The sequence below is a fragment of the Micromesistius poutassou genome (genome assembly GCF_964030765.1).
Source record: "Micromesistius poutassou genome assembly, chromosome: 2".
Classification (NCBI taxonomy): domain Eukaryota; kingdom Metazoa; phylum Chordata; class Actinopteri; order Gadiformes; family Gadidae; genus Micromesistius; species Micromesistius poutassou.
This window is the reverse complement of record NC_140272.1, coordinates 18,448,239-18,517,354: the sequence shown is the minus strand read 5'-3', so window position 1 is coordinate 18,517,354 and position 69,116 is coordinate 18,448,239. Positions and strand designations below refer to the sequence as shown.

General features: G+C 42.9%; 6 protein-coding genes, 1 long non-coding RNA gene and 5 other non-coding genes across 12 annotated transcripts in view; 7 read left to right on the top strand and 5 right to left on the bottom strand.

Annotated features, from left to right (window-relative positions):
• The window catches only part of mustn1b (musculoskeletal, embryonic nuclear protein 1b), a 3,112-nt gene extending 137 nt beyond the window's left edge, over positions 1-2,975 (top strand). The window contains exons 2-3 of the mRNA XM_084463705.1: positions 159-282; positions 2,472-2,975. Coding sequence (XP_084319831.1) covers positions 159-282; positions 2,472-2,578 — 231 coding nt within the window. The 3' untranslated portion in view covers positions 2,579-2,975. The remainder of the gene's footprint in view (positions 1-158; positions 283-2,471) is intronic.
• Positions 668-739, bottom strand: AC3HAE_009503 (transfer RNA glutamic acid (anticodon CUC)). The gene has a single exon. It is a non-coding gene; the product is annotated as a tRNA-Glu (tRNA).
• Positions 1,006-1,077, bottom strand: AC3HAE_009502 (transfer RNA glutamic acid (anticodon CUC)). The gene has a single exon. It is a non-coding gene; the product is annotated as a tRNA-Glu (tRNA).
• Positions 1,344-1,415, bottom strand: AC3HAE_009501 (transfer RNA glutamic acid (anticodon CUC)). Its single transcript has one exon. It is a non-coding gene; the product is annotated as a tRNA-Glu (tRNA).
• AC3HAE_009500 (transfer RNA glutamic acid (anticodon CUC)) lies at positions 1,684-1,755 on the bottom strand. The gene has a single exon. It is a non-coding gene; the product is annotated as a tRNA-Glu (tRNA).
• Positions 2,023-2,094, bottom strand: AC3HAE_009496 (transfer RNA glutamic acid (anticodon CUC)). Its single transcript has one exon. It is a non-coding gene; the product is annotated as a tRNA-Glu (tRNA).
• Positions 2,976-5,557: 2,582 nt separating the features above from the next.
• LOC311339426 (inter-alpha-trypsin inhibitor heavy chain H3-like) lies at positions 5,558-14,283 on the top strand. The gene is made up of 22 exons (XM_084464818.1): positions 5,558-5,705; positions 6,050-6,079; positions 6,261-6,284; positions 6,464-6,621; positions 6,944-7,048; positions 7,191-7,353; positions 7,445-7,555; positions 7,649-7,777; positions 7,878-7,994; positions 8,180-8,348; positions 8,433-8,558; positions 8,733-8,914; positions 11,243-11,428; positions 11,524-11,663; positions 11,786-11,946; positions 12,070-12,096; positions 12,215-12,292; positions 12,464-12,577; positions 12,729-12,930; positions 13,071-13,243; positions 13,691-13,802; positions 13,924-14,283. Exons 1-22 carry the CDS (start codon positions 5,592-5,594, stop codon positions 14,060-14,062), a joined length of 2,760 nt encoding a protein of 919 aa, XP_084320944.1. The 5' UTR covers positions 5,558-5,591; the 3' UTR covers positions 14,063-14,283.
• A 2,873-nt stretch (positions 14,284-17,156) lies between these two features.
• On the top strand, positions 17,157-26,157 carry LOC311339020 (inter-alpha-trypsin inhibitor heavy chain H3-like). The gene is made up of 22 exons (XM_084464374.1): positions 17,157-17,305; positions 17,867-17,896; positions 18,073-18,096; positions 18,278-18,435; positions 18,758-18,862; positions 19,012-19,174; positions 19,266-19,376; positions 19,470-19,598; positions 19,699-19,815; positions 19,980-20,148; positions 20,233-20,358; positions 20,538-20,719; positions 23,118-23,303; positions 23,399-23,538; positions 23,661-23,821; positions 23,945-23,971; positions 24,090-24,167; positions 24,339-24,452; positions 24,606-24,807; positions 24,948-25,120; positions 25,564-25,675; positions 25,797-26,157. Exons 1-22 carry the CDS (start codon positions 17,192-17,194, stop codon positions 25,933-25,935), a joined length of 2,760 nt encoding a protein of 919 aa, XP_084320500.1. The 5' UTR covers positions 17,157-17,191; the 3' UTR covers positions 25,936-26,157.
• Positions 26,158-29,000: 2,843 nt separating this feature from the next.
• LOC311338944 (inter-alpha-trypsin inhibitor heavy chain H3-like) lies at positions 29,001-38,839 on the top strand. The gene is made up of 22 exons (XM_084464288.1): positions 29,001-29,129; positions 30,886-30,915; positions 31,097-31,120; positions 31,300-31,457; positions 31,780-31,884; positions 32,026-32,188; positions 32,280-32,390; positions 32,484-32,612; positions 32,713-32,829; positions 32,994-33,162; positions 33,247-33,372; positions 33,547-33,728; positions 35,800-35,985; positions 36,081-36,220; positions 36,343-36,503; positions 36,627-36,653; positions 36,772-36,849; positions 37,021-37,134; positions 37,288-37,489; positions 37,630-37,802; positions 38,246-38,357; positions 38,479-38,839. Exons 1-22 carry the CDS (start codon positions 29,016-29,018, stop codon positions 38,615-38,617), a joined length of 2,760 nt encoding a protein of 919 aa, XP_084320414.1. The 5' UTR covers positions 29,001-29,015; the 3' UTR covers positions 38,618-38,839.
• A 2,848-nt stretch (positions 38,840-41,687) lies between these two features.
• On the top strand, positions 41,688-50,138 carry LOC311338218 (inter-alpha-trypsin inhibitor heavy chain H3-like). Its single transcript, XM_084463454.1, has 21 exons — positions 41,688-41,836; positions 42,398-42,427; positions 42,609-42,632; positions 42,812-42,969; positions 43,292-43,396; positions 43,538-43,700; positions 43,792-43,902; positions 43,996-44,124; positions 44,225-44,341; positions 44,510-44,678; positions 44,763-44,888; positions 45,063-45,244; positions 47,328-47,513; positions 47,609-47,748; positions 47,871-48,012; positions 48,045-48,225; positions 48,397-48,510; positions 48,662-48,863; positions 49,004-49,176; positions 49,611-49,722; positions 49,806-50,138. The coding sequence occupies exons 1-21, from the start codon at positions 41,723-41,725 to the stop codon at positions 49,942-49,944; spliced, it is 2,817 nt and encodes a 938-aa protein (XP_084319580.1). The 5' UTR covers positions 41,688-41,722; the 3' UTR covers positions 49,945-50,138.
• Positions 50,139-60,556: 10,418 nt separating this feature from the next.
• On the top strand, positions 60,557-62,102 carry LOC311338608. The gene is made up of 3 exons (XR_014633171.1): positions 60,557-60,695; positions 60,963-61,027; positions 61,694-62,102. It is a non-coding gene; the product is annotated as an uncharacterized lncRNA (long non-coding RNA).
• A 3,666-nt stretch (positions 62,103-65,768) lies between these two features.
• Positions 65,769-69,116, top strand: part of LOC311339025 (inter-alpha-trypsin inhibitor heavy chain H3-like) — a 13,580-nt gene continuing 10,232 nt past the window's right edge. The window contains exons 1-12 of the mRNA XM_084464382.1: positions 65,769-65,907; positions 66,529-66,564; positions 66,671-66,694; positions 66,777-66,934; positions 67,034-67,138; positions 67,234-67,396; positions 67,485-67,595; positions 67,766-67,894; positions 67,983-68,099; positions 68,206-68,374; positions 68,506-68,622; positions 68,884-69,065. Coding sequence (XP_084320508.1) covers positions 65,788-65,907; positions 66,529-66,564; positions 66,671-66,694; positions 66,777-66,934; positions 67,034-67,138; positions 67,234-67,396; positions 67,485-67,595; positions 67,766-67,894; positions 67,983-68,099; positions 68,206-68,374; positions 68,506-68,622; positions 68,884-69,065 — 1,431 coding nt within the window. The 5' untranslated portion in view covers positions 65,769-65,787. The remainder of the gene's footprint in view (positions 65,908-66,528; positions 66,565-66,670; positions 66,695-66,776; positions 66,935-67,033; positions 67,139-67,233; positions 67,397-67,484; positions 67,596-67,765; positions 67,895-67,982; positions 68,100-68,205; positions 68,375-68,505; positions 68,623-68,883; positions 69,066-69,116) is intronic.

Sequence of the window (69,116 nt, the reverse complement as noted above, 5' to 3'; positions counted from 1 at the left end):
TTTCAATAATCTGAAAAGGTGATCAATACATAATTTGTTACCAGGGGAAAAAAAAAAAAACACATTTTGTGAATGGCACTGAAAGTGCTATTGAATAAACACAAACTTAAATCTATTCCCTGTATTTTCTTCCATTGTCAAACTGGGCTTTCTACTAGCCTGCTGAGGTGAAAAAGAAGAAGCGACCAGTTATGAAGGAGGAGGACCTGAAAGGAGCACGCAGTAAACTGGGCTTGAGGGGCGAAGTGAAGAGTAAGACGTATGAGGTCATGGTGGAGTGTGGTGAGTAAATATCCACTCTTTCTCTGTTGCCTTCGAGAAGGATCGGATCGCACAATTCTTACAAAGATAGTGTGGACACCCCACATATGCCTACTTTTAATGTTATGAAGAAAAATAAACAAGATAAAAAGAAGTTTACAGCAGAATATGACCGCTTTGGCACATTGGTGTCCCCCCAATTTATGTTCTGGGATTCAGCCCTATTAATTGTTCAATGCAATATAAACAATGCTTTTGTATTTATTGTGATTCCGATTCATGGTGATGATGAACGGTATAAAAAAAAAAAAAAAAAAAAAAAAGCAACTGGAATAGGCTCTCGAATAATAAAGTCGAATTAGGAAGGCCTTACTTCGGACGGTTTCGTAAACTAAGAAAAGATGAGTTCCCTGACCGGGAATCGAACCCGGGCCGCGGCGGTGAGAGCGCCGAATCCTAACCACTAGACCACCAGGGACATGTGCGCCAGAAAATGACGTCAATTATTTGATCAGCTAACATCGAAAAACTTCAATCTTTTCTTTCTACTAAAACTACATGGTTGAAAACATTGATCAACGATATTTAAAAATCGATCATGTATTTCAAGTAGAAATTCGGGGCACCCTGTTAAAAGTATGAAAAAGCCATTAATAAATTAGAAATGAGGTAAAACTCCATTCGAATCCAGATTGTCAATCAACGACCATGTTACACTGCTTAATGAACTACACAAAAGCGTAGTTCCCTGACCGGGAATCGAACCCGGGCCGCGGCGGTGAGAGCGCCGAATCCTAACCACTAGACCACCAGGGACACATTCGCCAGAAAATGACGTCAATTATTTGATCAGCTAACATCGAAAACGTTAATTTTTTCACTCTACTGAAACTATATGGTTGAAAACATTGATCAACGACGTTTTAAAAATCGATCATGTATTTCAAGTAGAAATTCGGGGCACCCTATTAAAAGTATGAAAAAGCCATTAATAAATTAGAAATGAGGTAAAACTCCATTCGAATCCAGATTGTCAATCAACGACCATGTTACACTGCTTAATGAACTACACAAAAGTGTAGTTCCCTGACCGGGAATCGAACCCGGGCCGCGGCGGTGAGAGCGCCGAATCCTAACCACTAGACCACCAGGGACACATTCGCCATCAAATGACGTCAATTATTTAATCAGCTAACATCGAAAACGTTAATTTTTTCACTCTACTAAAACTATATGGTTGAAAACATTGATCAACGATGTTTTAAAAATCGATCATGTATTTCAAGTAGAAATTCGGCGCACCCTGTTAAAAGTATGAAAAAGCCATTAATAAATTAGAAATTAGATAAGACTCCATTCGAATCCAGATTGTCAAACAACGACCATGTTACACTCCTTAATGAACAAGGAACATAAGCGTAGTTCCCTGACCGGGAATCGAACCCGGGCCGCGGCGGTGAGAGCGCCGAATCCTAACCACTAGACCACCAGGGACACATTCGCCGTAAAATGACGTCAATTATTTGATCAGCTAACATCGAAAAACGTTCATTTTTTTCTCTCTGCTAAAACTACATGGTTGAAAACATTGATCAACGATGTTTTAAAATCGATCATGTATTTCAAGTAGAAATTCGGGGTACACTGTTAAAAGTATGAAAAAGCTATTAATAAATTAGAAATGAGATAAAACTCCATTCGAATCCAGATTGTCAATCAACGACTTTGTTACACTCCTTAATGAGCTAAACAAAAGCGTAGTTCCCTGACCGGGAATCGAACCCGGGCCGCGGCGGTGAGAGCGCCGAATCCTAACCACTAGACCACCAGGGACACACACACACATCCATATGATCTTGGATGACGTCAGTGATTTAATCGCCATATTAAACACGTTGAAACACTATTACACTATTAAGCCCGACTTGATAGCTAACTAACAAAATAGTTCTGCTAATACTAGTTTGTTGAATACACGGAGATTGATTCATATACATCCATAAATGAACCATATTTAGTTCCTAGATGTGCTGTTGAAATGAGTTACACGTGTCGTGCTGTGTAAAAGCATGTGGTTAGGCCGTCTACAACAAACCTGAAACTATTACTCCTGCTCGGACATACGGACATATGGTTTGGGCGTGTAAACATATTATCATCATACATCCATGACGATGACACCGTCTGCTGATCCCCTCCCTTTTCTGTAGAGCGCATGGGGAAGGTTGCTCCATCTGTCTTCAGCGGCGTCAGATCCGGATCTGAAACGGTCCTGGAGAAGCCCGGAGGCCCGGGGGGAAGCGTTTTCTCCAAATGAAAACTATGCCACCGTGCCACCAGCATGTCATGAACTGGAATTTCTAACATGTATTTTATGATCAGACAATTCTATTCAATTTATACATGGAGGAGGATGAGCAAACAACAGAAATAGAAATAAAGTATATTTATTGAAGTTAAATACATTTCAAGTAGCGAATTTGTTGTGTTATTGGTTGTGTTGACAATGTTGTGACATTGTAGGCTACTTGGCCCATCTGTTTTTGTTATGGATCAGTAGTGACTATATCATACTAATTTATATGGCTGTTTCAACCTGTGAAATATTTTAATTGTGGACAACAAGATGCCTTATTCGCTTTATTATTCTGCATGAAGATAGATTTTTGCATTTTATAGCATTTTTAATAAATACATATTATATTGTAACTCTTTCTTTTTGTTAATTGCAAATTTTTGGCATCCATTAGTCTACATCCTAGCAGACATAAAAAAACATAACATTTTTATAAAGATCAAATATATATATATGTGTTCTCAGCCTTCAATTAATCATTAACACACATGCATATATGGGGTAAGAAGAAGATGAACACACCAGTCACTAACTGAAAGTACTAAGCAAGTTGACATACTGCTGAGTCATAGATAGATAGATAGATTTACTTTATTGATCCCAAGCTGGGAAATTGCAGTGTAGCAGCAGCATTACACACAGAAACAACCTTGGCATATATATATATATATATATATATATATATATATATATATAAAAGAAGCAATATAAAAAATGTATAAATAAGCAGTATAATATAATTGTAGTGCAAAGTAGAAAGTAGACAGTAGAAATATAAATATATAAGGTGCAAGTGAACAGATAAAACATATAAGCTGCTTTGAGACTGTATTATTATTATTATGACCAGAGTTTTAGCTGTTATTGTACAGTGTGATGGCATGTGGCAGGAAAGATTTCCTGTATCTGTCCCTTCGACAGCGGAGCTGGAGCAGCCTGTGAGAGAAGGCGCTCCGCTGTCTGACCACTGTGTGATGGAGAGGGTGCCGATCATTGTCTATGATGGATAACAGTTTGTTCCAGCGTTCTCCTCTCCACCACAGACTCAAAAGACTCCAGCCTGAGACCAAGTACAGAGCCAGCCTTCTTGATCATTGTATCAAGTCTGTTGGCTGGCTGGCTCTGATGCTGCTGCTAAACAAACAAATCAATGTGGTAACACAGGGACACAGGAGAAATGGTGCTACATATTAACTATTTGAACAAGATTGGTCAGAATACAGTATGCAGAACACAGTGAAGTGAAGTTTTGATGTAATAACATGGCACCCAGATTATCTTGTTGTTTAAAGTATACTAGCTTGACTATGAGGTGAACATATATTTACTTTAGTGAAGTAAAATTTTCTTTCTATTTTTAGAGTCAGGGGGTTTGTCGGAAGGCACAGATGTGTGTTTGTACTCCTACTAGGCAGGCTCGTGCATACAGAGTGGATTCAGTCAGTGTGGTGTTGACTATCGCAACCCCTGGCCTCTCTGGCCAGTCCAGGGAGCCCTGCTGGACTATATGAAATATGAGAAATACACAAATACGTTTTTTTTTCCAGGATTAAAATGTATGTTTTTGTTGCTGCGGTAAAGCACCCACTATTGGAAACAGTCCAAACATTGTCACGTTTTGAATCACCCAGAACTCAAGACTTGTAGGCTTAATTTATCAAGCAAATTATTGTTTTCTTTCTTTTCCTTCACCCTTAAAACAGACAGGATTCTGGTGGTGCCACACCTAGTTTCCCCAACTCGTCATCGTCACTACTACCTCATACATTTATTAATGGTAACCGATATTTTTATATGGCACACGTGAGTCATGTGTTTTCTCGCCCTCTCTCTGCTCAGATGGTGAGGTGCACAGTGTCACTGTACGATGGCATCTCCGTTTGCCCACCAGAAAGTGAAAAGTCTAAGCTTTGCCACTCATCAGTAATCATGGGAGATATCCGATGAGTCCAGTTGTTTCTCCCACCCCTGGTAATTCCAGAACGATGCTGAATACCACCTAACAGTGGCTTAATTACGAGCACGCCATTAAAGCTCTCATAGACCCTGGCATTACTGGTAACTTCTTAAATCGTGCTATAGCTCGAAATGAGATTTCAGGTTAGTACAGAGGAGGGAGGGGGAGGACTTCAAGAGGACTTCTCTACAACCCCACTCCCTCGCCTCTCACTACCCCCAGGTCTGGCCCAAGGGCTTATCACTCCAGTAGAGACGACTAGGTTAATTTCTCACTCATTAAACGAGTTCATTGACTTTTGGACTTAAAATCGAATATTTGGACTTCAGCAGGGGTGTCTTAAGGGAAAATACTGGGTATTATGAGGTACTATTAATAGAGCAACAGCTGAATGAATGGCAAAAAAAAACAAAACAAGGACTCATAATAAAATAGAATATAATAAATTGAAATACTGTGAACTAGTATGTGCAGCTAGGTGTTTGTTCATTGTGTACATCTGTTGTAAATGTATCTGTTACATTTATTTTACCCTAACCGACTATGACTCACTAGTCATATATTTTGAACTGTTTCCATCAGAGAAAGGCTTGTTGTCAAAACTAGATAACACATTTTCCAAAATATGAAAATGGTAAAAGAATGAAAATGATAAGTCAAAAGTTACTTTTCTGGAATCTCTTCTATATAATTTAGTTTCCCTTCTGAGTACATGCTATCAAGGTAAAATATTCTAATTCATTCTACTGGCTTTGGAGGGCTGATAATTACATGCTACTGGTTATTACACATAGTGAGGTATGCTAGTGATTCATTAAAACAAACAAAATAAACATGGTAGAGCATGAGATGGATGCAATGCACTAAAATTCAACCCAAAGTTGCATGTTCACTTTTTGGGCCAGGGGGGTTGGTCCACATTTGTTTGAGCAAGGCACAAAAGTGTGTTTGTTGCTCCTACTGGGCAGGGTCCTGACTACACATTGGACTGAGTCAGTGTTAAGAGGACATTCAGTCATGTCTAATGTGCGGGGTGGTGCTGTGCTGCTGCTGTTGGGCCTTCTCAACCTCTGGCCACTTTGGCCGGTCCAGGGAGCCCTGCTGATCTCTCGCTACGATGCTACGACGCAGGTGAACTTACTAATGTTGTCTTTCTTATTATTATTAAAAGTCCATTTGAAAATGACATCAATGTCTAATAGTCCACTTGCCCTGCTTTATTGGTTTTTACTGTCATTTACTCTTCTGCTACCTGTTGTTTTACCTGTATGTAGTTGTTCTGCTACCTGCCTTTAGTTGTTCTGCTACCTGCATATAGTTCAGTTGTAGTTATTCTGCGTGGTTTCATTCCTGATTTGTATGAGGACATGCTTCTCCAACTGCCATTCTGTGTCACATTTCCCTTTTTGATATTTATTCTCCAGGTAGGTTATGTCAACATAGTATAATATGTTTATCATTTGACTACATTTCAGGAGACAGAAGGTGCCATCAGGTCAATTCAGGTATTTTCAGCTCTTGCCATTTTTCATTTTTCGACATGTACGATTAAATATGTATCTTGCTACAAAATTATCATCTTACGATGACCAACTGCAGCAAAGCCTTGACTGTTTACGATCACCCAGAAGCCTGGACCTGCAGGCTAAAAATATATATATTTTTATATTTTATTTTTTGTTACAGAAAAGAAGTGTAGACGATGCAAAGGTAAGGGAAAACTTCTGGGATACATTCTGATTCATGCCGATTAGAGATCCACTTTTTGTTGTTGTTTTGTTTGTTTGTTTGTTTTTTGCATACAGAAATCCCAAAATCAAGTGCTAAAGGCATGTCTAGCAGTCTCCCTTGACTACCAATTTACGTTTTGTTTTCGCCCATGTGTTCAGATGGTGGAGGTGCTCAGTGTCACAGTACACTGTACGGTGGCATCTCGGTTCGCTCACACAGTCATGACCTCCAGTGCTTTGAACAAAGCCAACTCCTCTCAGGAAATATTCTTCGAGGTGGACCTGCCCAAGACGGCCTTCATCACCAACTTCAGCATGTGAGTCTTCCGCCGAAACTCACCCTTCAAAACACTGAAAGCTTTTCGCCTTCTAACAAAAGAGATCTGAGATCTTCTTTTAACCAGCAAGTTTCAACATTGAGCCTGTTGTTGGCTAACTGTTCAATTCATCAATATATGAGGCTTCTCATCTCACATTCTTTGGATCCATTGTGCAACACTTACAACACAACTGTTGCTTGACTCCTTTGTTTGGAAGAGGCTCAAGTGAAAGATACGATTCCATCGACACATTGTAGCAGCAGTAAAAGCATTTTCAAAACCCTTTCTTCACGTTTCAACTGCCCTCTTCTGTTCACAGGGAGATTGAGGGTCAGATATATGTTGGGGTTGTGAATGAAAAGGAGAAAGCCAAGAAACAGTATGAGAAGGCTGTTTCAACTGGACAGACAGCTGGACTGGTCAAGTAGGTGGAGATTGAACAGGCATTTACCTTGATTCATGTCACATTGTGTTTACAGAAACAATTCACATTTTTTCATGTGGAATCTAAAGTATATTTTACTGTTTGATATATGCTCATTGGGCTAATTGGCATGATGTTCCAGAGCTTCTGGAAGGAAAATGGAGAAGTTCTCTGTGTCGGTCAACATCGCAGCCAAGAGCAATGTAACCTTCATCCTGACCTATGAGGAGCTTCTTCAGAGGAAATTTGGCAAGTATGAGATCCTGACCCGAATAAACCCCAAACAGCTGGTCCAGAACTTTCAGGTGAGTTTACAATCCCTTAAGTTTCCTGGGCTCAGTAAATGTACATATTTATACAAAATATCTTTGTGTGTGTGTTTGTTTGTGTTTACAGATTGTGGCTGATATCTATGAGCCCCAGGGCATTGCCTTTGTGGATGCTCATGGAACCTTCCTTTCCAATGAACTTCTCCCCCTGGTGGAGAAAACGGTCACAGACAACAAGGTTCAGTTTGATATCTATCACCAGGAAGTGAATTACATGGCCCACTACATTTTGTGGTCATTTGAAACTGAAGCCAATACATCCCTCTTTCAGGCACACATCTCCTTCTCGCCCACACTGGATCAGCAGAGGAAGTGTCCAGAGTGTGATGGGTCTCTGATCGATGGGGATTTCATCATCAAGTATGACGTGAAACGAGCGTCAGGCCTAGGAGACATTCAGGTCTGCTGTCGACAAACATATGAGACACAATGCTGACTTTAGTTGAGCAACATGGACCCATTTAAACTGATCAATTTCACTTTTACATTTCTACCTCCAGATCGTGAACGGATACTTTGTGCATTTCTTTGCTCCTCCGGATCTTCCTCGTGTCCGAAAGAATGTGGTGTTTGTAATTGACAGGAGTGGTTCAATGTCAGGCACTAAGATGGCCCAGGTAACTTTGTTTGTGTTTGTATATGTGTGTGTGTGTGTGTGTGTGTGTGTGTGTGTGTGTGTGTGTGTGTGTTTGTGTGTGTGTATACAGTATGTTGCCAGTGGACAGTGATGTAGAAAACATTACATGCATTTTATTGCAATCGCATACTAACTACCGGCCTTGTTGTATTCTTGCCTGCAAAGACCCGCGTGGCATTGCAATCTATTCTCTCAGACCTCCATCAAGAGGACTACTTTGGTATCATCATATTTGATGGCGGCATTGATCCCTGGAAACAATCCCTTACTAAAGCTACAGAGGAAAACTTGGCTGAAGCCATCAAATATGTCCAGCAAATAACTGACAGAGGAAGTAGGTTAGCTTCTACTTGGCCAGACATCAAACTTCCTAACAACAAGTATACCAAAGATTAATGTGAATATACTCATGTTTCAGTGACTAACATCAATGATGCCGTATTGATGGCCATCAACATGATGAAAGATGACAGAAGGAACAAGAAGCTCCCAGAGAGAAGTGTGGACATGATCATTTTACTAACCGATGGAATGCCGAATGAGGGTGGGTGTACAGAGAAATCAAAGTACATTTGTGATGATAGTTTGACGTGATATGTCATATGTCTCATATGTGGTCTCTTTTCATGGACATACTTACATCCTGTTCCATCACATTGGGTCATGATTGACTTCGACTTTGATGATTGTCTTCTTTAATGTCTTTGTGATTGTGTAGGTGAAAGCAACCTTTCAAAGATCCAGCAGAACGTGCGTGAAGCCATCAGTGGTAATATGACTCTGTTCTGCCTGGGCTTTGGGGATGATGTGGATTACTCCTTCCTGGACGTGATGGCCAAACAGAACAATGGCGTGGCCCGCAGGATCTACGAAGCCTCCGACGCTACCCTTCAGCTGCAGGTGAGGTTATGCTAATCAGGAGCGTTGTTAGGATTTCAGGACATTCAGGGCTTAGCCCGGACCTCTGTAGGGGGGGTCCCCGTCAATGCCTTTAGGCCCCTTCCACACGGAAACTCTTTTTTTGTGAAAACGCATAAGTCTTGTGCGTTTGGGCCGACCGTCCAGACCAGTGGCGATTTCTCTAAGACTGCAAGGGAAGCTCAGCTTCCCCTAAAATTTCCAAAATTAAATGGTCAAATATATACTGTTGTGTTAACATTTCATTGATTAAAAATGCGTTAAAACACGTCCATCTCGAAGACGAGTTTGTTCAGAATCAGCTGCTTATCGCAGGTCGACTTTCCTTCTCATACATTCCCGTAGCGTCACAGTGCATTTTCCTGAAGCTCAGCGTCCATCCACTTCACTGGGGCTTCATAGCTTTTTTTAGTGCGTCGAAAGTCGACGGTCATTGGATAATGCTGTGATTATGTCCCTACCACGGACACTCAGCGTCTCTGGGGGTGAATGGAGGAGTGGGCTGGCCTGGACGCTGGGCTTCTGCGTGATGATTGGAGGGTCTGCGAAAGACTGAGTTGCCGTTTGATTGACAGCGATTTTGAACTATAAAAAGTCGCCGGAGCTGTCTTCATTCCTCAGTCCCATCGCAGATTTTTGCAAGCGAGTCGAAAGATGAAATGCAACCTATTTCTTGATTTTTGCTTGGCGAAAAGACAATTTTCATCGTACATTTCATTACTAACCCTTATTCACACAATTCCTTGCCTCAGTTTAACATAAATCCCACATTTCCTTCAAGTCATGCATTCAGATCAGGACTTGCAGGGTGACAGGGGAAAGCTGTGTGATTTCTTGGTGTTCCTCAAAGACATGGAGTTGGACAGTGCAATGCCTCAGCTTTACAAACTGTTCTCATTAGTGGCAACAATTAGAGCTACATCTGCAGGTGTAGAAAGGAGCTTCTCCTGTTTAAAGCGGCTCAAGTCCTACACAAATAACACAATGGGCCATGGCCGTTTAAGCAGCCTGGAAAATACAGCTAGTTGGTATGACAGGGTCACAGAGCATTTCCTTGAAAAGGAACAGAGAGCAGAATTTACATATACATAAATTGACAATTTATATGATGTAGGCCGAAAATGAGCTTCCCCTCTTTGAAAGACCAGCAGCCACCACTGGTCCAGACGGATCCAGCGTTTTCAGTGGCCGAAAACACACTTTTTTGAAACCAGGTCCCAGGGTGGATAAGATAAAAACGTCCTTATGCGTTTTCGTGTTCGGATTCGTGTGGACGCCAGATACGCAAACGATCGTCCCCCACCAGCTTGGCGACGTAAGAGTTCTGTCGACTTTGTTTTGTTTGATTTGATTTGTATTATTTTTGTATCTTTGAATACAGCCCCTTGGTAAATGAAATTACTATCTGTACATTAAAAAGTATTTTCTGCTCAGTCAAAGGTTTAACAACTGCTTTCTCCTCCTCAACTGTATGTTTGTATACAGCGCGCAGGCTTGATGCGCATGAACCAGTGCCACACAGTGTCCTTGAATATGTACTACAGCGTTTCTACAGCTCGATACGTTTTCGCGATGAGTCCGTCTTTACGGGGATATTCCTGAAACGCAGCCAAGGAAAATGGAGGGGAAAAGATTGTTTTCGCCCATGTGGATGGGGATTTTGTAACTGTGCACTCTGGCACCTTATTTACATTCAAAGTACATTCAATGTGTGTGTCAAAAACTTGTTTACTTTTCAGATTCATTATTATTTGTGATGTAATAAATCTTTTTTAGTAATATTGAGCATAAGCTGAATATTTCACAGCATATCATATCATATCAGTACCAGACTAGAGAAAAATTGCTGAATATATTTATGTCTATTGGAATATAAAACACAGTTCACATATAATACACTCCCTGTCTCTCTGGTCGGCACATAAAATGCATAGATCCCAAGTAGAGGGAAGTAGATCTGCTGCTTGAATGACACACAGAGGAACCAATTATTACCTTTGGAGGGCTTTGAATCATGATTGGAATGAAAGATGAATAGATCCTGGGAAATATCTTATCAATCATATTTTTGTTAACAATAAAAAATATCCTAATTGAGATCCAGGGCCAATCATAAAACAATCAGGGCTTTAGCCTAGGACGCCCCCGGCCTAACAATGGCTATGATGCCTAGAGGTGTCTTTGTTTAACTAATGAGGTAGCGTATTTCTGGGATAATGGCCTCTTTCTACTCTCCCCGTCCAGACAATCATTTCAAACAGTCCATTTCCATGTATGTGACCACTGGGTATGTGTATGAATGTGTTGTAGGGTTTCTATGATGAGGTGGCCAGCCCGCTGTTGTCAGCAGTGGACCTGCGTTACCCTGACAATGCGGTGGATTCCTTAACGCCTCATCACTTCAGTCAGCTGTTCAATGGCTCAGAGATCGTGGTGGCCGGGCGGCTGTCTGAAAACGACATGGACAACTTCCTGGTGGAAGTGTTTGCCAATGGGGTGGGTGAAGGACATGTGATATAGTGGTATCTTAGGGCATAAGAGGTGAACAGTTCAGTTTGGTTTGAGCTCTTTTGGCTTTCTGCTCAGCGTAGTTCGAGCAGGACTTCCAGGTGCAGGGCCAGGCTAGTGCCACCGACTGGGACGTGATCTACCCAGAGAAGGATTACATCTTTGGGGATTTCACTGAGCGCCTGTGGGCCTACCTCACCATCCAACAGCTACTGGAGACCAGGTTTGAGCGGATGGAAGCCAGTTATTGTTGGAATGGATTTAAAAAACGTCACTGCTCTGGGAATACATTCTCAACCTTATAGCAAGACTGTCTGAATTATTTGTGTTGTTTCCTTTAATTAGTAAGAGTGGGCCACCAGAGGAGAAGAGCAACGCCACGGCCAAAGCCCTGGAGATGTCCCTGAAGTACAGCTTCGTCACCCCCCTCACCTCCATGGTGGTCACCAAGCCAGAGACCGAGGATGGTCCCAGCGGGCCCCTCGTAGCAGACAAGCTGACTGAGGGTAGGGAGAGCTGGAGAGGCAGGAAGGAGGACTCAACTGAGTTGTACACCAACATACTGACATTGTGTCGATATTGAGGCCCTACATGTATCTCTGTTGAATTATTCCCGCTTATTTCCACAGAACAACGGCAGCAGGCTGACAAACTGGGTATGATTGGAATTGAGCTTGTATTTGAATTCCCCTATAGTAGCTCTGAGAGTGCAGGCCTTGGAGGTGCATTGCTTCTCACTGTGTATTTGTTGTTGGTCATGCTGTCTGTGTGCAGGACCTAGACAGTACTCACCCCCTCAAGCTAACTACCACAGGACTAGTTCTTATCTTCCCAGCGCTCCTACATACTTTGGTACGTCATCTATATTCATGAAATCTGGCCATTGATCATTGTATATGGTTTTAGTGTATGCAGTGGGACAGATTATTCCCCACAATGACTTTACATGACACAACCCATATATCTATATCTTCCTTTGTGTATTATTGTTGCTGCCGCCTTGTCAATATACTGTTTGTTCAGTGGATGGAGATCCTCATTTCATGATCGAGCTGCCAGAGAGAGAGGACGCTCTATGCTTCAACATAAATGACTCACCTGGAACCATCTTTAACCTGGTCAGAGACCCCTCCATAGGTGAGCCTGCTTCAGTCCAGACGGCACACTTGTGTTGTTCATCAAGTGGGATTCCAACCTCTTGGCCTTATTAATGATCACTAAAACAAATCTATTATCTTATCAGTATCCTATCGGAAATAGATCATTTAATCACATGTTGCTTCTTCAGGACTTTTGGTCAATGGTCAGACCATTGGAGATAAGATGGTTGCCCCTGATGGCAAAGTCAACACCTACTTTGGCCGCCTTGGTGTTGTCCATCAGACCCTGAGGGTGAGGCTGGAGGTGACCACTGAGTACATCACTCTGTCCCAGGATGGACAAAAGGTCAAGCTGTTGTGGTCGGATCAAGCTTCCCTAAAAGGAACCAGGTAGAAACACCTAGAAACCAACAGATGCTTATGACAATGTTACGGCTTGACTTCCTCTCTTTGCTTTTTTACTTTGTCTTCCTACCAAGTTATTCTGATTACACCATCCCCGCCATCTCCACTTTCTCTCCTAACCCCAGTGTGGATCTGCTTTTGACCAAGGACCAGAGCGTCATGGTGACTTTAAGAGATTCTGTAAGCTTTGTGATCCTGCTCCACAAAGTGTGGAAGATGCACCCCTACCACCAGGACTACCTGGGATTCTACACTCTGGACAGCCACCTTCTCTCTCCAGCCGTCCATGGTCTGCTAGGTAATGGAACAACAGGGAAACATAGCAGGAAATAGTCTCCCAGACTTGGTGTTTATTGATAGTCATTTACGAATGCAACTAAGAACAGGTAGAACAAAAAACCATTGAAACTGTTTTAATTGTAAGTAAAGAATAGCAGAAAGCTTTCTCCTTCTTATTGGACTCTTATCTTTGCCTATTTGATGATGGATAGATGAGCCTTCCAGTTGCTACAGTCCAATGGGTAGGCTGGTAAACTGATCTATCCAGCATACATCACAAAGTCACAAAGTCAGAGGGCAGGGGAGATTTGGAAATGGCTTGTAATGGATAATCTCACTCACACCTGGTAAAATAGGCTATAATATAGCCTATTGTATTTTCATGAAATTTTCATGAAAACGAAAGTAAGATAAAAATTTTAAGGCAATCCATACAAAATATTTTCAATGGTGGTAAATTCTGCAGGTCAGTTCTACCATGGGATTGGGTTTGAGGTTGGAGATCTACGTCCAGGAGAGGTTCCTGAGAAACCAGACGCCACCATGTATGTCAAAGGACATCAGCTCAATGTGACCAGGTACACCTGCTACCTTACATGTTTTTCCCATAACAGTGAACATTTAGATCGGAAATTTGGAGGAAAAATGATTTATGACTTAATTAACCACCTTGTGACCTCTGTCTCTCTTGGACTCCAGAGGTTGGCAACGGGACTTCAGGAAGGATCTGAAGAAAGGAGAAAATGTCCCGTGCTGGTTCATCCACAGTAATGGGACAGGGCTCATTGACGGCAGTGCTGAAGATTACATCGTGTCAGGCCTCTTTAAGACTGTTTGACAAGTAGCAGACAAGCTCATCGATACTGCGGCACAGTGTGGCAGCTACCAACCTGTAGCAACTGCAGACCCAAGGAGCGCTTTACCACACCCTTTCATTGTCGTAATAATGTGTCACTGTATGAGACCCTTAATGAAGTTGCAATGCTAATCGAATTAAAAAAGAAAACCTTGTTTGATAAAGCATTAACAAGTTCTACAATAAATATTATATAATATCAAGCATTTCAGCACTGTAGAGATCCTTTGAGTTTTGTGAATGACAAGTTTTTTTTATTTTCAAGCTCTACATAGATTAGTTAAGGAATCGATTGGCCGACTGACTAATTTTTATCATCAATAAATCATTTAAGTCGTTTATTGAATATTTGTTTTAAACATTTGCTGTTTAATTTGCATTTCAATTCAAATATGTTGTTAATCATTGAGTTTTTCTTGGCTGCTTGTTGTCATAGGCACAGAGGGTGTAGTCACCCTCTGTGTCTGCCACACCCCCTGTTTGTCTCTGTGCTCTGCCTGCCACGCCTCAACCGTTCACACCTGGCCTGCATCAGCTCATCAACTCCCCATCAAATACACCTGGTTTCCCTGCAGTCATCGCCAGATCGTACTTCAAACTTCAGTGGTAGATATTCCCGGCTCCAGTATTTTCTAACACTTGCTAGTTGTTATTCTCCTGTTGAAATCTCCTATCTAACCTTTGTTTCCTTTTGCCTCAGTGTTTTGTGGATCAGCACCTCCAGCCTGCCTGCTTCACTCCCTCCAGCCTGAAACTCCCCACTCTCCAACCTGCCTCACCCCTGGTCTACTCCAAATAAACCTTTCCATTGCTCCAACTCCAAGTTTTGTCTCTGTGTTCTGCTCTTCCAGCAGCTACCGAACCCTAACACGTCAGATAAAGCAAGCACCTGGTCCATGGAAACTTGTGATGGCATTTGCTATCATGTATTATATTTTATAGACTAAATAATAAAATAATAATAAAATCGTGATGTATCCATTGTGAAAATAATCGTCAGGTGCAGCCCTAGTCTTGATCTTCTCTTGATCTGTCTTTATAGCACTATTTTTATCAATGAGCTAGAATAGTCAATCACATTAACATTGACATCACAACAACTGTACATCAACAAATGTACATGTAAAGTAACTGAATAATATATATAACAATGTCACTTTGTCAAAGAAAGCTATCCTTTTTTGAGCCCATGTTGTTGCCATCCAGCTTGATGTAGGAATCATTGACAATTGTGATTGAGGAGAAGAGGACGGGCTCCTCCTGTTACCAAGCTAGACCTTCTCCGTGCTGTCTCGCTGCTCCTCGGCCTGTCGGGACACACACACACACACACACACACACACACACACACACACAAGCAAGCACACTTGCACGCACGCATGCACAACACACACACACACACACACACACACACTCGCAAATTCATAATTTAAGCTACATTTATTTCTTTTCACCACAAATGCGGTTCGACTAAACAACATCATTTATTTGTTTACTATAGTTATACAGAATCGGTTTCTATCTGAGCCAAAATAAGAGATAATAAGAGAACAAAAGGGGTCCCCGTACTGAGCCTTGAGGGACAATGGTGTGAAGAAGTTGTGTGAAGGGTGTGGAGAAGGAGCGGCTTGATTCTAGCAGTCTTGAAGGACGCTGGACTAAGGCCTGAAGTGAGGAAGGAGTTGATGAGGATGGTGAGGAATGGCAGGGGTACTTCGAGACAGCCAGGAGGAGGGAGGAAGGGATCGGGTCAATGAGGAAGGTGGTGCTGATAGACGTAACTAACTATTCTGCCGACATCTTCGGAGGAGAGAGGAATAAAGTGGGTAAAAACTGAGGCGTGGATAGTGGGAGGGAGTATGGTGGTAAGGGTAAAAGAGGAGCTGAAATCCTTCACTCTCTCGGTAAAGTAGGTGACAAAGTCATCAGCTGTCATCAGCAATATTGAAAACAATTTCCATGGGGTCGAGGCGGAGGAGTGGATTTTGGTCAAGGTCAGATTTTGCTGTGACAAAGTGGAGGTGAAGTCTGAGAGGAGGTGAAAGTAGTGACAGAGATCATGAGGAAAGTCTGAGCTCTTCCATTGCCTCTCACCTGCCCGTTACTCAGATCTACGAAGCTCTGCTCTGCCTGAAGAGATTCGGACATTCAAGGAGGGGGGGGGGGGGGGGGGGGGGGGGGGAGTCCAAAGAGGGGGGGAGGGAGGATAGCAAATTGTCTTAGGCTTCCTCAGTAGAAAAAAATTTCTCGAGATGGTAGTGAAGACAGGACAGTTGAGGTGACAGTAGAGAGAGAGAAGGAGATTTCAGGTTAGTACAGAGGAGGGAGGGGAATGACTTCAAGAGGACTTGTCTACAACCCCACTCCCTCGCCTCTCACTACCCCCAGGTCTGGTGCAAGGGCTTATCCCTCCAGTAGAGACGACTCGACGAGGTTAATTCTCAGCCATCAAACGAGTTCATTGACTTTTGGACTTAAAATCAAATATTGGGACTTCAGCAGGGGAATCATAAGGGAAAATACTGGGTATTATGAGGTAAAATTAGCAGATCAACAGCTGCTGAATAAAAGGCAATAAAAAAACAAGGACTAATAATAAAAAATAATATAAAAAATGTAAATACTGTGAACTAGTAAGTGAAGCTAGGTGTTTATTGTGTATATCTGTTGTAAATGTATCTGTTACATTTATTTAACCCTAACCGTCTATGACTCTCCAGTCCTATATTTGGAACTGTTTCTGTCAGACAAATGCTGTTTGTCAAAGCTAGATAACACATTTTCCAAAATATGAAAATGTTGAATTAATGAAAATACCCTCTGAGTACACGCTACCAAGTTAAAATATTCTGATTAATTCTACTGGCTTTGGAGGGCTGATAATAATGACACTACTGATTTTTAAGCATAGGTAGGTATGCCATAAACATGGTAGAGCATGAGATGGATGCAATGCACTAAAATTCAACCCAAAGTTGCATGTTCACTTTTTGGGCCAGGGGGGTTGGTCCACATTTGTTTGAGCAAGGCACAAAAGTGTGTTTGTTGCTCCTACTGGGCAGGGTCCTGACTACACATTGGACTGAGTCAGTGTTAAGAGGACATTCAGTCATGTCTAATGTGCGGGGTGGTGCTGTGCTGCTGCTGTTGGGCCTTCTCAACCTCTGGCCACTTTGGCCGGTCCAGGGAGCCCTGCTGATCTCTCGCTACGATGCTACGACGCAGGTGAACTTACTAATGTTGTCTTTCTTATTATTGTTAAAAGTCCATTTGAAAATGACATCAATGTCTAATAGTCCACTTGCCCTGCTTTATTGGTTCATTGGTTTTTACTGTCATTTACTCTTCTGCTACCTGTTGTTTTACCTGGATGTAGTTGTTCTGCTACCTGCCTTTAGTTGTTCTGCTACCTGCATATAGTTCAGTTGTAGTTATTCTGCGTGGTTTCATTCCTGATTTGTATGAGGACATGCTTTCAATTCAATTCAATTCAATATACTTTAATTGTCCCCGTGGGGAAATTCGTTGTGGGCTTCACAGGTGGTCTGCAGTTTGACAATAAAAACAATCAAACAAACAAGAAATAAAAATCAATCAATCAATCAATAAACAACATACGTTACCCATACCAACACAGCACATAGCAACAAAAAATGGCAGTTGCCCAACCGTTACAATACGCTTCTCCAACTGCCATTCTGTGTCACATTTCCCTTTTTGATATTTATTCTCCAGGTAGGTTATGTCAACATAGTATAATATGTTTATCATTTGACTACATTTCAGGAGACAGAAGGTGCCATCAGGTCAATTCAGGTATTTTCAGCTCTTGCCATTTTTCATTTTTCGACATGTACGATTAAATATGTATCTTGCTACAAAATGATCATCTTACGATGACCAACTGCAGCAAAGCCTTGACTGTTTCACCCAGAAGCCTGGACCTGCAGGCTAAAAATATATTTTTTTTTATATTTTATTTTTTGTTACAGAAAAGAAGTGTAGACGATGCAAAGGTAAGGGAAAACTTCTGGGATACATTCTGATATTCATGCCGATTAGAGATCCACTTGTTGTTGTTGTTTTGTTTGTTTGTTTGTTTTTTGCATACAGAAATCCCAAAATCAAGTGCTAAAGGCATGTCTAGCAGTCTCCCTTGACTACCAATTTACGTTTTGTTTTCGCCCATGTGTTCAGATGGTGGAGGTGCTCAGTGTCACAGTACACTGTACGGTGGCATCTCGGTTCGCTCACACAGTCATGACCTCCAGTGCTTTGAACAAAGCCAACTCCTCTCAGGAAATATTCTTCGAGGTGGACCTGCCCAAGACGGCCTTCATCACCAACTTCAGCATGTGAGTCTTCCGCCGAAACTCACCCTTCAAAACACTGAAAGCTTTTCGCCTTCTAACAAAAGAGATCTGAGATCTTCTTTTAACCAGCAAGTTTCAACATTGAGCCTGTTGTTGGCTAACTGTTCAATTCATCAATATATGAGGCTTCTCATCTCACATTCTTTGGATCCATTGTGCAACACTTACAACACAATTGTTGCTTGATTCCTTTGTTTGGAAGAGGCTCAAGTGAAAGATACGATTCCATCGACACATTATAGCAGCAGTAAAAGCATTTTCAAAACCCTTTCTTCACGTTTCAACTGCCCTCTTCTGTTCACAGGGAGATTGAGGGTCAGATATATGTTGGGGTTGTGAATGAAAAGGAGAAAGCCAAGAAACAGTATGAGAAGGCTGTTTCAACTGGACAGACAGCTGGACTGGTCAAGTAGGTGGAGATTGAACAGGCATTTACCTTGATTCATGTCACATTGTGTTTACAGAAACAATTCACATTTTTTCATGTGGAATCTAAAGTATATTTTACTGTTTGATATCACTCATTGGGCTAATAATATAATTGGCATGATGTTCCAGAGCTTCTGGAAGGAAAATGGAGAAGTTCTCTGTGTCGGTCAACATCGCAGCCAAGAGCAATGTAACCTTCATCCTGACCTATGAGGAGCTTCTTCAGAGGAAATTTGGCAAGTATGAGATCCTGACCCGAATAAACCCCAAACAGCTGGTCCAGAACTTTCAGGTGAGTTTACAATCCCTTAAGTTTCCTGGGCTCAGTAAATGTACATATTTATACAAAATATCTTTGTGTGTGTGTTTGTTTGTGTTTACAGATTGTGGCTGATATCTATGAGCCCCAGGGCATTGACTTTGTGGATGCTCATGGAACCTTCCTTTCCAATGAACTTCTCCCCCTGGTGGAGAAAACGGTCACAGACAACAAGGTTCAGTTTGATATCTATCACCAGGAAGTGAATTACATGGCCCACTACATTTTGTGGTCATTTGAAACTGAAGCCAATACATCCCTCTTTCAGGCACACATCTCCTTCTCGCCCACACTGGATCAGCAGAGGAAGTGTCCAGAGTGTGATGGGTCTCTGATCGATGGGGATTTCATCATCAAGTATGACGTGAAACGAGCGTCAGGCCTAGGAGACATTCAGGTCTGCTGTCAACAAACATATGAGACGCAATGATGACTTTAGTTGAGCAACATGGACCCATTTAAACTGATCAATTTCACTTTTACATTTCTACCTCCAGATCGTGAACGGATACTTTGTGCATTTCTTTGCTCCTCCGGATCTTCCTCGTGTCCGAAAGAATGTGGTGTTTGTTATTGACAAGAGTGGTTCAATGTCAGGCACTAAGATGGCCCAGGTAACTTTGATTGTGTTTGTATATGTGTGTGCGTGTGTGTGTGTGTGTGTGTGTGTGTGTGTGTTTGTATGTGTGTATGTTGCATGGACAGTGATGTAGAAAACATAAAATTTTACTACATTCACATACTAACTACCAGCCTTGTTGTATTCTTGCCTGCAAAGACCCGCGTGGCATTGCAATCTATTCTCTCAGACCTCCATCAAGAGGACTACTTTGGTATCATCATATTTGATGGCGGCATTGATCCCTGGAAACAATCCCTTACTAAAGCTACAGAGGAAAACTTGGCTGAAGCCATCAAATATGTGCAGAGAATAGGGGCAACAGGAGGTAGAAATGCTTCTACTTGGCCAGACATCAAACTTCCTAACAACAAGTATACCAAAGATTAATCTAAATCCACTCATTTTTCAGGAACTAACATCAATGATGCCGTATTGATGGCCATCAACATGCTGAAAGATGACAGAAGGAACAAGAAGCTCCCAGAGAGAAGTGTGGACATGATCATTTTACTAACCGATGGAATGCCGAATATGGGTGGGTGTACAGAGAAATCAAAGTACATTTGTGATGATAGTTTGACGTGATATGTCATATGTCTCATATGTGGTCTCTTTTCATGGACATACTTACAGTACATCCTGTTCCATCACATTGGGTCATGATTGACTTCGACTTTGATGATTGTCTTCTTTAATGTCTTTGTGATTGTGTAGGTGAAAGCAACCTTTCAAAGATCCAGCAGAACGTGCGTGAAGCCATCAGTGGTAATATGACTCTGTTCTGCCTGGGCTTTGGGGATGATGTGGATTACTCCTTCCTGGACGTGATGGCCAAACAGAACAATGGCGTGGCCCGCAGGATCTACGAAGCCTCCGACGCTACCCTTCAGCTGCAGGTGAGGTTATGCTAATCAGGAGCGTTGTTAGGATTTCAGGACATTCAGGGCTTAGCCCGGACCTCTGTAGGGGGGGTCCCCGTCAATGCCTTTAGGCCCCTTCCACACGGAAACTCTTTTTTTGTGAAAACACATAAGTCTTGTGCGTTTGGGCCGACCGTCCAGACCAGTGGCGATTTCTCTAAGACTGCAAGGGAAGCTCAGCTTCCCCTAAAATTTCCAAAATTAAATGGTCAAATATATACTGTTGTGTTAACATTTCATTGACTAAAAATGCGTTAAAACACGTCCATCTCGAAGACGAGTTTGTTCAGAATCAGCTGCTTATCACAGGTCGACTTTCCTTCTCATACATTCCCGTAGCGTCACAGTGCATTTTCCTGTTGAAGCTCAGCGTCCATCCACTTCACTGGGGCTTCATAGCTTTTTTTAGTGCGTCGAAAGTCGACGGTCATTGGATAATGCTGTGATTATGTCCCTACCACGGACACTCAGCGTCTCTGGGGGTGAATGGAGGAGTGGGCTGGCCTGGACGCTGGGCTTCTGCGTGATGATTGGAGGGTCTGCGAAAGACTGAGTTGCTGTTTGATTGACAGCGATTTTGAACTATAAAAAGTCGCCGGAGCTGTCTTCATTCCTCAGTCCCATCGCAGATTTTTGCAAGCGAGTCGAAAGATGAACTGCAACCTATTTCTTGATTTTTGCTTGGCGAAAAGACAATTTTCATCGTACATTTCATTACTAACCCTTATTCACACAATTCCTTGCTTCAGTTTAACATAAATCCCACATTTCCTTGTTAAAGTTTAATATTGTTTTGGTAGTTGGCCATCACTTTGATTCAGGGAGCCTGAGGTCTGAACTTCAAGTCATGCATTCAGATCAGGACTTGCAGGGTGACAGGGGAAAGCTGTGTGATTTCTACGTGTTCCTCAAAGGCATGAAGTTGGACAGTGCAATGCCTCAGCTTTACAAACTGTTCTCATTAGTGGCAACAATTGGAGCTACATCTGCAGGTGTAGAAAGGAGCTTCTCCTGTTTAAAGCGGCTCAAGTCCTACACAAATAACACAATGGGCCATGGCCGTTTAAGCAGCCTGGAAAATACAGCTAGTTGGTATGACAGGGTCACAGAGCATTTCCTTGAAAAGGAACAGAGAGCAGAATTTACATATACATAAATTGACAATTTATATGATGTAGGCCGAAAATGAGCTTCCCCTCTTTGAAAGACCAGCAGCCACCACTGGTCCAGACGGATCCAGCGTTTTCGGTGGCCGAAAACACACTTTTTTGAAACCAGGTCCCAGGGTGGATAAGATAAAAACGTCCTCATGCGTTTTCGTGTTCGGATTCGTGTGGACGCCAGATACGCAAACGATCGTCCCCCACCAGCTTGGCGACGTAAGAGTTCTGTCGACTTTGTTTTGTTTGATTTGATTTGTATTATTTTTGTATCTTTGAATACAGCCCCTTGGTAAATGAAATTACTATCTGTACATTAAAAAGTATTTTCTGCTCAGTCAAAGGTTTAACAACTGCTTTCTCCTCCTCGACTGTATGTTTGTATACAGCGCGCAGGCTTGATGCGCATGAACCAGTGCCACACAGTGTCCTTGAATATGTACTACAGCGTTTCTACAGCTCGATACGTTTTCGCGATGAGTCCGTCTTTACGGGGATATTCCTGAAACGCAGCCAAGGAAAATGGAGGGGAAAAGACTGTTTTCGCCCATGTGGATGGGGCTTTTGTAACTGTGCACTCTGGCACCTTATTTACATTCAAAGTACATTCAATGTGTGTGTCAAAAACTTGTTTACTTTTCAGATTCATTATTATTTGTGATGTAATAAATCTTTTTTAATAATATTGAGCATAAGCTGAATATTTCACAGCATATCATATCATATCAGTACCAGACTAGAGAAAAATTGCTGAATATATTTATGTCTATTGGAATATAAAACACAGTTCACGTATAATACACTCCCTGTCTCTCTGGTCGGCACATAAAATGCATAGATCCCAAGTAGAGGGAAGTAGATCTGCTGCTTGAATGACACACAGAGGAACCAATTATTACCTTTGGAGGGCTTTGAATCATGATTGGAATGAAAGATGAATAGATCCTGGGAAATATCTTATCAATCATATTTTTGTTAACAATAAAAAATATCCTAATTGAGATCCAGGGCCAATCATAAAACAATCAGGGCTTTAGCCTAGGACGCCCCCGGCCTAACAATGGCTATGATGCCTAGAGGTGTCTTTGTTTAACTAATGAGGTAGCGTATTTCTGGGATAATGGCCTCTTTCTACTCTCCCCGTCCAGACAATCATTTCAAACAGTCCATTTCCATGTATGTGACCACTGGGTATGTGTATGAATGTGTTGCAGGGTTTCTATGATGAGGTGGCCAGCCCGCTGTTGTCAGCAGTGGACCTGCGTTACCCTGACAATGCGGTGGATTCCTTAACGCCTCATCACTTCAGTCAGCTGTTCAATGGCTCAGAGATCGTGGTGGCCGGGCGGCTGTCTGAAAACGACATGGACAACTTCCTGGTGGAAGTGTTTGCCAATGGGGTGGGTGAAGGACATGTGATATAGTGGTATCTTAGGGCATAAGAGGTGAACAGTTCAGTTTGGTTTGAGCTCTTTTGGCTTTCTGCTCAGCGTAGTTCGAGCAGGACTTCCAGGTGCAGGGCCAGGCTAGTGCCACCGACTGGGACGTGATCTACCCAGAGAAGGATTACATCTTTGGGGATTTCACTGAGCGCCTGTGGGCCTACCTCACCATCCAACAGCTACTGGAGACCAGGTTTGAGCGGATGGAAGCCAGTTATTATTGGAATGGATTTAAAAAACGTCACTGCTCTGGGAATACATTCTCAACCTTATAGCAAGACTGTCTGAATTATTTGTGTTGTTTCCTTTAATTAGTAAGAGTGGGCCACCAGAGGAGAAGAGCAACGCCACGGCCAAAGCCCTGGAGATGTCCCTGAAGTACAGCTTCGTCACCCCCCTCACCTCCATGGTGGTCACCAAGCCAGAGACCGAGGATGGTCCCAGCGGGCCCCTCATTGCAGACAAGCTGACTGAGGGTAGGGAGAGCTGGAGAGGCAGGAAGGAGGACTCAACTGAGTTGTACACCAACATACTGACATTGTGTCGTTATTGAGGCCCTACATGTATCTCTGTTGAATTATTCCCGCTTATTTCCACAGAACAACGGCAGCAGGCTGACAAACAGGGTATGATTGGAATTGAGCTTGTATTTGAATTCCCCTATAGTAGCTCTGAGAGTGCAGGCCTTGGAGGTGCATTGCTTCTCACTGTGTATTTGTTGTTGGTCATGCTGTCTGTGTGCAGGACATAGACACTACTCACCCCCTCAAGCTAACTACCACAGGACTAGTTCTTATCTTCCCAGCGCTCCTACATACTTTGGTACGTCATCTATATTCATGAAATCTGGCCATTGATCATTGTATATGGTTTTAGTGTATGTAGTGGGACAGATTATTCCCCACAATGACTTTACATGACACAACCCATATATCTATATCTTCCTTTGTGTATTATTGTTGCTGCCGCCTTGTCAATATACTGTTTGTTCAGTGGATGGAGATCCTCATTTCATGATCGAGCTGCCAGAGAGAGAGGACGCTCTATGCTTCAACATAAATGACTCACCTGGAACCATCTTTAACCTGGTCAGAGACCCCTCCATAGGTGAGCCTGCTGCAGTCCAGACGGCACACTTGTGTTGTTCATCAAGTGGGATTCCAACCTCTTGGCCTTATTAATGATCACTTAAACAAATCTATTATCTCTTATCTGTATCCTATCGGAAATAGATCATTTAATCACATGTTGCTTCTTCAGGACTTTTGGTCAATGGTCAGACCATTGGAGATAAGATGGTTGCCCCTGATGGCAAAGTCAACACCTACTTTGGCCGCCTTGGTGTTGTCCATCAGACCCTGAGGGTGAGGCTGGAGGTGACCACTGAGTACATCACTCTGTCCCAGGATGGACAAAAGGTCAAGCTGTTGTGGTCGGATCAAGCTTCCCTAAAAGGAACCAGGTAGAAACACCTAGAAACCAACAGATGCTTATGACAATGTTACGGCTTGACTTCCTCTCTTTGCTTTTTTACTTTGTCTTCCTACCAAGTTATTCTGATTACACCATCCCTGCCATCTCCACTTTCTCTCCTAACCCCAGTGTGGATCTGCTTTTGACCAAGGACCAGAGCGTCATGGTGACTTTAAGAGATTCTGTAAGCTTTGTGATCCTGCTCCACAAAGTGTGGAAGATGCACCCCTACCACCAGGACTACCTGGGATTCTACACTCTGGACAGCCACCTTCTCTCTCCAGCCGTCCATGGTCTGCTAGGTAATGGAACAACAGGGAAACATAGCAGGAAATAGTCCCCCAGACTTGGTGTTTATTGATAGTCATTTACGAATGCAACTAAGAACAGGTAGAACAAAAAACCATTGAAACTGTTTTAATTGTAAGTAAAGAATAGCAGAAAGCTTTCTCCTTCTTATTGGACTCTTATCTTTGCCTATTTGATGATGGATAGATGAGCCTTCCAGTTGCTACAGTCCAATGGGTAGGCTGGTAAACTGATCTATCCAGCATACATCACAAAGTCACAAAGTCAGAGGGCAGGGGAGATTTGGAAATGGCTTGTAATGGATAATCTCACTCACACCTGGTAAAATAGGCTATAATATAGCCTATTGTATTTTCATGAAACATAAAAACGAAAGTAAGATAAAAATTTTAAGGCAATCCATACAAAATATTTTCAATGGTGGTAAATTCTGCAGGTCAGTTCTACCATGGGATTGGGTTTGAGGTTGGAGATCTACGTCCAGGAGAGGTTCCTGAGAAACCAGACGCCACCATGTATGTCAAAGGACATCAGCTCAATGTGACCAGGTACACCTGCTACCTTACATGTTTTTCCCATAACAGTGAACATTTAGATCGGAAATTTGGAGGAAAAATGATTTATGACTTAATTAACCACCTTGTGACCTCTGTCTCTCTTGGACTCCAGAGGTTGGCAACGGGACTTCAGGAAGGATCTGAAGAAAGGAGAAAATGTCCCGTGCTGGTTCATCCACAGTAATGGGACAGGGCTCATTGACGGCAGTGCTGAAGATTACATCGTGTCAGGCCTCTTTAAGACTGTTTGACAAGTAGCAGACAAGCTCATCGATACTGCGGCACAGTGTGGCAGCTACTAACCTGTAGCAACTGCAGACCCAAGGAGCGCTTTACCACACCCTTTCATTGTCGTAATAATGTGTCACTGTATGAGACCCTTAATGAAGTTGCAATGCTAATCGAATTAAAAAAGAAAACCTTGTTTGATAAAGCATTAACAAGTTCTACAATAAATATTATATAATATCAAGCATTTCAGCACTAGAGATCCTTTGAGTTTTGTGAATGTTTTTTTTATTTTCAAGCTCTACATAGATTAGTTAAGGAATCGATTGGCCGACTGACTAATTTTTATCATCAATAAATCATTTAAGTCGTTTATTGAATATTTGTTTTAAACATTTGCTGTTTAATTTGCATTTCAATTCAAATATGTTGTTAATGGATCATTATAAAAGGAATCATTGAGTTTTTCTTGGCTGCTTGTTGTCATAGGCACAGAGGGTGTAGTCACCCTCTGTGTCTGCCACACCCCCTGTTTGTCTCTGTGCTCTGCCTGCCACGCCTCAACCGTTCACACCTGGCCTGCATCAGCTCATCAACTCCCCATCAAATACACCTGGTTTCCCTGCAGTCATCGCCAGATCGTACTTCAAACTTCAGTGGTAGATATTCCCGGCTCCAGTATTTTCTAACACTTGCTAGTTGTTATTCTCCTGTTGAAATCTCCTATCTAACCTTTGTTTCCTTTTGCCTCAGTGTTTTGTGGATCAGCACCTCCAGCCTGCCTGCTTCACTCCCTCCAGCCTGAAGCTCCCCACTCTCCAACCTGCCTCACCCCTGGTCTACTCCAAATAAACCTTTCCATTGCTCCAACTCCAAGTTTTGTCTCTGTGTTCTGCTCTTCCAGCAGCTACCGAACCCTAACACGTCAGATAAAGCAAGCACCTGGTCCATGGAAACTTGTGATGGCATTTGCTATCATGTATTATATTTTATAGACTAAATAATAAAATAATAATAAAATCGTGATGTATCCATTGTGAAAATAATCGTCAGGTGCAGCCCTAGTCTTGATCTTCTCTTGATCTGTCTTTATAGCACTATTTATCAATGAGCTAGAATAGTCAATCACATTAACATTGACATCACAACAACTGTACATCAACAAAAGTACATGTAAAGTAACTGAATAATATATATAACAATGTCACTTTGTCAAAGAAAGCTATCCTTTTTTGAGCCCATGTTGTTGCCATCCAGCTTGATGTAGGAATCATTGACATTTGTGATTGAGGAGAAGAGGATGGGCTCCTCCTGTTACCAAGCTAGACCTTCTCCGTGCTGTCTCGCTGCTCCTCGGCCTGTCGGGACACACACACACACACACACACACACACACACACACAAGCAAGCACACTTGCACGCACGCATGCACAACACACACACACACTCGCAAATTCATAATTTAAGCTACATTTATTTATTTTCACCACAAATGCGGTTCGACTAAACAACATAATTTATTTGTTTACTATAGTTATACAGAATCGGTTTCTATCTGAGCCAAAATAAGAGATAATAAGAGAACAAAAGGGGTCCCAGTACTGAGCCTTGAGGGACAATGGTGTGAAGAAGTTGTGTGAAGGGTGTGGAGAAGGAGCGGCTTGATTCTAGCAGTCTTGAAGGACGCTGGACTAAGGCCTGAAGTGAGGGAGGAGTTGATGAGGATGGTGAGGAATGGCAGGGGTACTTCGAGACAGCCAGGAGGAGGGAGGAAGGGATCGGGTCAATGAGGAAGGTGGTGCTGATAGACGTAACTAACTATTCTGCCGACATCTTCGGAGGAGAGAGGAATAAAGTGGGTAAAAACTGAGGCGTGGATAGTGGGAGGGAGTATGGTGGCAAGGGTAAAAGAGGAGCTGAAATCCTTCACCCTCTCGGTAAAGTAGGTGACAAAGTCATCAGCTGTCATCAGCAATATTGAAAACAATTTCCATGGGGTCGAGGCGGAGGAGTGGATTTTGGTCAAGGTCAGATTTTGCTGTGACAAAGTGGAGGTGAAGTCTGAGAGGAGGTGAAAGTAGTGACAGAGATCATGAGGAAAGTCTGAGCTCTTCCATTGCCTCTCACCTGCCCGTTACTCGGATCTACGAAGCTCTGCTCTGCCTGAAGAGATTCGGACATTCAAGGAGGGGGGGGGGGGGGGGGAGTCCAAAGAGGGGGGGAGGGAGGATAGCAAATTGTCTTAGGCTTCCTCAGTAGAAAGAATTGTTCTCGAGATGGTAGTGAAGACAGGACAGTTGAGGTGACAGTAGAGAGAGAGAAGGAGATTTCAGGTTAGTACAGAGGACAACCCCACTCCCTCGCCTCTCACTACCCCCAGGTCTGGTGCAAGGGCTTATCACTCCAGTAGAGACGACTCGACTAGGTTAATTCTCAGCCATCAAACGAGTTCATTGACTTTTGGACTTAAAATCAAATATTGGGACTTCAGCAGGGGAATCATAAGGGAAAATACTGGGTATTATGAGGTAAAATTAGCAGATCAACAGCTGCTGAATAAAAGGCAATAAAAAAACAAGGACTAATAATAAAAAATAATATAAAAAATGTAAATACTGTGAACTAGTAAGTGAAGCTAGGTGTTTATTGTGTATATCTGTTGTAAATGTATCTGTTACATTTATTTAACCCTAACCGTCTATGACTCTCCAGTCCTATATTTGGAACTGTTTCCGTCAGACAAATGCTGGTTGTCAAAGCTAGATAACACATTTTCCAAAATATGAAAATGTTGAATTAATGAAAATACCTTCTGAGTACACGCTACCAAGTTAAAATATTCTGATTAATTCTACTGGCTTTGGAGGGCTGATAATAATGACACTACTGATTTTTAAGCATAGGTAGGTATGCCATAAACATGGTAGAGCATGAGATGGATGCAATGCACTAAAATTCAACCCAAAGTTGCATGTTCACTTTTTGGGCCAGGGGGGTTGGTCCACATTTGTTTGAGCAAGGCACAAAAGTGTGTTTGTTGCTCCTACTGGGCAGGGTCCTGACTACACATTGGACTGAGTCAGTGTTAAGAGGACATTCAGTCATGTCTAATGTGCGGGGTGGTGCTGTGCTGCTGCTGTTGGGCCTTCTCAACCTCTGGCCACTTTGGCCGGTCCAGGGAGCCCTGCTGATCTCTCGCTACGATGCTACGACGCAGGTGAACTTACTAATGTTGTCTTTCTTATTATTGTTAAAAGTCCATTTGAAAATGACATCAATGTCTAATTTTTTTTTCTTTATTCTTTATTTGAAGGATAGCCCCTTGAGATGTATCATCTCATTTTCGAGGGGGTCCTTACAATAAAAACAATACAAAGATAGCAAAAGTAAGTATTAAACATAAATCCAAACACATAAGCACAAGGACAAACACATACACTCACACACCCATGCACACTCCAACACTGCTCCCCAAAGCTACCCCCCCCATCCCCACCCCTCACCAGCCAATATTACAGAGTACAATCAAAAAAAAAAATAATAATAATAAAATAAAATACTAATAATAATAATGATAAATAAAAATACATAAATAAAAAAAAAAAAAAAATCCTCAATAAAATGAAGGTAGACATTTGTACTGAAAAGCATACTATACACCAATATAAATACATTTTCTTGCATACACAAGTCAAATATACAGTACATATTTGTAGATACACATACAGTATAGTGACAAAATGAAAGCAGGTATGAGTAGAATGAGTCCTAGAGAGAAAAGGTAAGATAGATCAGAAACAAGAGCAGGATGTTTTATAATGCGTAGCTAAAGATGATTTGAAGATATGAAAAGAAATGATAGACCTAAGTGAGGAAGGAAGGTTGTTCCACTCTGATGGAGCTTTGAATTTGAACGCCCGACGACCAATTTCTTTTTTGATTTTAGGTGTAACTAGAAACAGGTGATCCGTGTGCCGTAGACTGTATTGAGAAGTAAAAGGAATTAAGAGTTGTTTCAAATATGAAGGGAAATTAAAATAGATGCATTTGAAAGTAAAAATTGACCAATGGAGTTGCCTTCTGGACTTAGGAGCAGGCCAGTTCAGGGATTCATACATTAGGCAGTGATGGGTTCTAAAAGGACATCTGAGCACAAATCTACAAAGACTATTATATAGCACATTAAGAGGACGGAGATTTGTTTCAGTGGTGTTACCATAAATAACATCAGCATAATCCAATATTGGAAGTAGTAATTGCATTATAAGTCTTTTCCGGACTTCTTGAGAGAAGCAGTCAACAGAACGATAGAGTGATTTCAGACAGCCAAATATTTTCTTGGTGATTGAGTTTATATGAGGTTTAAAGGATAGCTGAGAATCAAGCCAGAGGCCTAAATATTTAAATTCTTCAATTTGATCTATTGTTGTTCCATCAAGAAGATTAATAGACCAGTTACTTAATAACAAAGGATCAGGTCGAGTGCAAAATAACATACTATATGATTTTTTCTTATTCAACAGAAGCTTATTTGAAGAGAACCATATTTGAGCCAGATTGAAATCAGATTGTAGAGAATATTGAATTTGTGAAGTGTCAGAACTGGAAAAGTATAATACAGTGTCATCTGCATATAAATGAATTTCGCAGTCAGAACAGATTTGAGGAAGATCATTGAAAATGACATCAATGTCTAATAGTCCACTTGCCCTGCTTTATTGGTTTTTACTGTCATTTACTCTTCTGCTACCTGCTGTTTTACCTGGATGTAGTTGTTCTGCTACCTGCCTTTAGTTGTTCTGCTACCTGCATATAGTTCAGTTGTAGTTATTCTGCGTGGTTTCATTCCTGATTTGTATGAGGACATGCTTCTCCAACTGCCATTCTGTGTCACATTTCCCTTTTTGATATTTATTCTCCAGGTAGGTTATGTCAACATAGTATAATATGTTTATCATTTGACTACATTTCAGGAGACAGAAGGTGCCATCAGGTCAATTCAGGTATTTTCAGCTCTTGCCATTTTTCATTTTTCGACATGTACGATTAAATATGTATCTTGCTACAAAATTATCATCTTACGATGACCAACTGCAGCAAAGCCTTGACTGTTTACGATCACCCAGAAGCCTGGACCTGCAGGCTAAAAATATATATATTTTTATATTTTATTTTTTGTTACAGAAAAGAAGTGTAGACGATGCAAAGGTAAGGGAAAACTTCTGGGATACATTCTGATTCATGCCGATTAGAGATCCACTTTTTGTTGTTGTTTTGTTTGTTTGTTTGTTTTTTGCATACAGAAATCCCAAAATCAAGTGCTAAAGGCATGTCTAGCAGTCTCCCTTGACTACCAATTTACGTTTTGTTTTCGCCCATGTGTTCAGATGGTGGAGGTGCTCAGTGTCACAGTACACTGTACGGTGGCATCTCGGTTCGCTCACACAGTCATGACCTCCAGTGCTTTGAACAAAGCCAACTCCTCTCAGGAAATATTCTTCGAGGTGGACCTGCCCAAGACGGCCTTCATCACCAACTTCAGCATGTGAGTCTTCCTCCGAAACTCACCCTTCAAAACACTGAAAGCTTTTCGCCTTCTAACAAAAGAGATCTGAGATCTTCTTTTAACCAGCAAGTTTCAACATTGAGCCTGTTGTTGGCTAACTGTTCAATTCATCAATATATGAGGCTTCTCATCTCACATTCTTTGGATCCATTGTGCAACACTTACAACACAACTGTTGCTTGATTCCTTTGTTTGGAAGAGGCTCAAGTGAAAGATACGATTCCATCGACACATTGTAGCAGCAGTAAAAGCATTTTCAAAACCCTTTCTTCACGTTTCAACTGCCCTCTTCTGTTCACAGGGAGATTGAGGGTCAGATATATGTTGGGGTTGTGAATGAAAAGGAGAAAGCCAAGAAACAGTATGAGAAGGCTGTTTCAACTGGACAGACAGCTGGACTGGTCAAGTAGGTGGAGATTGAACAGGCATTTACCTTGATTCATGTCACATTGTGTTTACAGAAACAATTCACATTTTTTCATGTGGAATCTAAAGTATATTTTACTGTTTGATATCACTCATTGGGCTAATTGGCATGATGTTCCAGAGCTTCTGGAAGGAAAATGGAGAAGTTCTCTGTGTCGGTCAACATCGCAGCCAAGAGCAATGTAACCTTCATCCTGACCTATGAGGAGCTTCTTCAGAGGAAATTTGGCAAGTATGAGATCCTGACCCGAATAAACCCCAAACAGCTGGTCCAGAACTTTCAGGTGAGTTTACAATCCCTTAAGTTTCCTGGGCTCAGTAAATGTACATATTTATACAAAATATCTTTGTGTGTGTGTTTGTTTGTGTTTACAGATTGTGGCTGATATCTATGAGCCCCAGGGCATTGACTTTGTGGATGCTCATGGAACCTTCCTTTCCAATGAACTTCTCCCCCTGGTGGAGAAAACGGTCACAGACAACAAGGTTCAGTTTGATATCTATCACCAGGAAGTGAATTACATGGCCCACTACATTTTGTGGTCATTTGAAACTGAAGCCAATACATCCCTCTTTCAGGCACACATCTCCTTCTCGCCCACACTGGATCAGCAGAGGAAGTGTCCAGAGTGTGATGGGTCTCTGATCGATGGGGATTTCATCATCAAGTATGACGTGAAACGAGCGTCAGGCCTAGGAGACATTCAGGTCTGCTGTCGACAAACATATGAGACGCAATGCTGACTTTAGTTGAGCAACATGGACCCATTTAAACTGATCAATTTCACTTTTACATTTCTACCTCCAGATCGTGAACGGATACTTTGTGCATTTCTTTGCTCCTCCGGATCTTCCTCGTGTCCGAAAGAATGTGGTGTTTGTTATTGACAAGAGTGGTTCAATGTCAGGCACTAAGATGGCCCAGGTAACTTTGTTTGTGTTTGTATATGTGTGTGTGTGTGTGTGTGTGTGTGTGTGTGTGTGTGTGTTTGTATGTGTGTATGTTGCATGGACAGTGATGTAGAAAATATAAAATTTTACTACATTCACATACTAACTACCAGCCTTGTTGTATTCTTGCCTGCAAAGACCCGCGTGGCATTGCAATCTATTCTCTCAGACCTCCATCAAGAGGACTACTTTGGTATCATCATATTTGATGGCGGCATTGATCCCTGGAAACAATCCCTTACTAAAGCTACAGAGGGAAACTTGGCTGAAGCCATCAAATATGTGCAGAGAATAGGGGCAACAGGAGGTAGAAATGCTTCTACTTGGCCAGACATCAAACTTCCTAACAACAAGTATACCAAAGATTAATCTAAATCCACTCATTTTTCAGGAACTAACATCAATGATGCCGTATTGATGGCCATCAACATGCTGAAAGATGACAGAAGGAACAAGAAGCTCCCAGAGAGAAGTGTGGACATGATCATTTTACTAACCGATGGAATGCCGAATATGGGTGGGTGTACAGAGAAATCAAAGTACATTTGTGATGATAGTTTGACGTGATATGTCATATGTCTCATATGTGGTCTCTTTTCATGGACATACTTAGATCCTGTTCCATCACATTGGGTCATGATTGACTTCGACTTTGATGATTGTCTTCTTTAATGTCTTTGTGATTGTGTAGGTGAAAGCAACCTTTCAAAGATCCAGCAGAACGTGCGTGAAGCCATCAGTGGTAATATGACTCTGTTCTGCCTGGGCTTTGGGGATGATGTGGATTACTCCTTCCTGGACGTGATGGCCAAACAGAACAATGGCGTGGCCCGCAGGATCTACGAAGCCTCCGACGCTACCCTTCAGCTGCAGGTGAGGTTATGCTAATCAGGAGCGTTGTTAGGATTTCAGGACATTCAGGGCTTAGCCCGGACCTCTGTAGGGGGGGTCCCCGTCAATGCCTTTAGGCCCCTTCCACACGGAAACTCTTTTTTTGTGAAAACGCATAAACACAAGTCTTGTGCGTTTGGGCCGACCGTCCAGACCAGTGGCGATTTCTCTAAGACTGCAAGGGAAGCTCAGCTTCCCCTAAAATTTCCAAAATTAAATGGTCAAATATATACTGTTGTGTTAACATTTCATTGATTAAAAATGCGTTAAAACACGTCCATCTCGAAGACGAGTTTGTTCAGAATCAGCTGCTTATCGCAGGTCGACTTTCCTTCTCATACATTCCCGTAGCGTCACAGTGCATTTTCCTGAAGCTCAGCGTCCATCCACTTCACTGGGGCTTCATAGCTTTTTTTAGTGCGTCGAAAGTCGACGGTCATTGGATAATGCTGTGATTATGTCCCTACCACGGACACTCAGCGTCTCTGGGGGTGAATGGAGGAGTGGGCTGGCCTGGACGCTGGGCTTCTGCGTGATGATTGGAGGGTCTGCGAAAGACTGAGTTGCTGTTTGATTGACAGCGATTTTGAACTATAAAAAGTCGCCGGAGCTGTCTTCATTCCTCAGTCCCATTGCAGATTTTTGCAAGCGAGTCGAAAGATGAACTGCAACCTATTCCTATTCCTAATTTTCATCGTACATTTCATTACTAACCCTTATTCACACAATTCCTTGCTTCAGTTTAACATAAATCCCACATTTCCTTCAAGTCATGCATTCAGATCAGGACTTGCAGGGTGACAGGGGAAAGCTGTGTGATTTCTTGGTGTTCCTCAAAGACATGGAGTTGGACAGTGCAATGCCTCAGCTTTACAAACTGTTCTCATTAGTGGCAACAATTGGAGCTACATCTGCAGGTGTAGAAAGGAGCTTCTCCTGTTTAAAGCGGCTCAAGTCCTACACAAATAACACAATGGGCCATGGCCATTTAAGCAGCCTGGAAAATACAGCTAGTTGGTATGACAGGGTCACAGAGCATTTCCTTGAAAAGGAACAGAGAGCAGAATTTACGTATACATAAATTGACAATTTATATGATGTAGGCCGAAAATGAGCTTCCCCTCTTTGAAAGACCAGCAGCCACCACTGGTCCAGACGGATCCAGCGTTTTCGGTGGCCGAAAACACACTTTTTTGAAACCAGGTCCCAGGGTGGATAAGCAACTGGATATAACAACTGCTTTCTCCTCCTCGACTGTATGTTTGTATACAGCGCGCAGGCTTGATGCGCATGAACCAGTGCCACACAGTGTCCTTGAATATGTACTACAGCGTTTCTACAGCTCGATACGTTTTCGCGATGAGTCCGTCTTTACGGGGATATTCCTGAAACGCAGCCAAGGAAAATGGAGGGGAAAAGATTGTTTTTGCCCATGTGGATGGGGCTTTTGTAACTGTGCACTCTGGCACCTTATTTACATTCAAAGTACATTCAATGTGTGTGTCAAAAACTTGTTTACTTTTCAGATTCATTATTATTTGTGATGTTATAAATCTTTTTTAGTAATATTGAGCATAAGCTGAATATTTCACAGCATATTTATGTCTATTGGAATATAAAACACAGTTCACATATAATACACTCCCTGTCTCTCTGGTCGGCACATAAAATGCATAGATCCCAAGTAGAGGGAAGTAGATCTGCTGCTTGAATGACACACAGAGGAACCAATTATTACCTTTGGAGGGCTTTGAATCATGATTGGAATGAAAGATGAATAGATCCTGGGAAATATCTTATCAATCATATTTTTGTTAACAATAAAAAATATCCTAATTGAGATCCAGGGCCAATCATAAAACAATCAGGGCTTTAGCCTAGGACGCCCCCGGCCTAACAATGGCTATGATGCCTAGAGGTGTCTTTGTTTAACTAATGAGGTAGCGTATTTCTGGGATAATGGCCTCTTTCTACTCTCCCCGTCCAGACAATCATTTCAAACAGTCCATTTCCATGTATGTGACCACTGGGTATGTCTATGAATGTGTTGCAGGGTTTCTATGATGAGGTGGCCAGCCCGCTGTTGTCAGCAGTGGACCTGCGTTACCCTGACAATGCGGTGGATTCCTTAACGCCTCATCACTTCAGTCAGCTGTTCAATGGCTCAGAGATCGTGGTGGCCGGGCGGCTGTCTGAAAACGACATGGACAACTTCCTGGTGGAAGTGTTTGCCAATGGGGTGGGTGAAGGACATGTGATATAGTGGTATCTTAGGGCATAAGAGGTGAACAGTTCAGTTTGGTTTGAGCTCTTTTGGCTTTCTGCTCAGCGTAGTTCGAGCAGGACTTCCAGGTGCAGGGCCAGGCTAGTGCCACCGACTGGGACGTGATCTACCCAGAGAAGGATTACATCTTTGGGGATTTCACTGAGCGCCTGTGGGCCTACCTCACCATCCAACAGCTACTGGAGACCAGGTTTGAGCGGATGGAAGCCAGTTATTGTTGGAATGGATTTAAAAAACGTCACTGCTCTGGGAATACATTCTCAACCTTATAGCAAGACTGTCTGAATTATTTGTGTTGTTTCCTTTAATTAGTAAGAGTGGGCCACCAGAGGAGAAGAGCAACGCCACGGCCAAAGCCCTGGAGATGTCCCTGAAGTACAGCTTCGTCACCCCCCTCACCTCCATGGTGGTCACCAAGCCAGAGACCGAGGATGGTCCCAGCGGGCCCCTCATAGCAGACAAGCTGACTGAGGGTAGGGAGAGCTGGAGAGGCAGGAAGGAGGACTCAACTGAGTTGTACACCAACATACTGACATTGTGTCGATATTGAGGCCCTACATGTATCTCTGTTGAATTATTCCCGCTTATTTCCACAGAACAACGGCAGCAGGCTGACAAACTGGGTATGATTGGAATTGAGCTTGTATTTGAATTCCCCTATAGTAGCTCTGAGAGTGCAGGCCTTGGAGGTGCATTGCTTCTCACTGTGTATTTGTTGTTGGTCATGCTGTCTGTGTGCAGGACCTAGACAGTACTCACCCCCTCAAGCTAACTACCACAGGACTAGTTCTTATCTTCCCAGCGCTCCTACATACTTTGGTACGTCATCTATATTCATGAAATCTGGCCATTGATCATTGTATATGGTTTTAGTGTATGCAGTGGGACAGATTATTCCCCACAATGACTTTACATGACACAACCCATATATCTATATCTTCCTTTGTGTATTATTGTTGCTGCCGCCTTGTCAATATACTGTTTGTTCAGTGGATGGAGATCCTCATTTCATGATCGAGCTGCCAGAGAGAGAGGACGCTCTATGCTTCAACATAAATGACTCACCTGGAACCATCTTTAACCTGGTCAGAGACCCCTCCATAGGTGAGCCTGCTTCAGTCCAGACGGCACACTTGTGTTATTCATCAAGTGGGATTCCAACCTCTTGGCCTTATTAATGATCACTAAAACAAATCTATTATCTCTTATCTGTATCCTATCGGAAATAGATCATTTAATCACATGTTGCTTCTTCAGGACTTTTGGTCAATGGTCAGACCATTGGAGATAAGATGGTTGCCCCTGATGGCAAAGTCAACACCTACTTTGGCCGCCTTGGTGTTGTCCATCAGACCCTGAGGGTGAGGCTGGAGGTGACCACTGAGTACATCACTCTGTCCCAGGATGGACAAAAGGTCAAGCTGTTGTGGTCGGATCAAGCTTCCCTAAAAGGAACCAGGTAGAAACACCTAGAAACCAACAGATGCTTATGACAATGTTACGGCTTGACTTCCTCTCTTTGCTTTTTTACTTTGTCTTCCTACCAAGTTATTCTGATTACACCATCCCCGCCATCTCCACTTTCTCTCCTAACCCCAGTGTGGATCTGCTTTTGACCAAGGACCAGAGCGTCATGGTGACTTTAAGAGATTCTGTAAGCTTTGTGATCCTGCTCCACAAAGTGTGGAAGATGCACCCCTACCACCAGGACTACCTGGGATTCTACACTCTGGACAGCCACCTTCTCTCTCCAGCCGTCCATGGTCTGCTAGGTAATGGAACAACAGGGAAACATAGCAGGAAATAGTCTCCCAGACTTGGTGTTTATTGATAGTCATTTACGAATGCAACTAAGAACAGGTAGAACAAAAAACCATTGAAACTGTTTTAATTGTAAGTAAAGAATAGCAGAAAGCTTTCTCCTTCTTATTGGACTCTTATCTTTGCCTATTTGATGATGGATAGATGAGCCTTCCAGTTGCTACAGTCCAATGGGTAGGCTGGTAAACTGATCTATCCAGCATACATCACAAAGTCACAAAGTCAGAGGGCAGGGGAGATTTGGAAATGGCTTGCAATGGATAATCTCACTCACACCTGGTAAAATAGGCTATAATATAGCCTATTGTATTTTCATGAAACATGAAAACGAAAGTAAGATAAAAATTTTAAGGCAATCCATACTAAATATTTTCAATGGTGGTAAATTCTGCAGGTCAGTTCTACCATGGGATTGGGTTTGAGGTTGGAGATCTACGTCCAGGAGAGGTTCCTGAGAAACCAGACGCCACCATGTATGTCAAAGGACATCAGCTCAATGTGACCAGGTACACCTGCTACCTTACATGTTTTTCCCATAACAGTGAACATTTAGATCGGAAATTTGGAGGAAAAATGATTTATGACTTAATTAACCACCTTGTGACCTCTGTCTCTCTTGGACTCCAGAGGTTGGCAACGGGACTTCAGGAAGGATCTGAAGAAAGGAGAAAATGTCCCGTGCTGGTTCATCCACAGTAATGGGACAGGGCTCATTGACGGCAGTGCTGAAGATTACATCGTGTCAGGCCTCTTTAAGACTGTTTGACAAGTAGCAGACAAGCTCATCGATACTGCGGCACAGTGTGGCAGCTACTAACCTGTAGCAACTGCAGACCCAAGGAGCGCTTTACCACACCCTTTCATTGTCGTAATAATGTGTCACTGTATGAGACCCTTAATGAAGTTGCAATGCTAATCGAATTAAAAAAGAAAACCTTGTTTGATAAAGCATTAACAAGTTCTACAATAAATATTATATAATATCAAGCATTTCAGCACTGTAGAGATCCTTTGAGTTTTGTGAATGACAAGTTTTTTTTATTTTCAAGCTCTACATAGATTAGTTAAGGAATCGATTGGCCGACTGACTGATTTTTATCATCAATAAATCATTTAAGTCGTTTATTGAATATTTGTTTTAAACATTTGCTGTTTAATTTGCATTTCAATTCAAATATGTTGTTAATCATTGAGTTTTTCTTGGCTGCTTGTTGTCATAGGCACAGAGGGTGTAGTCACCCTGTGTCTGCCACACCCCCTGTTTGTCTCTGTGCTCTGTCTGCCACGCCTCAACCGTTCACACCTGGCCTGCATCAGCTCATCAACTCCCCATCAAATACACCTGGTTTCCCTGCAGTCATCGCCAGATCGTACTTCAAACTTCAGTGGTAGATATTCCCGGCTCCAGTATTTTCTAACACTTGCTAGTTGTTATTCTCCTGTTGAAATCTCCTATCTAACCTTTGTTTCCTTTTGCCTCAGTGTTTTGTGGATCAGCACCTCCAGCCTGCCTGCTTCACTCCCTCCAGCCTGAAGCTCCCCACTCTCCAACCTGCCTCACCCCTGGTCTACTCCAAATAAACCTTTCCATTGCTCCAACTCCAAGTTTTGTCTCTGTGTTCTGCTCTTCCAGCAGCTACCGAACCCTAACACGTCAGATAAAGCAAGCACCTGGTCCATGGAAACTTGTGATGGCATTTGCTATCATGTATTATATTTTATAGACTAAATAATAAAATAATAATAAAATCGTGATGTATCCATTGTGAAAATAATCGTCAGGTGCAGCCCTAGTCTTGATCTTCTCTTGATCTGTCCTTTATAGCACTATTTATCAATGAGCTAGAATAGTCAATCACATTAACATTGACATCACAACAACTGTACATCAACAAATGTACATGTAAAGTAACTGAATAATATATATAACAATGTCACTTTGTCAAAGAAAGCTATCCTTTTTTGAGCCCATGTTGTTGCCATCCAGCTTGATGTAGGAATCATTGACATTTGTGATTGAGGAGAAGAGGACGGGCTCCTCCTGTTACCAAGCTAGACCTTCTCCGTGCTGTCTCGCTGCTCCTCGGCCTGTCGGGACACACACACACACACACACACACACACACACACACACACACACACACACACACACACACACACACACACGCAAGCAAGCACACTTGCACGCACGCATGCACAACACACACACACACACTCGCAAATTCATAATTTAAGCTACATTTATTTCTTTTCACCACAAATGCGGTTCGACTAAACAACATCATTTATTTGTTTACTATAGTTATACAGAATCGGTTTCTATCTGAGCCAAAATAAGAGATAATAAGAGAACAAAAGGGGTCCCAGTACTGAGCCTTGAGGGACAATGGTGTGAAGAAGTTGTGTGAAGGGTGTGGAGAAGGAGCGGCTTGATTCTAGCAGTCTTGAAGGACGCTGGACTAAGGCCTGAAGTGAGGGAGCAGTTGATGAGGATGGTGAGGAATGGCAGGGGTACTTCGAGACAGCCAGGAGGAGGGAGGAAGGGATCGGGTCAATGAGGAAGGTGGTGCTGATAGACGTAACTAACTATTCTGCCGACATCTTCGGAGGAGAGAGGAATAAAGTGGGTAAAAACTGAGGCGTGGATAGTGGGAGGGAGTATGGTGGCAAGGGTAAAAGAGGAGCTGAAATCCTTCACCCTCTCGGTAAAGTAGGTGACAAAGTCATCAGCTGTCATCAGCAATATTGAAAACAATTTCCATGGGGTCGAGGCGGAGGAGTGGATTTTGGTCAAGGTCAGATTTTGCTGTGACAAAGTGGAGGTGAAGTCTGAGAGGAGGTGAAAGTAGTGACAGAGATCATGAGGAAAGTCTGAGCTCTTCCATTGCCTCTCACCTGCCCGTTACTCGGATCTACGAAGCTCTGCTCTGCCTGAAGAGATTCGGACATTCAAGGAGGGGGGGGGGGGGGGGGAGTCCAAAGAGGGGGGGAGGGAGGATAGCAAATTGTCTTAGGCTTCCTCAGTAGAAAGAATTGTTCTCGAGATGGTAGTGAAGACAGGACAGTTGAGGTGACAGTAGAGAGAGAGAAGGAGATTTCAGGTTAGTACAGAGGACAACCCCACTCCCTCGCCTCTCACTACCCCCAGGTCTGGTGCAAGGGCTTATCACTCCAGTAGAGACGACTCGACTAGGTTAATTCTCAGCCATCAAACGAGTTCATTGACTTTTGGACTTAAAATCAAATATTGGGACTTCAGCAGGGGAATCATAAGGGAAAATACTGGGTATTATGAGGTAAAATTAGTAGATCAACAGCTGCTGAATAAAAGGCAATAAAAAAACAAGGACTAATAATAAAAAAGAATATAAAAAATGTAAATACTGTGAACTAGTAAGTGAAGCTAGGTGTTTATTGTGTATATCTGTTGTAAATGTATCTGTTACATTTATTTAACCCTAACCGTCTATGACTCTCCAGTCCTATATTTGGAACTGTTTCTGTCAGACAAATGCTGGTTGTCAAAGCTAGATAACACATTTTCCAAAATATGAAAATGTTGAATTAATGAAAATACCTTCTGAGTACACGCTACCAAGTTAAAATATTCTGATTAATTCTACTGGCTTTGGAGGGCTGATAATAATGACACTACTGATTTTTAAGCATAGGTAGGTATGCCATAAACATGGTAGAGCATGAGATGGATGCAATGCACTAAAATTCAACCCAAAGTTGCATGTTCACTTTTTGGGCCAGGGGGGTTGGTCCACATTTGTTTGAGCAAGGCACAAAAGTGTGTTTGTTGCTCCTACTGGGCAGGGTCCTGACTACACATTGGACTGAGTCAGTGTTAAGAGGACATTCAGTCATGTCTAATGTGCGGGGTGGTGCTGTGCTGCTGCTGTTGGGCCTTCTCAACCTCTGGCCACTTTGGCCGGTCCAGGGAGCCCTGCTGATCTCTCGCTACGATGCTACGACGCAGGTGAACTTACTAATGTTGTCTTTCTTATTATTGTTAAAAGTCCATTTGAAAATGACATCAATGTCTAATAGTCCACTTGCCCTGCTTTATTGGTTCATTGGTTTTTACTGTCATTTACTCTTCTGCTACCTGTTGTTTTACCTGGATGTAGTTGTTCTGCTACCTGCCTTTAGTTGTTCTGCTACCTGCATATAGTTCAGTTGTAGTTATTCTGCGTGGTTTCATTCCTGATTTGTATGAGGACATGCTTTCAATTCAATTCAATTCAATATACTTTAATTGTCCCCGTGGGGAAATTCGTTGTGGGCTTCACAGGTGGTCTGCAGTTTGACAATAAAAACAATCAAACAAACAAGAAATAAAAATCAATCAATCAATCAATAAACAACATACGTTACCCATACCAACACAGCACATAGCAACAAAAAATGGCAGTTGCCCAACCGTTACAATACGCTTCTCCAACTGCCATTCTGTGTCACATTTCCCTTTTTGATATTTATTCTCCAGGTAGGTTATGTCAACATAGTATAATATGTTTATCATTTGACTACATTTCAGGAGACAGAAGGTGCCATCAGGTCAATTCAGGTATTTTCAGCTCTTGCCATTTTTCATTTTTCGACATGTACGATTAAATATGTATCTTGCTACAAAATTATCATCTTACGATGACCAACTGCAGCAAAGCCTTGACTGTTTACGATCACCCAGAAGCCTGGACCTGCAGGCTAAAAATATATATATTTTTATATTTTATTTTTTGTTACAGAAAAGAAGTGTAGACGATGCAAAGGTAAGGGAAAACTTCTGGGATACATTCTGATTCATGCCGATTAGAGATCCACTTTTTGTTGTTGTTTTGTTTGTTTGTTTGTTTTTTGCATACAGAAATCCCAAAATCAAGTGCTAAAGGCATGTCTAGCAGTCTCCCTTGACTACCAATTTACGTTTTGTTTTCGCCCATGTGTTCAGATGGTGGAGGTGCTCAGTGTCACAGTACACTGTACGGTGGCATCTCGGTTCGCTCACACAGTCATGACCTCCAGTGCTTTGAACAAAGCCAACTCCTCTCAGGAAATATTCTTCGAGGTGGACCTGCCCAAGACGGCCTTCATCACCAACTTCAGCATGTGAGTCTTCCGCCGAAACTCACCCTTCAAAACACTGAAAGCTTTTCGCCTTCTAACAAAAGAGATCTGAGATCTTCTTTTAACCAGCAAGTTTCAACATTGAGCCTGTTGTTGGCTAACTGTTCAATTCATCAATATATGAGGCTTCTCATCTCACATTCTTTGGATCCATTGTGCAACACTTACAACACAACTGTTGCTTGATTCCTTTGTTTGGAAGAGGCTCAAGTGAAAGATACGATTCCATCGACACATTGTAGCAGCAGTAAAAGCATTTTCAAAACCCTTTCTTCACGTTTCAACTGCCCTCTTCTGTTCACAGGGAGATTGAGGGTCAGATATATGTTGGGGTTGTGAATGAAAAGGAGAAAGCCAAGAAACAGTATGAGAAGGCTGTTTCAACTGGACAGACAGCTGGACTGGTCAAGTAGGTGGAGATTGAACAGGCATTTACCTTGATTCATGTCACATTGTGTTTACAGAAACAATTCACATTTTTTCATGTGGAATCTAAAGTATATTTTACTGTTTGATATCACTCATTGGGCTAATTGGCATGATGTTCCAGAGCTTCTGGAAGGAAAATGGAGAAGTTCTCTGTGTCGGTCAACATCGCAGCCAAGAGCAATGTAACCTTCATCCTGACCTATGAGGAGCTTCTTCAGAGGAAATTTGGCAAGTATGAGATCCTGACCCGAATAAACCCCAAACAGCTGGTCCAGAACTTTCAGGTGAGTTTACAATCCCTTAAGTTTCCTGGGCTCAGTAAATGTACATATTTATACAAAATATCTTTGTGTGTGTGTTTGTTTGTGTTTACAGATTGTGGCTGATATCTATGAGCCCCAGGGCATTGACTTTGTGGATGCTCATGGAACCTTCCTTTCCAATGAACTTCTCCCCCTGGTGGAGAAAACGGTCACAGACAACAAGGTTCAGTTTGATATCTATCACCAGGAAGTGAATTACATGGCCCACTACATTTTGTGGTCATTTGAAACTGAAGCCAATACATCCCTCTTTCAGGCACACATCTCCTTCTCGCCCACACTGGATCAGCAGAGGAAGTGTCCAGAGTGTGATGGGTCTCTGATCGATGGGGATTTCATCATCAAGTATGACGTGAAACGAGCGTCAGGCCTAGGAGACATTCAGGTCTGCTGTCGACAAACATATGAGACGCAATGCTGACTTTAGTTGAGCAACATGGACCCATTTAAACTGATCAATTTCACTTTTACATTTCTACCTCCAGATCGTGAACGGATACTTTGTGCATTTCTTTGCTCCTCCGGATCTTCCTCGTGTCCGAAAGAATGTGGTGTTTGTTATTGACAAGAGTGGTTCAATGTCAGGCACTAAGATGGCCCAGGTAACTTTGTTTGTGTTTGTATATGTGTGTGTGTGTGTGTGTGTGTGTGTGTGTGTGTGTGTGTGTGTTTGTATGTGTGTATGTTGCATGGACAGTGATGTAGAAAATATAAAATTTTACTACATTCACATACTAACTACCAGCCTTGTTGTATTCTTGCCTGCAAAGACCCGCGTGGCATTGCAATCTATTCTCTCAGACCTCCATCAAGAGGACTACTTTGGTATCATCATATTTGATGGCGGCATTGATCCCTGGAAACAATCCCTTACTAAAGCTACAGAGGGAAACTTGGCTGAAGCCATCAAATATGTGCAGAGAATAGGGGCAACAGGAGGTAGAAATGCTTCTACTTGGCCAGACATCAAACTTCCTAACAACAAGTATACCAAAGATTAATCTAAATCCACTCATTTTTCAGGAACTAACATCAATGATGCCGTATTGATGGCCATCAACATGCTGAAAGATGACAGAAGGAACAAGAAGCTCCCAGAGAGAAGTGTGGACATGATCATTTTACTAACCGATGGAATGCCGAATATGGGTGGGTGTACAGAGAAATCAAAGTACATTTGTGATGATAGTTTGACGTGATATGTCATATGTCTCATATGTGGTCTCTTTTCATGGACATACTTAGATCCTGTTCCATCACATTGGGTCATGATTGACTTCGACTTTGATGATTGTCTTCTTTAATGTCTTTGTGATTGTGTAGGTGAAAGCAACCTTTCAAAGATCCAGCAGAACGTGCGTGAAGCCATCAGTGGTAATATGACTCTGTTCTGCCTGGGCTTTGGGGATGATGTGGATTACTCCTTCCTGGACGTGATGGCCAAACAGAACAATGGCGTGGCCCGCAGGATCTACGAAGCCTCCGACGCTACCCTTCAGCTGCAGGTGAGGTTATGCTAATCAGGAGCGTTGTTAGGATTTCAGGACATTCAGGGCTTAGCCCGGACCTCTGTAGGGGGGGTCCCCGTCAATGCCTTTAGGCCCCTTCCACACGGAAACTCTTTTTTTGTGAAAACGCATAAGTCTTGTGCGTTTGGGCCGACCGTCCAGACCAGTGGCGATTTCTCTAAGACTGCAAGGGAAGCTCAGCTTCCCCTAAAATTTCCAAAATTAAATGGTCAAATATATACTGTTGTGTTAACATTTCATTGATTAAAAATGCGTTAAAACACGTCCATCTCGAAGACGAGTTTGTTCAGAATCAGCTGCTTATCGCAGGTCGACTTTCCTTCTCATACATTCCCGTAGCGTCACAGTGCATTTTCCTGAAGCTCAGCGTCCATCCACTTCACTGGGGCTTCATAGCTTTTTTTAGTGTGTCGAAAGTCGACGGTCATTGGATAATGCTGTGATTATGTCCCTACCACGGACACTCAGCGTCTCTGGGGGTGAATGGAGGAGTGGGCTGGCCTGGACGCTGGGCTTCTGCGTGATGATTGGAGGGTCTGCGAAAGACTGAGTTGCTGTTTGATTGACAGCGATTTTGAACTATAAAAAGTCGCCGGAGCTGTCTTCATTCCTCAGTCCCATTGCAGATTTTTGCAAGCGAGTCGAAAGATGAACTGCAACCTATTTCTTGATTTTTGCAATGGCGAAAAGACAATTTTCATCGTACATTTCATTACTAACTCTTATTCACACAATTCCTTGCTTCAGTTTAACATAAATCCCACATTTCCTTCAAGTCATGCATTCAGATCAGGACTTGCAGGGTGACAGGGGAAAGCTGTGTGATTTCTTGGTGTTCCTCAAAGACATGGAGTTGGACAGTGCAATGCCTCAGCTTTACAAACTGTTCTCATTAGTGGCAACAATTGGAGCTACATCTGCAGGTGTAGAAAGGAGCTTCTCCTGTTTAAAGCGGCTCAAGTCCTACACAAATAACACAATGGGCCATGGCCATTTAAGCAGCCTGGAAAATACAGCTAGTTGGTATGACAGGGTCACAGAGCATTTCCTTGAAAAGGAACAGAGAGCAGAATTTACGTATACATAAATTGACAATTTATATGATGTAGGCCGAAAATGAGCTTCCCCTCTTTGAAAGACCAGCAGCCACCACTGGTCCAGACGGATCCAGCGTTTTCGGTGGCCGAAAACACACTTTTTTGAAACCAGGTCCCAGGGTGGATAAGCAACTGGATATAACAACTGCTTTCTCCTCCTCGACTGTATGTTTGTATACAGCGCGCAGGCTTGATGCGCATGAACCAGTGCCACACAGTGTCCTTGAATATGTACTACAGCGTTTCTACAGCTCGATACGTTTTCGCGATGAGTCCGTCTTTACGGGGATATTCCTGAAACGCAGCCAAGGAAAATGGAGGGGAAAAGATTGTTTTTGCCCATGTGGATGGGGCTTTTGTAACTGTGCACTCTGGCACCTTATTTACATTCAAAGTACATTCAATGTGTGTGTCAAAAACTTGTTTACTTTTCAGATTCATTATTATTTGTGATGTTATAAATCTTTTTTAGTAATATTGAGCATAAGCTGAATATTTCACAGCATATTTATGTCTATTGGAATATAAAACACAGTTCACATATAATACACTCCCTGTCTCTCTGGTCGGCACATAAAATGCATAGATCCCAAGTAGAGGGAAGTAGATCTGCTGCTTGAATGACACACAGAGGAACCAATTATTACCTTTGGAGGGCTTTGAATCATGATTGGAATGAAAGATGAATAGATCCTGGGAAATATCTTATCAATCATATTTTTGTTAACAATAAAAAATATCCTAATTGAGATCCAGGGCCAATCATAAAACAATCAGGGCTTTAGCCTAGGACGCCCCCGGCCTAACAATGGCTATGATGCCTAGAGGTGTCTTTGTTTAACTAATGAGGTAGCGTATTTCTGGGATAATGGCCTCTTTCTACTCTCCCCGTCCAGACAATCATTTCAAACAGTCCATTTCCATGTATGTGACCACTGGGTATGTGTATGAATGTGTTGTAGGGTTTCTATGATGAGGTGGCCAGCCCGCTGTTGTCAGCAGTGGACCTGCGTTACCCTGACAATGCGGTGGATTCCTTAACGCCTCATCACTTCAGTCAGCTGTTCAATGGCTCAGAGATCGTGGTGGCCGGGCGGCTGTCTGAAAACGACATGGACAACTTCCTGGTGGAAGTGTTTGCCAATGGGGTGGGTGAAGGACATGTGATATAGTGGTATCTTAGGGCATAAGAGGTGAACAGTTCAGTTTGGTTTGAGCTCTTTTGGCTTTCTGCTCAGCGTAGTTCGAGCAGGACTTCCAGGTGCAGGGCCAGGCTAGTGCCACCGACTGGGACGTGATCTACCCAGAGAAGGATTACATCTTTGGGGATTTCACTGAGCGCCTGTGGGCCTACCTCACCATCCAACAGCTACTGGAGACCAGGTTTGAGCGGATGGAAGCCAGTTATTGTTGGAATGGATTTAAAAAACGTCACTGCTCTGGGAATACATTCTCAACCTTATAGCAAGACTGTCTGAATTATTTGTGTTGTTTCCTTTAATTAGTAAGAGTGGGCCACCAGAGGAGAAGAGCAACGCCACGGCCAAAGCCCTGGAGATGTCCCTGAAGTACAGCTTCGTCACCCCCCTCACCTCCATGGTGGTCACCAAGCCAGAGACCGAGGATGGTCCCAGCGGGCCCCTCGTAGCAGACAATGATGTCTGATATGATTGGAATTGAGCTTGTATTTGAATTCCCCTATAGTAGCTCTGAGAGTGCAGGCCTTGGAGGTGCATTGCTTCTCACTGTGTATTTGTTGTTGGTCATGCTGTCTGTGTGCAGGACATAGACACTACTCACCCCCTCAAGCTAACTACCACAGGACTAGTTCTTATCTTCCCAGCGCTCCTACATACTTTGGTACGTCATCTATATTCATGAAATCTGGCCATTGATCATTGTATATGGTTTTAGTGTATGTAGTGGGACAGATTATTCCCCACAATGACTTTACATGACACAACCCATATATCTATATCTTCCTTTGTGTATTATTGTTGCTGCCGCCTTGTCAATATACTGTTTGTTCAGTGGATGGAGATCCTCATTTCATGATCGAGCTGCCAGAGAGAGAGGACGCTCTATGCTTCAACATAAATGACTCACCTGGAACCATCTTTAACCTGGTCAGAGACCCCTCCATAGGTGAGCCTGCTTCAGTCCAGACGGCACACTTGTGTTGTTCATCAAGTTGGATTCCAACCTCTTGGCCTTACTAATGATCACTAAAACAAATCTATTATCTTATCTGTATCCTATCGGAAATAGATCATTTAATCACATGTTGCTTCTTCAGGACTTTTGGTCAATGGTCAGACCATTGGAGATAAGATGGTTGCCCCTGATGGCAAAGTCAACACCTACTTTGGCCGCCTTGGTGTTGTCCATCAGACCCTGAGGGTGAGGCTGGAGGTGACCACTGAGTACATCACTCTGTCCCAGGATGGACAAAAGGTCAAGCTGTTGTGGTCGGATCAAGCTTCCCTAAAAGGAACCAGGTAGAAACACCTAGAAACCAACAGATGCTTATGACAATGTTACGGCTTGACTTCCTCTCTTTGCTTTTTTACTTTGTCTTCCTACCAAGTTATTCTGATTACACCATCCCCGCCATCTCCACTTTCTCTCCTAACCCCAGTGTGGATCTGCTTTTGACCAAGGACCAGAGCGTCATGGTGACTTTAAGAGATTCTGTAAGCTTTGTGATCCTGCTCCACAAAGTGTGGAAGATGCACCCCTACCACCAGGACTACCTGGGATTCTACACTCTGGACAGCCACCTTCTCTCTCCAGCCGTCCATGGTCTGCTAGGTAATGGAACAACAGGGAAACATAGCAGGAAATAGTCTCCCAGACTTGGTGTTTATTGATAGTCATTTATGAATGCAACTAAGAACAGGTAGAACAAAAAACCATTGAAACTGTAAGTAAAGAATAGCAGAAAGCTTTCTCCTTCTTATTGGATTCTTATCTTTGCCTATTTGATGATGGATAGATGAGCCTTCCAGTTGCTACAGTCCAATGGGTAGGCTGGTAAACTGATCTATCCAGCATACATCACAAAGTCACAAAGTCAGAGGGCAGGGGAGATTTGGAAATGGCTTGTAATGGATAATCTCACTCACACCTGGTAAAATAGGCTATAATATAGCCTATTGTATTTTCATGAAACATGAAAACGAAAGTAAGATAAAAATTTTAAGGCAATCCATACAAAATATTTTCAATGGTGGTAAATTCTGCAGGTCAGTTCTACCATGGGATTGGGTTTGAGGTTGGAGATCTACGTCCAGGAGAGGTTCCTGAGAAACCAGACGCCACCATGTATGTCAAAGGACATCAGCTCAATGTGACCAGGTACACCTGCTACCTTACATGTGTTTCATCTAGATCGGAAATTTGGAGAAAAAAATGTGACCTCTGTCTCTCTTGGTCTCCAGAGGTTGGCAACGGGACTTCAGGGAGGATTTGAAGAAAGGAAAAAATGTCCCGTGCTGGTTCATCCACAGTAATGGGACAGGGCTCATTGACGGCAGTGCTGAAGATTACATCATGTCAGGCCTCTTCAAGACTGTTTGACAAGTAGCAGACAAGCTCATCGATACTGCGGCACAGTGTGGCAGCTACCAACCTGTAGCAACTGCAGATGCAAGGAGTGCTTTACCACACCCTTTCAGTGTCGTAATAATAATGTGTGAGAGAAATGATGATAATAATGAGACCCTTAATGAAGTTGCAATGCTATCGAATTAAAAAATAAACCCTTATGCCTACACAGTTGGTGCCATTGTCAGAACGCAGCTCTTGAACCTGGCCTCGTCTGGCAATGAAACGGCGTAAGGCGTTGATTAAAGAGTCAGTGTCAAGGGATGTGGCAACTTCAATATGTACAGCTCTTATCCTTAGGCATGTTAAAATGACTCCATATCGCTTCACAAGACTTAACCACCCACGCTTAACCACCAATGGACCAAAATAGTCCACTCCCACGAAGCTAAAGGGAGGTTTATCAGGGGTCACTCTGCTTTCAGGCAAGTCAGCCATCTGCTGCTGACCCACAGCTGATGGGCAAAATAGCCTAACGAGCACATCACATGACATGTACATTATGAATATAGTTAACTCTTGTTCTAACCTATCGAACACATCACATGTACATTACGAATATAGTCAGCTATTTTTTCAGGTCAAGGCCTGAGCCGGAGGCCGCATGTCCCAACTAGGGGAGATGCTGGAGACTCAGACAATGCACCACACATTCGCAAGAACAGGAGTCAGTCTGCTGATAACATTCGGCCATAACTCAGGGTCAAGATACCCCTCGAGAAGCCCTCGCACCTGGTTAGAAACACAGAAGACACTCATAAAGACATCAGAGCCCGGAGGCTCAAGGTCAAGCTAAACATCCAGAAACACACACACCAGCCTGTAACATATTTCAGCCATAATATTCTCCCATAGCCACAGTACCGAGTACATATAACTAATAAGCTGTAACACTTGCGCATAGCCACAAGGGGGAGCAGCTGATCATACATAGATGAAGGGGGCGGGCTTTTAAAGCCACAGAACACGCCCACCTCTACCTGCTTATTTAACTCGGACTCCGCCATCTTAGAATCAGAATCTCTCAGCGGCGTATCCTAGATACCAAGCTTAGAGACGCTCCCCGCGTGTTATATACTATCCCTCTCCTTTTGTTTCATAGACGATAGACAATAGACCAAAACCTTAACCAAATAAAGTGAGTTAAAAGTGTAATACAAAATATCAATATAAAGTGTCAAGACAGAATAAACTCTGCTGCTGCAGCAACAGAGATACAGTCTATAAGTCCCTAAGATATATAGATATCTAATGTAGGCCTATGTATTATTTTTCCAATAGAAATCAATGAGCCTCTGATACTTTCACTGCATGCTTAAGACGTCGTAACCATAGGCGTCTTACGCTGGGGTTACGCCGAGTAGGCCTACCCACCAGTTTTCGTCAAGATTCACTTTGTACCCACCACTTAAAAAGACAAAAAAAACTTGAGTTTAAATATTATGTATTATTACACGGCTCTTCTCAGTGCTGTGGAACACTCCGTTCACTTGCATGGGCCTTCCCGACTTCCGGCGGTGAATTGTTTTTTGATAATTGACCGTTGCTAAGCACCTAATGACCGCTGTCAGGGAAAGCAAGCGAAGCAAGCCACTTCCGCTTCGCGTCGGTGTCCCGGTTCGCCCTGTCGGGGCTTATTTTCCCGATAATGACCGGCGTTCTCTACATTATCCCTTACTTATTTTTGTATGAGCTGCCAGCCTGGCTTGGACAACGAATGAGGTATTGATAGCGATACTCTTTGGCTGGGATGCAATGATGAGGCATCAGCCAATCAAGTCATTTTAGCCTGAATACATGAAGGTAAACAGCACCAGAGCAGGTTGGTAGTACCATGGACACACAGAGCGATCACCTGTTGAACTAAATGGATGTGGCAGGCGACACCACGGAATGCATCTGCAGACCACTGCCACATAAATAAAGGTAAGACGCGATATTTATTGCTTAAGGTTTGCTGGTGCAGTGGGGAGGTCTTTTGTGTTTTTTTGCACTCAAGTGGTCGGCTGTCTTAACTCTTGCAATTGATGTTAGCCATAGCCACCAAGTAGCCTGACTTATCCACGGTTTGCGTTCGTACAGTGTTGGGTAGTGGAGATGACGATAGTGGAGTAATCAGTGGAATAACTGCGGTGGGGAGTGCATGAGTTTTGGTCAGAATGCCTGATTTAGATTGGATGGATGCATGTTGTGAATTTAGAACAGCCAGCTCATGATGTGATACAGCGTTCAGCTGTCAACACGTAGTTAATTTCCTTTCTTTGTTTGTGTTGGTAGCTTAGTCATGTCATGTCACGTTGTCAACATTGGGTACATGGAGCACAACATAGTGGGTCATATGTCCAATGCTTTTTGGGAACACTTTATTCATAAAATGTGTCAGACATCAGACAGTTTTTTGTATCCACAAGTTTCCACCGCCCCGTGATGCTTTGCGCGAATTGTGGGCTTTACTGGTTACTACAAGATCGATGTAAACAATCGCCGTCAGTCATTCATTCATTACGATTTCAACCAATTATTTAGTTTTGTCCGGTTGTAAGTACATCCTCAAACGGCACACGTTGTTTCCGAGCTTTTTAAAGCCATAATTGCATTCAGCTACAATATCCAGTGATGTGCTCAGCCTGCCAGCTGATCAGCTACAAACACAGCGGAGGCAACCCGAGGGGTGTTGTGTTCCATCAACCAGGCTGAACGCAAAGCCGGGCTTATTCCGCTTAGCCGGGCTTCTTTCAGCTGGAGTTGCGTTCCATGAACGTCACTTAAGGGAATCTCCGCTAAGTAACCATGGCAACTTATCCGACCAAACTAACCTGAGGGGTGTTCCACAAAGCCGGTTTTATCACTTACCCAGCTAAGTTAACCCAGGGTTAGCGGCAACCCTAGGTTTTCCGTTCCAAAATGAACACGGTATGTAAGTTGCTATAGAAACATATGCTCTCAATCAAACCTGGTCGGAGCAGGTGCCCAGAGATAGGCTCGTTCAGAGCCAAGCTCTCTATCTCTCTATCGTTCAGAGCCTATGTTGTTTCTCCTTCCTCTGACAGATGTACTTAATGCAAGTCGCTTTGGATGAAAGCGTCTGATAAACGCCCTGAATGTTAATGTCAACATAACCACAGTCATATTGCCCTCTGACCTCTGACCCTGGCTCTGCTGCGACCCCTCAGGTCCTCCAGGGCTGCTCTGAGCCGGTGGAGCTGGGCTCGGCCTGCTCCGACTGGTGGCAGCAGAGCCTCTCTGTCAAGGCCCCGCTGAGCGGGCCTCATCAGCCAGGTACCACCCTGTCCCTGGTCCTCTGGAGTACCTTCTGTAGGAGGGGGTTCTCCTCTCCAGAGACCACCCTCTCCCTGGTCCTCTGGAGAACCTTCTGTAGGAAGATGCCATGCTCAGTCAGTAACTTAAATCTAACAGTAGTCTATGAGTAATACATCGGCGGTAACCACTGTTTTTGGGGTATATTGCGAAATTGCGCCAGCTGGACATTCTGTGGTATTGGATGTGTTTGAATAAAATACATCCAATACACGGAATGTCCAGCTGGTGACTCCACTGAGGCTATAGTAACGATGCCTCTTAGCGCTCTACGAGTGCCCCTGGAGCCCTCGTTAGCTACGAGGGTTTTAACGACGTTCGTTACGCAACAATGCTTTCGGGAAACGGGTCTGAAAACTCTACGATGCTCGTACGATGAACTTTACGACCCACTTAGGCTAACGATGCTTTCGGGAAACGGGGCCCAGGGTTGGTTCAGGCAGCCTCACCTGGCCCGACTCACACTGATTGAGTCTGATCGGGCTGGGCGAGGCTGCACAACTGTTGCACATTGAGCAATCAATTAGTTAATTAGCTAGACCAGCCCCCAGCCCGCACACACTCCGGGAGATGTCCTGCCTGGCGACATGCAGCACCAGCACAGCACACGCCCACAACATGTGTCATCGTTTAAAGTGTACATTCTGTGTGTTCTCAGAGACGATGGACCAAGCGTCCCTCAGGGATTCTGTGTCTTATGAACAAATGCAGGTCTGTTTCTACATGTTGCCGTTTAAAATGGATTCCCCATTCCTCTACTCCTTCCAAAGTGTCCCACAACATTGAGAGTGCGTACATGTTATTGATTTCTAGATTTCTGTATTCATGAGTTATTATTTTTTTTTTTTATGGATCGCACAGTGAAGACAGACAGGAAAGTAGACTGATACAGAGAAGGAATAATATCGGCATAATGTGGGTCCAGAAGCCATGCGGTCAAGGTCGTTATCGTTTCCATACCAAATAAATACTATTTGGCTCAGTAGTGAGCCAAAACCAGCCAAAACCAGCCAGTACTGCATGAAAATGTGCACAAAACCAATTTTGCCCTACCCTTATTTGACTGACACATTTTACTACACATTTGCCTAACAGGTTTGGTTATATATCGGAGGCCATGTAAATGGCCTTTTGTCTAGACAAATTTAACTTTCCAGTAAGTCTGGCGGGATCAGTCTTGGATTCGCTCAATTAGTTTCACGTTTCCATTTGGTAATTTAGCTTCATGTAAGCGTTCATGCAAAGCGTCCTTCAAGTTGGGCTGAGATACGCGCATACAATCAAAATGTACTTTTCTGAATCTCCACACACGGACACAGAGTTCACCAATGTTTTTGTTTGGGTTAGTAACCTGCTGTTTATTGGTCAGAATCGTTCTTTCTGGTCCCTGTGTGATTGATCCGGTTTGAAGCGGTGATGGTTGGTTCTGGTCCGTTTCAGGCGGTCATCGAGGAGGTACTGGAGGAGAGCCCATACTACGAAGGGACAGGAGCCAGGTGACCGTAGCCTAGGGTAAGAGAGGTCAAGGTCATCAACACATGTTCACTAGCCCTCCCCTCTGACCCTAGGGTCAAAGGTCAAGGTCATCAACACATGTTCACTAGCCCTCCCCTCTGACCCTAGGCTCAGAGGTCAAGGTCATCAACACATGTTCACTAGCCCTCCCAAGAAGTTCACACCGCTCCGTTTAAAAGAGAACAAGCTCAATTTATAATTATTATTTGAATAATTACTATTATTAGTATTTTGATATGAAATGCAATCTATATTTTTTTTTTTTGGGGGGGGGAAATGTACTGATTCCTTTGATTAAATAAATACAATCAATTCGTTTTTTTTATTTGTTTGTCCATGCATTGTGTAACAGGCAATAAATGTCTTCTTTATGAATTGGGTGTGACTGTATGGATATTTGATGTATGACTATAATGTCATCGCCTTGTTTTTGTTTGTATAAAATATGTACAGATATAGATTTAATACATGTAAATGTTTGACTAATATATTGGAACACTGTTCAAATATACAATATAAGAATATTAAAGTAACAATATAATGTATTCTTTTATTAATGTCATTTGAAACATTTAGTGTCATTTGGATTTCTGTACGTTTTGATAACTTCATCACTTTGACAATAAATATCTGAGCTGATTGATTTTATTATTTTTTATGCCGTTATAGCATTTCTATTTTGTGAATAAACAAACAACTATAAAGACTTTCATAGTTGCATAATTTGCCCAAATGTTGTAATTTGCATATTTAAGTTAAGTAAGTTGTGTTCTATTTTTTTATGTTCTATAATAGTAATTGTATCAATACAGTTATAGTTAATTAGTTATGTTACACATTAGGCATTTATTTTTTTTAAATTATTTTAAAAAGGAAATACACCATCAATCAAAAGGAAATACACCATCATACGGTGTAATTTCATACTTCAATCAGCATACAATTCCTAACAGTATTCCTCTACTCCATATGGTTCTAAACCACACTCACACATCCACATAATATATACCATTTATTCCCACTCATCCACATATCGTTCACCTTTTAAACACACAAACCCAAACCCACAGTTTGTAACCCAAACCCACCCACCCACTCCCACCCCCGCTCAACACACACACACACACACACACACACACACACACACACACACACACACACACACACACACACACACACACACACACACACACACACACACACACACACACACACACACACACACACACACACACACACACACACACACACACACACATCTATGGCGGCGCACACCTGCATGTAGTTCCGCTAATTATTCCCTGATTATTTCGCGGGTCTCGGTGCGGATCGCGCTGCGTCTCCATTGAGCCTCACTGTGCTGCTGCTGCTCGCGCTCCGTCAGCTGTTGGCTCCACCACAGGTTAGATTGAAAAAGACGCTGAGCCGTCTCCATTACACGGTTAATATTGACGTTATTTTAGTAGTTTAACCGAAACATGGTTAGAAACGTCCGGTTGAAGTTATAAAAGTAACTAATGATCCGTCTGGTCCTTTTGTTTTCCAGGTTGACCGTCGGGTTAATTAACGAACACTTTTTGAAGTAAAACGGCCCGCAACATCCGGACCTGCTGTGAGTAGGACACTTATTTATAATTTATCTTAATTGTTTTTTACTCTAGGCCTACTTCATAAGTTGAATAATAGTAGTTCTGGATGTATGTCGTCGTAAGCTGTTTTTAATTGAGTTAATTGATATTTTTCGCCGGGTGACGCGGCTGCAGATATTTATCAATGACTCCATAACGGAGTTGGCGGCGGAAGACGTAGGGGGGCGGGGCCATGACGTCACACAATGACACGGCACTCGGTTACCGTCGTAGTTAGATGGGAAAAATAACTTATTTTAATAACTTATTTGGATTTATTGGATTAATCACTAATTAAAACACACACACACACACACACACACACACACACACACACACACACACACACACACACAAGCCGTAAAACTAATCTCGTTGCTCTCCTTCACAGCTCAAGAAGAAGAAACAGATTCTGTGAGTATCACGATCGAACCACGAAGAAGAAGAAACTGCGAACTGTAAGTCACAACATTTTCTTTTAATGCTGTGGGCTGACAGCGTTTAGTTTGAGCCGGTTCTCAGGCCCTGCCCCACGTAGGCCCTGCCCCACGTAGGCCCTGCCCCGTGTAGGCCCTGCCCCGCCCCGTGTAGGCCCTGCCCCACGTAGGCCCCGCCCCGTGTAGGCCCTGCCCCGCCCCGCGTAGGCCCCGCCCCGCGTAGGCCCTGCCCCGCCCCGCGTAGGCCCTGCCCCGCCCCGCGTAGGCCCTGCCCCGCCCCGCGTAGGCCCTGCCCCGCCCCGCGTAGGCCCTGCCCCGCCCCGCGTAGGCCCTGCCCCGCCCCGCGTAGGCCCTGCCCCGCCCCACGTAGGCCCTGCCCCGCCCCACGTAGGCCCTGCCCCGCCCTCTCTCTGGCCTCTCTCTGGCCCCTCTCTGGTCTCTCTCTCTCTCCCCCGTTCTCATGCCTCTCATTCGTCCCTAGAAGATACTTTATCCGTCCACTTTCCTACTACATTCCTCATCATTGCATCACATCCCATGTGTGTTGTCCTACTGATAAGGGTGTGTGACTGACTGACCAGAGATGCATGCGAGGGTTCTGCGCTGTTTGAGGCCTTCAGTTGTGTAGACGTTCCCCCTCAGGGGAACCTAGTGTTTAAGAGGCCGTCGTCACGTCAGTTACATGAACTGGAACGTCCTTCAGGATGGCGACAGGGACTCCTCAAGGAGACACACCAGGGGGCGAGATGTGAGGGCTGTCCCTCTCAGCAACTAGAACCCAACCTGGTTCCTGCACCTGAGAACCACGGAGCACGTTCCAACGTTTCCCTCCGTACGCTTTGAAGCCCTAGCCCCCCCACCACTGGTCTCTCCATCAAACCCTCCACTGGTCTCTCCTCTCTCAAAGACCTACAAACCCAGCGCTGGTCTCTCCGTCAAACCCACCACTGGTCTCTCCGCTGTCAAGTACCTACAAACCCACCACTGGTCTCTTCTTAAAGACCTACAAACCCACCACTGGTTTCTCTTCTCTCAAAGACCTACAAACCCACCACTGGTCTCTCCGTCAAACCCACCACTGGTTTCTCTTCTCTCAAAGACCTACAAACCCACCACTGGTTTCTCTTCTCTCAAAGACCTACAAACCCACCACTGGTTTCTCCTCTCAAAGACCTAAAACCCACCACTGGTTTCTCCTCTCAAAGACCTACAAACCCTCCACTGGTCTCTCGTCTCTGCGGGGCGATTGCCTCCGTCGCCCCCGGTCGATCGAAAGGGAGTCGGGTTCAGATTCCCAAATCTGGAGAGGCGGAGATAGGCGCCACGAGGTGTCCAGTGCGGTAACGCAAACGACCCCGGAGAAGCTGGCGGGAGCCCCGGGAAGAGTTCTCTTTTCTTTGTGAAGGGCAGGGTGCAAAGACCTACAAACCCACCACTGGTATCGCGTCTCTCAAAGACCTACAAACCCAGCACTGTTCTCTCCGTCAATCCCGCCACTGGTCTCGTCTCAAAGACCTACATACCCAGCGCTGGTCTCTCTGTCAAAACCTCCGCTGGTCTCTCCTCTCTCAAGGACCTAAAAACCCACCACTGGTCTCTCAAAGACCTACAAAACCTCCACTGGTCTCTCCGTCAAACCCAGCACTGGTCTCTCCGTCAAACTCTCCACTGGTCTCTCAAAGACCTACAAACCCAGCGCTGGTCTCTCCGTCAAACCCTCCACTGGTCTCGTCTCTCAAAGACCTACAAAGCCACCGCTGGTCTCTGTCAAAACCTCCACTGGTCTCCTCTCTCAAAGACCTACAAACCCACCACTGGTCTCCTCTCTCAAAGACCTACAAACCCACCACTGGTCTCTCCTCTCAAAGACCTACAAACCCTCCACTGGTCTCTCCTCTCGTTTGGCTTTGTATTCCTTTGAGTATTGTCATTGTTTGTGTAAATACACAATCTAATAACTGAAAATAAAGAGGTGCGATCTTTAACCTGGTACTGGTCAATCTTTGCATGTCATGGGGTACTAAGTGTGAGGGGCAATCTTTGCATGGCATGGGGCACTACTTCATGTGAGGGGCAATATTTAACCTGGCATGGGGCACTAAGTGTGAGCGGGGCAATTGTTGACTTTGCACGGGGCATTAAGTGTGAGAGGGGTGATCTTTAACCTTGCATGTGGCACTAAGTGTGAGAGGGGCAATCGTTGCCCTGGCATGGGGCACTAAGTGTGAGAGGGGCAATCTTTAACCTGGTACTGGGCACCACATGTGTAAGGGGAAATTTTTCTACTTCTACTAGGCTTGTATTACCTGAACATTTTAATTTTCAGCTATAGGAGGATGCTACTCTTCCTGAAACACCCTTGAGTGTCATTTGGTCGGATGTTTCTGATGACTCAAGTCTGTGGCCTAAATCAAAGAGGATAACAAAGTGGGTGTTCAATACAGCAAGAGCCTGGAGCGATCTAGCATCTGGATCTCAATTCGACCTTCTACACACTGGACAGGATGACTTGAGTGTCATGCAGCTTGGACTGTAGTGTGACTGAATCATGCAAACAATGGGAAGCGACAATGGCTACTTGGTACAATGGATGATGGACTAACGGCATTCCGAATGGACAGAATCGGATGAGAAACCAACCAACTAACTGAAGATGAAAGATGAAACATTCTGCAACGTGGCTTCCCTACCTAACCTCAACATGATGGACTGCTGGCAAGCCCTCTGGATCTCCTGTACTCCTGCCCTGAGATCCAAGTGTTTCTCGGGCTGAATCGGAAACCATCGTGGAAACATCCCAACTAGCGTCCCTGTCGAGCTGCAGTTGTGCTCTTCTTCAGAAGAGGTGAAGAAAGCCTCACTGGGGCTTCAAGGTCTATGAAGAGGAACGTTGAAATGTGCACCATGATTCTCTCCTGTAAGAGCTGTTGTATTCTAGTCGCCGAGAGGGGGAGCCTCACAGCCTACCCTTTGGCGTTTCTCCTTGGGGAGTCCCTGTCACGGTCTTGACGGACGTTCCAGGTCATGTAACTGATGTCACGACAGCCTTTTGAAAACTTGGTTTCTCCTGAGGGGGAACCTCTACAGAACTGTAGGCGTCAGATGGCACAGTATCCCAGCATGCATCTCTGGTCACTCAGATCACACCCTGATCAGTAAGGCAACACTCATGCGATGTGCATGCGATGTTTTAGAGAGTAGTAAGGAAGTAGACAAAAGGCATGAGAAGTTTGTTATTTTGTACTGTTGTCAGCCTTGTTTATGGGTGGGAATTATTTGCTAAATGGGGGGGATATGAAATGTATAGTCAATTATTTGTACATGAACCAACAGCAACAAACTACTAGATCTGCTCAAGGTAAGTCTGTTGGCTGTATTTTGCAACAAGACGACCAAAGCACCCCAAGATCTCCATCGTCGTTCCAGCTCAAGGTAAGGGGCTCCTGCGGGGGGGTTGGTAGTTAGATTCGAGACCGATGTGCACGGGTCTATAAAGATGCTGTCTGACTTCACAGGATCTCCTGGACCAGGGTGGACCAGAGGCTGAGGACCAGCAGGTGACCAGATCCCACTGGACCAGGTATGGGTCACCAGGGTGGATAATAATGATAATGATAATGCAGATGTGTCTAGTGCTTTTCTCGCACTTAATTATAATGTAGGGTAACTAGATCCCCTAGACCAGGCATGGGGTACCAGGCTGGACCAGAGGGTATCCAGATCCCCCTGGACCAGGAATGGGGCACCAGGCTGGACCGGAGGGTATCCAGATCCCCCTGGACCAGGAATGGGGCACCAGGCTGGACCGGAGGCTGTGGACCGGAGGGTAACCATAACCAAACACTTGACACCTGGAGGTTCTTTTTAATTATTTCAAACAATCGTAGAGGGTCTTCATTAGTTTTTCCTTCAGATTTTTCATTCTGTGAATTTTAGCCAAAGCTGTGATTTGAAGTAATTAAGGTCACATCAGCTGCTACTACTATAGTTTATCCAGCGTACATCAAGGTGGACACTAAAACGTAACAGCTGGTCACACTCACACTTGGTAACGTAACATCACCCTTTTAATGTGTGTTTGTATTGTGAACAGATTAAGCTGACGACCCACCAGGAGCGAGACGAGGACTACGATGGGACTGCTCAAGTCTTTGGAAGGTTAATACCAACAGGTTTTTTTTACATTGTTTCACCACCAAAGCTATGCTGTTAAATTCACAGAATGTTTTACTATATTCCTGAATTACAAATTCCCAAGTGTGTGCATGTTTCATGTTGAAGTTTAAAATTTGATTTGATTCAGAATTATTTAAACAAGGTGTCCAAAGAATAATAAACTACTACCACTGTGTTTCTAGTGTAGAATTCTCAAAACAAAAGTATTTTCTTCAACACAAATTATATAAACTAAAAAAATTATGGAGGAGGAGCCACCTATCTGGAGGGAGACCCGGAATCTGGTTAGCCGCCTAGCTGGACATCGTTAGCCTCATAGCATAATGGATATAGTTAGCTTCATAGCATAATGGATATCGTTAGCTTCATAGCATAATGGGTATTGTTAGCCTCATAGCATAATCAACATTGCTAGCCTCATAGAGTTATCTATATCATTAGCCTCATAGTATAATTGATATTGTAGCATAATTGACATTGGTAGCCCCATAGTGTAATCAACATGGTAGCCTCATAGCGTAATCGACATGGGTAGCCTCATAGTGTAATCGACATTGGTAGCCTCATTGACATTGTTGGCCTATGGCTATTAACATAGATTATGCTACGAGGCTAACGATTTGTGTTTTTCCTCTTGCAACATTTCAGTGACCCACTGACGGCGCCTCGTCGGAGCTGGACGGTGGAGACTTCAGATGCAACTTCTACCTCGCAGGACGTGACTTAAGTCACGGGTTGTCAAGGGTTCCTTGTTTCTCAAGGGTTCCTTCGCGGGTTCCTCATGGTTCAGTGTTAGGGACAGAGTTAGGGTCAGATGGGTCTCACGATGAACCATTGTTGTTTTTTTAATCACATCCCAGAATTGTTTCACTGTGTGCACAGATGTTGAAATGTATACTGATGTTTTATGATATAAAATCATTTAAAATGACCTGGTTGTGTGGCTTGTTGTATGGTAATTTTTATTATACACATGCATGTTACCCTAATGAGGTAAGGTTACCTCTCCCCTCCCCTATATCCTAACCTCCCCCCTCCCATATCCTCTCCCAACCTCCCTCCCCTATATCCTAACCTCCCCCCTCCCATATCCTCTCCCAACCTCCCTCCCCTATACCCTAACCTCCCCCTCTATACCCTGACCTCTGTCCTCCCCCCCCCATACACCCTTACCTCCCCCCTCCTTTACTCATACCTCCCCCCCCCCCCCCTCTAACCCTAACCTCTCCCCTCCCCTATACCCTAACCGCCCGCCTCCCTTACCCTCACCCCCAACCTTACCCTAATCCTCACCCTTATCCTCATCCTCACCCTTATCCCTAACCCTAAACCTAACCTTAACCATAGCAGCGAATATCAAGCCAGTAAAAGCACGTATGATGATATTAGCTAACTAGACAATCAGATGGACAGTGGCTATAGTATAGCTAGTCTAGCTTTCCAACCCAATTTTGTGCAGCCCACCTTCGTGAAATGTGTGATAAACAGGAAAAGGTCCTGCCACACTTACCTGACAACTGGAATGGGGTATTTTTTGGGATTACTGTTGAACTACTGTGTTCACCCGGCTATGAACTGAGACTTGATAAATCATTATCAATAACATTTCTTGCCTTTTCTCTCTATAGTGTAACACTATATAGTACCATTGATACACTTAATACTAACCATCATGAAACGTATAGCAATACTAACCCACTCTATATATCTCTCTCTTCCCCCTTACCTCACTTGTGAGGTAAACCATTACCAGTCATTAGCCATCCTTGTATTTGGCCCTCATCGCACCTGAAGTCCCATCCCTATCATACTGGTAAGGTAACCATCCCACCTCTTTGTAACATACACCCCAGGTGGCTCTAAACACCATGTTCTATTCTCTACACCTAACTAACCTATTCATTTATCATGTATACAAACCTCACTGCCCTGTAACTGACCCTAGGCAGATGGGTCAGGCCCTCGAGTCGTGGATCTGCTCGAGGTTTATTCCTATATGTATCTCAAATTCTAGGGAGTTTTTCCTCGCCCCTGTTACTCATGGGCTCGCTCTGAATGTTCAATACTCTGTAAAGCGCCGTGAGACGTGTAATGTTTTGGCGCTCTATAAATAAAATTGAATTGAATGTTAACTTGTGTATAATTCCCAATTTCTATTGATATATTTGCACTTCTTTGCACTCCAATCTTGCTGAATTCTACAAGGCAAATATTAAGTTAAAACTTAGTTCCCCGGCCCCATTCGTCTTTGTAAGGAAATGTTCTATTTTGTCTAATTTTAGGCAAAGTATAAGACAATACTTTCTTAACAGTATAATTGGAACCATGAATAAGTCGTTCAAGTAACAATATTGAAATACTAACATTGTTGCATAAGACAGAATTTGGTTTTATTCTGAATCCAGTGAAACAGATTGGTGGTTTTAGCTGATATAAAAACTTTCAGGTGTTTATTTATGTATTTGGCACTTTTATCCAAAGCGACATACATAAAAAATACATATAAAATAATCACTCTAAACATAATTTAAGGGAAGAATGTAATACAAAATATCAATACAAAGTGTCAAGACAGAATAAACTCTGCTGCTGCAGCAACAGAGATACAGTCTATAAGTCCCTAAGATATCTAATGTATTCATGCATTGTTTATGTAGGATATACGTATATGTATATATAACCTAATCATATTGTTTCTTCTACTTAAAAATAGCTGACCGTTTTTTTCCCCTTCTCTGGGATTATATTCCCAGTTTTGATCTCGGACGTCTGGTCACTTTAACATATAAGAATATTCTATTACTGTTAAGCCAACTATGAATAATAAAACACGCCAAAACATGTGTCCTTTATCATAGCTACACGTATGACAAAAAAACGCGTGAAAATCTGTGGTATTCAGTGAGGTAAGATTAATTAAATGCGCTGACAGTTCATTGCTCCTGCCAAATGAATTACACTGAGTGGAGCGGATCACCACTCCAAGATGGCGGCCCCGCGTCTCGTCAGCGCCAGTAGGCAGTAGCGGTCGATGCTGCGTCTACTTATAAGATGTCTATGCCGCTACTGCCTACTGGCGCTGACGAGACGCGGGGCCGCCATCTTGGAGTGGTGAACCTCACTGAATACCACTGATTTTCACAAGTTTTTTTTTTTCACACGTCCGAGATCAAAACTGGGAATATAATCCCCGAGAAGGGGGAAAAAAAACAGTCAGCTATTTTTAAGTAGAAGAAACTACATACAGGCATACAAATACAGGCAATACAGATTTCAAATAAAACTATTTTGGTTCATTGATATGGAAGTTTATGAATTTGTTTATTTGTTACATTTTTTATGAATGCACACAAAAGGTCTTCACACATTCGGATATGGTCATACACGGCTACAATACTTTTGATCCTACATCGATGCCATACATTTAGCCCTATAGCCTATCAATTCAATTTTGGTTAACGTAAATAAACCAATTTAATAGTCTAACTAATGGGTCTATGAGTAAGAATGAGGCCAGAAAAAACAAAAAAAACCTAAATAAGCTAAATAAATAATATTAAGTTATAAATGCAAAATATAATATCAATATAATTATTTTTTTATAAAAGATAAAACATAACCATTTAAAGTAGGGTGTAGGCTATATTGTTTTTTAAAGATCAGTTTACACTACTTCTGTTTAATTTTTTTTTTAAAAAGGCTTACAATACTTACCTTTACAATACTTAATTTACGTTACAGTAGATAGCCTTTTGATGTAGGCATAGATGGAAAATAACATTCAGGTTCTTATTATAGTCTTTCACCTTAAAACAACAATATAAAACCTGTATAGCAGTTTTGGGGTAGGAAATATAAAGAATATGGCTTCTATTAACACAACACTACTACACAACACTACTAACATTAAATGTTAGTTTGGGGAAAACACCATTCTTATATATATACAACGTGTGTGGGGAATAGCCAAATTGGTGAAGTAATTTGAAAAAAACGGAATCTTATTATATTGATAAGATGGGAAAACAAATGTTTTACATTTATTAAATATAAAATTTTACTTGAGAAATAAATTAACGTATTTTCCTTATTGTAGGCTACAATGTAGGCTTAATATCAGTCACAACTTGATTTGACCTTGGAATAATAGGCCAAGCTTTTAATGTGGAAATTTAGTTAATTCATCGTTGTATCATGACCACTATTAAAGCAGGTCCAGACTTGATGCAGGGGGAAAAAAATCGTTTTAGTTTCGTTTTGTCAATGTGCGCTTTATATATATATATATATATATATATATATGCTTCTTTTCGAGTGAAACCAGGATGTGGGCGGAGTTAGGACAGTTACGGGAAAGATTGTGCTCTTGTTTTGGTCCCACACAGCCTAGGCTGAGAGAGGATCCTGAATTATAGCGTTTCCCCGGTCTACCCCAACGTTATTTCCGGTCTTTTAATTCCTATGAGCAGTGTGCGCCAGAACCTCCCCGGGGAAAGAAGAATAAGAACAGGACAATATGAACAACTAAGCAGAATGATACAACGATGTATATGAAAAAGCTATGTCCAAAACCATTAACGGTAAAACTGATATCCCTATATCAGAAGTCCCGCCCTCTCTCTAGCTCTCGCCGCTTAACCCATGTAACTGATAGTCCCGCCCTCTCTATTGCCAATAACGCCCATTCGGAATTCATACAAGCCTGAGATGAGAACTCCTGGGAAAGAGGTGACGCACAGTAGATGTTGAGGTCAGTCATGCCTGGGAAGTGGAGCACGCTGCTTCTTTGGAGTTTCCTCTACACCTTTATTATTCTGGTCGATGGAGCAGTGTTCATCACACGCAATGAAGATATGAAGAGGGTAAATATAGCCTATCATGTTTAGATATGAACTTGTTACATGTGCGGGAACTATTAAATAGACCTACCTACTATTTTCTTGAGTGTAGCCTATTTGTTGAGGATATTTAAAAGACCAGACGTTTTTTAAAGTTAACCCTTGCGAGAGCAAGAGTTTGTATCAACGGTCCACAGGGAAACGGAATTTGGCACCTTGCAATCATAGGCCCTGGGTGTGCCAGGGACTGAAAGCTACGCAGCCAGTTACATAGGCCTACTTACAAACTTTTTTTTTTTAATATTACATTTTGTCCCGGAATATATGACACTTACATTGCGCAATCCACTTTAACTAACATTTCAACGTTGTCTGTGTTTCTATTACATACATAGATCGATTGTCCACCGTTTGACATATGTTAATTGATAATTACATTAAACCCAATGTGTCTAAACTTGTGTGTGATTTTCGTTAGTCAAATCTTCTAGTCTTGTGTGTGATTTTCGCGAGTCAAATATGAAATTAATGCAACAAGATGATTCAAATGGAGAAAACGTTTTTTAATCTCTAAACTCATGCTGTTTGAAGAAATGAAGGGTGTACTCCTTCTGATACAGTTTTAACGTTCACGTCATTTTCCAGGACGCCGAGGCTGTCGCGAGCCCCATTTCTCGTCAGGTAGGAGACATTTACGACCACATGATGGCATGTATTGTATAGTACTAAAACACATATGTAGAAATTGCTTTAATAAACTTTTAATGTGCTTTAATTTCTATTCCAGAAACGTAGTACAAACAATGCAAAGGTGAGACATCCTGGAAATCCAATATATTAGAGATACTTCACATTATTACGTATATATTTAAATGTTTTCTCTCTCTGTTCAGATGGTGGAGGTGCTCAGTGTCACAGTACACTGTATGGTGGCATCTCGGTTCGCTCACACAGTCATGACCTCCAGTGCTTTGAACAAAGCCAACTCCTCTCAGGAAATATTCTTTGAGGTGGACCTGCCCAAGACGGCCTTCATCACCAACTTCAGCATGTGAGTAAGAATGACATTTTTTTTAAAGAGAGATCTGTTTTGAGGTTTTGTTTGTTTGATTTTTTTTTATTTAATGCATCTATGTTTTCCCACTCTTAGGGAGATTGAGGGTCAAGTCTATGTTGGGAAGGTAAATGAAAAAGAGAAGGCTAGGAAGCAGTATGACAAAGCAGTGTCTAAAGGGCAGACAGCTGGACTGGTCAAGTAAGTTACAAGTTTCAAGATGAAGAAGTCTAGTGTCAAACTCTACGACTTTCAGGGAGATGGTGGTGAGGTCCTTCACATATTGTCTGTTGCAGAGCTTCTGGAAGGACGATGGAGAAGTTCTCTGTGTCCGTCAACATCGCAGCGAAGAGCAATGTGACCTTCATCCTGACCTATGAGGAGCTTCTTCAGAGGAAATTGGGCCAGTATGAGATCCTGACCCGAATAAACCCCAAGCAGCTGGTCCAGAACTTTCGGGTGAATCCAAGTTTACAATCCCTTAAGTGTCCTGGGCTCTGTATATTTATACAAAATATTGTGTGTGTGTGTGTGTGTGTGTTTACAGATTGTGGCTGATATCTATGAGCCCCAGGGCATTGCCTTTGTGGATGCTCATGGAACCTTCCTTTCCAATGAACTCCTACCCCTGGTGGAGAAAACGGTCACAGACAACAAGGTATAAGAGAAGCTCCTCAAACGTTTCAGTTTCATTATATATATGATATAATATATCAGTTATATTTATAAATTTAGTCAAACCCTGTCTGCATTTCATGTACGATGGTGTTTCTAAGCTATTCAAACCATAACCTTTGAGAATTAACTAATACATCATCGGTCGCTCAGGCACACATCTCCTTCTCGCCCACACTGGATCAGCAGAGGAAGTGTCCAGAGTGTGATGGGTCTCTGATCGATGGGGATTTCATCATCAAGTATGACGTGAAACGAGCGTCAGGCCTAGGAGACATTCAGGTCTGCTGTCGACAAATGAAACACAATGCTGACTTTAGTGGAGACTAATTTAAACTGATCAATTTCGCTTTTGCATTTCTACTTCCAGATCGTGAACGGATACTTTGTGCATTTCTTTGCTCCTCCGGATCTTCCTCGCATCCCAAAGAATGTGGTGTTTGTCATTGACAGGAGTGGTTCAATGTCAGGCACCAAGATACAACAGGTAATAATGTGTTTGCGCATGTGTGTGTATGTCATATTTGGAGATATTAATACACGTCTTCCGTTAATGTTTAAAGGTCTAACCTTAGACTGTAAATGCTCTTCAGACCCGAGAGGCAATGCTGGCCATTCTGCAAGACCTACACCATGAAGATCATTTCGGCATCATCAAATTTGACCATGCCGTTCTCCTGTGGAAGAATTCTCTTACGAAGGCCACGAGAGAAAATGTTACCGACGCAATGAAGTATGTCAAGAAAATCAAGGATAACGGAAGTGAGATTCAAACTGCGAATATCAAAAGACGTCACATGCTTCTGACATCTTCTCAGTTGAAATTTCAACAAATTTTTCTCATGGTCAGAAAACAATGACCATGCAGTGCCATGATCTCCCTCCCCTCACAGGTACAAATATCAACGATGCCGTGCTGAGAGCAGTAGACATGTTGAAGAGGGACAGAGGAGGCACACGGACAAGTGTGGACATGATTATCTTACTGACTGACGGAATGCCCAATTCAGGTGAGATCATGAGGATATTGTGCTCACATGAACACAGGTATCATCCAACAAGGTCAGAGACGTGTGTAAATCGTGACATTCTTGAAGTTTGAAATCTTTCTTTCATATATTGTGTATTGTTGTTCAGGGATACAAACTACAGGTGTGAGCGTTGACATGACGATACAAATCATGGTTTAACCTTTGTGTGGGCCAAACCCATATGTTAATCTGTGGATGTTGTGCCATTCTGTATTTTATGGTTGGATTGGCTACCTGCAGGGGAGTCCTCCCTCCCTAGGATCCAGAAGAACGTGCTCAACGCCATCGGTGGTAACATGTCTCTGTTCTGCCTGGGCTTTGGGAACGACGTGGATTTCTCCTTCCTGGATGTGATGGCCAAACAAAACAAGGGGCTTGCACGCAGGATCTATGTGGCCTCAGATGCAACCCTTCAACTGCAGGTGAGGTGACTGAACTAGTAAAGAAATATAGAGAAGAATTTATGATCTAAC

What these genes read in the sequence shown, in the direction of transcription:
- LOC311338944 (XM_084464288.1), top strand. Translation starts at nt 29,016, where the DNA reads ATGTCTAATGTGCGGGGTGGTGCTGTGCTGCTGCTGTTGGGCCTTCTC. An exon ending in AGCAGACAAGCTGACTGAGG is followed by an intron (nt 36,504 to 36,626) that starts GTAGGGAGAGCT and finishes TTATTTCCACAG; the next exon opens with AACAACGGCAGCAGGCTGAC. An exon ending in CATCAGCTCAATGTGACCAG is followed by an intron (nt 38,358 to 38,478) that starts GTACACCTGCTA and finishes CTTGGACTCCAG; the next exon opens with AGGTTGGCAACGGGACTTCA.
- LOC311339426 (XM_084464818.1), top strand. Translation starts at nt 5,592, where the DNA reads ATGTCTAATGTGCGGGGTGGTGCTGTGCTGCTGCTGTTGGGCCTTCTC. An exon ending in TGGAAGTGTTTGCCAATGGG is followed by an intron (nt 11,429 to 11,523) that starts GTGGGTGAAGGA and finishes TGCTCAGCGTAG; the next exon opens with TTCGAGCAGGACTTCCAGGT. An exon ending in GCTTCCCTAAAAGGAACCAG is followed by an intron (nt 12,931 to 13,070) that starts GTAGAAACACCT and finishes TCCTAACCCCAG; the next exon opens with TGTGGATCTGCTTTTGACCA.
- LOC311338218 (XM_084463454.1), top strand. Translation starts at nt 41,723, where the DNA reads ATGTCTAATGTGCGGGGTGGTGCTGTGCTGCTGCTGTTGGGCCTTCTC. An exon ending in CAGACAGCTGGACTGGTCAA is followed by an intron (nt 43,397 to 43,537) that starts GTAGGTGGAGAT and finishes ATGATGTTCCAG; the next exon opens with AGCTTCTGGAAGGAAAATGG. An exon ending in GAGAATAGGGGCAACAGGAG is followed by an intron (nt 44,679 to 44,762) that starts GTAGAAATGCTT and finishes CTCATTTTTCAG; the next exon opens with GAACTAACATCAATGATGCC.
- LOC311339020 (XM_084464374.1), top strand. Translation starts at nt 17,192, where the DNA reads ATGTCTAATGTGCGGGGTGGTGCTGTGCTGCTGCTGTTGGGCCTTCTC. An exon ending in AGCTGGTCCAGAACTTTCAG is followed by an intron (nt 19,175 to 19,265) that starts GTGAGTTTACAA and finishes TTGTGTTTACAG; the next exon opens with ATTGTGGCTGATATCTATGA. An exon ending in ACGCTACCCTTCAGCTGCAG is followed by an intron (nt 20,720 to 23,117) that starts GTGAGGTTATGC and finishes AATGTGTTGCAG; the next exon opens with GGTTTCTATGATGAGGTGGC.